This window comes from Schistocerca americana, chromosome 2 (assembly GCF_021461395.2).
Source record: "Schistocerca americana isolate TAMUIC-IGC-003095 chromosome 2, iqSchAmer2.1, whole genome shotgun sequence".
Lineage (NCBI taxonomy): Eukaryota > Metazoa > Arthropoda > Insecta > Orthoptera > Acrididae > Schistocerca > Schistocerca americana.
Window position 1 is genome coordinate 52387831 of NC_060120.1, and position 72089 is coordinate 52459919.

Consider the following 72089-nt stretch of genomic DNA (forward strand, 5'->3'; position numbering starts at 1 on the left):
CACGGAGAGCTGAATCAAGCAAGTCTCTGGACTGAGGACCACAACAACAATAACAAATGACACCAACAGATTACGTTTTTAGACTTTCCTCTTCTACTACTCTATTAATACGATAACTCAACTCGATTTCCACATGAAAGAAAACTACATTGTTCTGGAATAATGAAGCACCTCTTCATTAATCTCAAAATGTAAATCGTACGACACTGAAGGCGCTTCTGGATGCATGAAAAATGCATGGGCAGCACGAAAAAAGGCGTTTTCTTGTAAACTGCTTCAGATTTCATAACCAGATCCTCAGAGATCTCCGTTAACTGTTAAACTGAGTTAAGAGACACAATGCAAGCTATTTTGGTAGTTTTTGTTTAGATGTTGAGGAAATAAAGTGTTTGTCGAAAGCTCTTGGTAACACAGTACTGATTACACGGCATCAAGGTACGCCCTACTTTGCACACCACACAGTTGTTTGATAATGATTTTAAGTACATAAGGTAATGGAAGTCACCCTGTAAGCTATCACTGCTCCAACAATAATATGCAAGGCGTGGAGGGGAGGTGGGGAGGGGGAGTGACTAATTGTAGTCACCCTGTAGGCCAAAAAAAAATGGTTCAAATGGCTCTGAGCACTATGGGACTTAACATCTATGGTCATTAGTCCCCTAGAACTTAGAACTACTTAAACCTAACTAACCTAAGGACATCACACAACACCCAGCCATCACGAGGCAGAGAAAATCCCTGACCCCGCCGGGAATCGAACCCGGGAACCCGGGCATGGGAAGCGAGAACGCTACCGCACGACCACGAGATGCGGGCCCCTGTAGGCCATGCGACTGTATACGCGGTAATAGCACTGCCCCTCTACATAGATCAAAATTATCAAAATTAACCCACTGAAACGTATCAAGAGTAGTGACCATCGTTGCTCCCCAGCAGTATACAATTATACGAATGTGTGCTCCAAAGTATGCCTCCGAATTTTTTATACGAAAACTATTAAAGCTTTTATATAAAACATCTGCACCTTTATTCTTCGTGTTTACGTATTTACAGTGCTCTCCGCTTGAGGGCTCTGAATTGTAGCGTGTAGCACGGCGGTGTGTACCGTAACTATGTCGGTACGTGCGAAACAGAGTGTTATAACTGAGTTTCGAATTCGAAGAGTTCATCCTCACATGGAGCACCCTCTTCTTCAGCATGACAATGCCAGACCACGCACGAGCGCTGCGACGTTTGCTACAATTCCACGCCTTGGGTTTGCTGTCATCGACCATCCTCCATACAGTCCTGACTGGGCCCCGTCCGATTTTCATCCGTTTTCAGATCTTAAAAGAACACCTTCGAGGGCCTCACTTTGATAGCGATGAAGCGGTGAGAGGAGAGGTGAGTTTGTAGCTCCGGCAGCAAAGTCAGACATTCTACTGTTTCGACAAACAGGTGTCTCTCGTTGGAAGAAATGTGTTCATCGCTGCGGTGACTGCGTTGAGAAATAAATATGTAGACAAGAAGAATAAAGATGTAGAATGTTAATAACGTTTGTTTTACTATAAAGCTTTAAGACTTCACACATAAAAAATTTCGAGGTATTACTTTTTAGCATGCCCTAGTATTTTTTTTATGTATCAGGTAGTTAAAATATATATAGGAAAGACCGACAAAACTAAATGGACTACAGAAGATCTGAGAAATACAAAACGAGCTGTTGCTGAAGGTTTATCGACTAGAACGAAAGCTGAAAATTTTTGAAATGACTTTCAACACACTGAAAATCAGATTAAAGAATGGGAATGATTCACACCTGAACTTAGGAAGCTAAATGGACTACAGGAGATCTGAGAAATACAAAATGAGCTGTTGCTGAAGGTTTATCGATTAGAAAGAAAGCTGAAAATTTTGAAATATCTTTCATCACACTGAAAATCAGATTAAAGAATGGGAATGATTAACACCTGAGCTTAGGAAGTTAAAACAATTGAAACTACAGCGTGTTTGAAAACGAAAAACTTCAGCTTTCCAGCTTCTCCACAGCTTGTTCCTCATCTGCTACAGAGATTGATTCATGAAATAAAGGTATCTGAAAGGAGCAGACAGAGAAAGATTGAGACAGAGGGTATAGAAAACAATATGTTTCTGAAATGTGAAGGCTGAAAAGAAGAAGGAGAAGAAGGAAAAGATGATGATGGTGATGAATATGTTGGGAAGATGGTGGTGAAGGAGTCACAAAGCGAAATTGTAGCTGTGATAGGATGTAAACTTCCAGCATTTTTTTAAAATCAATAGAGAGCAGTGTGATAGAATATACAGTATCAGATTACATCTAACATCAGAAGTGTGGATTACTGGTAATTCATGTGTACTGTCGAAGGAATTGATTTAATAATTCAAAATGTAAGATACTGCGGAACGAGAGGATTATGTAATCTACTGTTTTAAACTAGTCTTCTCCCTGCAGCTTCACCCACATGTGCGTTCAACACATGTATACACACACCTCCTCTATCTACCTCTCCGTGCCCCTCCTCTTCCTTCCTCTGTCCCTCTGTCCACCTCATTCTCCAATCTCTATCTTTCTGTCTCCTCCTTCCCACTCTCTCTGTCTCATCCCCTCCTTCCCCCTCTTTTTCTCCATCTCCTCCACCCCCTCTCTAAAAATATCTTTCTCCCACTTCCTCTGTCCATATCCTCCTCCCCACTTTCTGTTCTTCCCCTATTCCCCCTTTTCCATCTGCCCACAACCTGACTACATCCTCCACTTGCCTCTTGCATCTCCCCCTTCTCCTATCTCTCTCTATGTGCACCTCCTCCCCCTCCCCCTCTCTCTGATCAACTTCTTTTCCTCCTCTTGTGCCTATCATCTCCTTGACACTCTCTCAGTCTCCTCCACCCCAATCTAAATGTGCAGCTCCTCCAAACCTCCTCTGCCCATCCTCTCCTACCCCTCTCTCTGTACATCTCCATCTGTTCCCTGTTATTCCTCTCCTTCCCCTTCTTTCTTTGCATCCCCAACTGCATCTCACTGTCCATCCCTTCCTGTCCCCTCTCTTCCTATCCATTCCCTCCAACCCTCTCTCTCTGTCCAACCTCCAACCTTTCTTTTCCCTGACATGTAGGCTGCTCTGCAAATCAAGTCGATAAGGCAGGCCAATACTGTTTCCACACAACATGCCTGCCATGCAGGTCAAGATAATTGGCAGGTACACAAAAAACGTATTTTTGCATGTATCCCTAATCCAGTAGGAGCTAGCAAGTTATAAGCCACACACTGTTGATACTTATGAAGTTTTCTGTTTGTGTACCAAATGTCGATGAAATGGAACAAGGGGTTTTGGAGGAGATCACAGACACCCATACATACTGACAGGTGGCATACATGCACATACTAGCCTCATCCCTGTAGCTTTGATCTTCCTGTCTTTCTGTCCACCTTGTCCTCCAACCTACATCTATCCACCTTCTTCTCCTCCCCTCTCTTTGTTCATCTGTCTGACCACTCCCTCTAACCATATTCTTCTCTCCCTCTCTCTGTCCATCTTCTCCTACCTATTTTCCTTCTCTGACTGTCCACTAGAACACCACACCTTTAATTTGCCTCCTATGTCTCTCCTTCCTCCCCTTCTCCCTGTCCATCTCCTCCTCTCCTTCTCTTTGTAAATTTCTTCCTTCACACTCTCTCTCAGTTCATCCACGCCACCCCCCTCTCCTTGTAAATCCCCTCCTCTCTCTCATCATTCTCTCCTGTACCCCCTCTCTCAGTCCATCTCCTCATGTCATCATGTCTCTTTCCATCTCCTTCTTTGGCCTATCCCTATCCATCTCCCCTTGCTCACTACTCCATATCTGTCTGCCCTCTGCCTCCCCCTCTCTGTGTCTGATCTCTCTTCTATCCCACTCAACCTTCTGCCAGCCATGCCCATCACTACATGTATCCCCTTCAAAACAGTTGATGAAGCAGGCTGATACTACTTCTGCAACTCACCTGTCACACACAGCAGCCTAAATATTAGGGACTTTGTTTTTGTTCCCTGACATACAGAGTGCCTTCCAGAGCATGCTGATAAAGTAGGCCAGTACTATTCCCAGTGAACATGCTTGTCATGCTGGACAATATAACCCACACAACATGTATATCCCCCACCTGCTATGTTACACTTTATCCTCCCCTACCTTCTTTCCCTACCTCCTCCACCTCTCTTTGTCCATCCTCTCCTCTCCCTTTCTCTATCACCTCCTCCTTCGCTGTGTCTGTCCATCCCCTTCCGCATGTCCCCGTCTTGTTCGACCTCCACCTCTTTCACTAGCCATATTATCCCTCCTCTCCACTCAGCTGTGTCCATACACACATGTAGCAACTGCAAAACAGATCGATAAAGCAGACCAATACTACTCCCACAACACATCTGTCCTGTGGGACAGGCCAACACCTTCTAACATACAGGCCTCCCAGCCAAGACGAGTAGGCCATTGTTTACAATATACATAAATAACTTAGTTGACAACATCGGTAGCTCCGTGAGGCTATTTGCAGATGACACGGTTGTCTACAAGAAAGTAGCAACATCAGAAGACTCGTACGTACTCCAGGAGGACCTGCAGAGGATTAATGCATGGTGCGACAGCTGGCAGCTTTCCCTAAACGTAGATAAATGTAATATAATGCGCATACATAGGGGCAGAAATCCATTCCAGTACGATTATGCCATAGGTGGTAAATCATTGGAAGCGGTTACGACCGTAAAATACTTAGGAGTTACTATCCGGAGCGATCTGAAGTGGAATGATCACATAAAACAAATAGTGGGAAAAGCAGGCGCCAGGTTGAGATTCATAGGAAGAATTCTAAGAAAATGTGACTCATCGACGAAAGAAGTAGCTTACAAAACGCTTGTTCGTCCGATTCTTGAGTATTGCTCATCAGTATGGGACCCTTACCAGGTTGGATTAATAGAAGAGATAGACATGATCCAGCGAAAAGCAGCGCGATTCGTCATGGGGACATTTAGTCAGCGCGAGAGCGTTACGGAGATGCTGAACAAGCTCCAGTGGCGGACACTTCAAGAAAGGCGTTACGCAATACGGAGAGGTTTATTATCGAAATTACGAGAGAGCACATTCCGGGAAGAGATGGGCAACATATTACTACCGCCCACATATATCTCGCGTAATGATCACAACGAAAAGATCCGAGAAATTAGAGCAAATACGGAGACTTACAAGCAGTCGTTCTTCCCACGCACAATTCGTGAATGGAACAGGGAAGGGGGGATCAGATAGTGGTACAATAAGTACCCTCCGCCACACACCGTAAGGTGGCTCGCGGAGTATAGATGTAGATGTAGATGTAGATGTAGATGTAGACGTCACTTTCACTAGGCCAGTGGTGGAAAGACAGATTTTGCTACAACTAGCGCTGCTGGTGGCCAAAACTTGATCTAATAGCCATACCAACCATGCAACAAAAGGCACCGGTGAATACATTGTTCGTTTAATTGAAAATGAGTATATGAAGCACTGCAAGAAAAAGTAGCACCGTTTACAAAGCAATATGCGATAAGAAATCTGCACCGTGAGATGCTGTGCTTAATTTGTATGGATTTACCTTTATAAGCAATTCGAAATTCTGTGTTTATGTTGGCTAACCTACCCGGGAAACAAAACTTGTGTTCTGTTTACTTTCAAAGTATAGTGGTTGATTCGTCGAAATTACATCTCCGTTTAACTCTGAGATTTGATTTAATCGTTCGAAATGGTGTATAAGTGTTGTGTTCCACGTTGTAGAGGAAATTACGAAAATGGGCCACGAGTAGCGGTGTTTTCTTTTCCTAAAAGCACTGAACTACAGCAGAAATGGATATCTGCAATACATCGTGAAAATTTCCAGGTTACACAGAATTCGAAGGTAAGCTCAGGTTCTTTACAATTCAGTTAGATAGTCTCAGGGTGTGCGTTCTTTAATTTAGAGAGCGGGAGCAACTAATCACATATTTAAGTAGCACGCTCTTTAGATGTTCATTAACAGCTGAATTCGATTGACTTGATGCCCTTCTCTAGAAGATCAACTGCATTACATACATTACTGAGTCACTGGAAAACTGTGATTTACTTATGCAAGAATAGCTTTAGCCTTTTAACCTGAAATACCGAGTGAACAATAATCGATTTGATCTGAAGATAACTGGCACTAATCCCATGTGTTAGCATTAGTACCCCCTCGGGATTATTACATGTAGCTGATAAAAGATTTTCTCATTATTTCAAGGTCTGCGAGCTCCACTTCACTGAAGACGTCATTCTGAAACACAGTGAATATTTCGACAGTTCCACAGGGAAGAAATATTCTGTGCCACTTCCAAAACCTCGCCTTAAAACAGGAGCCATACCATCGATTCTGCCTAACTGTCCGAAGTATCTTTCGTCAGCTTCTTGTTCGAGGGAAAGTGGAGATGAGAGACGAAAGCGTCTAGAAAATAGAGACTTAGAAATAGCTATTGCAGCGAGTGTAGCAACTCATGCTCAGTATGAACAGGAAAGACATTTTGTGGACTTTAATGGTTTTGTTAAGTGTTTAGAGGGTATCAAGCTGCCTAATGACTGGCATCTGATAAAGTCAGAAAGTTCCATAACTTTTGTTCTAATAGACGTCAAAGGTATTCCTACACTTTTGTGTTCTGCTGTGGTGACTACTGACCTGAGCATGTATTTATATGAGGGTAAAAGTGTAATCTCAAAACTTGGTACAAGAAAGTTCCCTTTAACTATAAACCATTTAAATGACTTAATTAACACTATTGATAACTTGGAGAACTTTACTAGGAAAACAATGGTAGCACTGGAAAAGACCACTTGCTATTCATTACTGATTATTTGAAAGATATGGCAAAACATTTTGATGAGAGTGAAAGTAACAAAATAAATTTTTTATGTGAGCAATTGATACTAATGGGAGTCCACAAGAGCCATTACAGATACTCAACAGACTGTATTATATTTTGTAGTATTCCATTTTCAGTATCACCACATGCTTACAAGTTTATAAGAAGTACACAGTATCTTGTGCTGCCTCGTCCTGATGCCCTGCATAAAGTCTGTTCACATTTTCAAACAAACCCAGCACCTGAGCAGCAAGGTGGCAATTTTCTGATGTGTATAAAACAGAAATTCCAGTTTCTTTGTGAATCAGATCATGTTGTTTCACTAATGTTAGGTGAAATACACTTCAAACCTTATTTAGACTTCACAGGAGGTAACATTTTGGGTGCTGCATTCAATTCTAAAAATGTGGCAACTAGTGCTCAGGTTTTTATGATACAGAGTTTGTTGTCTTCATATAAAGATGTAGTCCACATTCTTCCAGTATGTTTGTTCTTATTCCTAGTATTGGTACTATGTATTGAGCTATTGGTTGGAAGTAGAGACATATTGTTTGCAACAAATTGCATAAAGGAGTAAATATACTGGGAAGCAGTGCTTAAAATAACCAGTTCTTTGAGTAGGTTTATACATTATGTTCTTCAATGTACACCACAAATGAGTTATTTCACGCTTTTGCATTGGCTAAATGAGCGTTTGTAATTAAACTTCTCACTGTGACAATATCTCCAATATCTATGCGATCATTGATGAGCCATTCATGCCGCAGTGAATTACATTTTTGCCCCAGTAATAAACTTATGATCACTACAATAATTTCGTCATCCTGTCTGTTAACTGTTACGAAGTATATCCGTTAGTGTCATTTACTGACTAATGGATCTAGGTTTCTGTAGCGACGTTTTTCTTAACAAGTAAGTCAGATTTTGCATACGATTTTAAACACAACAGAAGGAGATCACACTGTGTTGTGATCAGTGTGCCACATTGCGCGCGATATCATACAAGGGCGGCACAATTTCTCTGTAAAGGGCAAATTTAACGATCAGTGAATTTGCTATGGTTTCACGAAAGAAATACACGTTCATCGGCTCTAGCGCACAGGCTGTCTTGCAGCGGCAGATGTTAGCCTAGCGCTGATGACGTCATAGTTCCGCCGTGAGGCCTGTGTATCAGAAGGTGTCGGACAGGGGGCTGCCATGCAAAGCAGGCCAGTAAGGTACACTGACACTATTGCTATAAAACATACCCGTCTTGCAGGCAACCTGTAAGAAACACGCTACACTTAGAGCTAGGAGGCTGCAAGCCCCTATATATGTACAGTGTGGTCCATTGATAGTGACTGGGCCAAATATCTCACGAAATAAGCGTCAAACGAAAAAAGTACAAAGAACGAAACTTGTCTAGCTTGAAGGGGGAAACCAGATGGCTCTATGGTTGGCCCACTAGATGGCGCTGCCATAGGTCAAACGGATATCAACTGCGTTTTTTTTAAAATAGGAACCACCATTTTTTATTTCATATTCGTGTAGTACGTAAAGAAATATGAATGTTTTAGTCGGACCAGTTTTTCCGCCTTGTGATAGACGGCGCTGTAATAGTCACAAACATATGGCTCACAATTTTAGACGAACAGCTGGTAAGAATGTAGGTTTTTTACATTAAAATACAGAACGTAGGTACGTTTGAACATTTTATTTCAGATGTTCCAATGTGATACATGTACCTTTGTGAACTTATCATTTCTGAGAACGCATGCTGTTACAGCGTGATTACCTCTAAATACCACATTAACGCAATAAATGCTCATAATGATGTCCGTCAACCTCAATGCATTTGGAAATACGTGCAACGACATTCCTCTCAACAGCGAGTAGTTCGCCTTCCGCAATGTTCGCACATGCATTGACAATGCGCTGACGCATGTTGTCAGGCGTTGTCGGTGGATCACGATAGCAAATATCCGTCAAAATTCCCCACAGAAAGAAATCGGGGTCATCAGGTCCGGTGAACGTGAAGACCATGGTATGGTGCTTCGACGACCAATCCACCTGTCATGAAATAAGCTATTCAATACCGCTTCAACCGCATGCGAGCTATGTGCCGGACATCCATCATGTTCGAAGTACATCGCCATTCTGTCATTCAGTGAAACATCTTGTAGCAACATCCGTAGAACATTACGTAGGAAATCAGCATACATTGCACCATTAAGATTGCCATTGATAAAATGGGGGCCAATTATCCTTCCTCCCATAACGCCGCCCATACATTACCCCGCCAAGGTCGCTGATGTTCCACTTGTCGCAGCCATCGTGGACTTTCCGTTGCCCAGTAGTGCATATTATGCCGGTTTAAGTTACCACTGTTGGTGAATAACGCATCGTCGCTAAAAAGAACGCGTGCAACAAAATCTGTCATCGTCCCGTGGCAGAACTGTACACGACGTTCAAAGTCGTCGCCATGCAATTTCTGGTGCATAGAAATATGGTACGGGTGCAATCGATGTTGATGTAGCATTCTCAACACAGACGTTTTTGAGATTCCCGATTCTCGCGTAATTTGTGTGCTACTGATGTGCAGATTAGCCGCGACAGCAGCTAAAACAGTTACTTGGGCATCATCATTTGTTTCGTGTCGTGGTTGACGTTTCACATGTGGCTGAACACTTCCTGTTTCCTTTACTAAAGTAACTATCCGGCGAACGGTCCGGGAACTTGGATGATGTCGTCCAGGATACCGAGCAGCATACGTAGCACACGCCCATTGGGCATTTTGATCACAATAGCCACACATCAACACGATATCGACCTTTTTCGCAATTGGTAAACGGTCAATTTTAACACGGGTAATGTATCACGAAGCAAATACCGTCCTCACCGGCGGAATGTTACGTAATACCACGTACTTATACGATTGTGCCTATTACAGCGGCATTTATCACAAAGCGAAAAAAGTGGTCCAACTAAAACATACATATTTCTTTACGTACTACACGAATATGTAATAAAAATGAGGGTTCCTTTAAAAAAAAAAAAAAAACGCAGTTGATATCCGTTTGACCTACGGCAGCGCCATCTAGTGGGCCAACCATAGCGCCAACTGGTTTCCCCCTTCAAGCTAGACGAGTTTCGTTCTTAGCAGTTTTTTCGTTTGATGTTGATTTCGTGAGATACAGGGTGATTCAAAAAGAATACCACAACTTTAAAAATGTGTATTTAATGAAAGAAACATAATATAACCTTCTGTTATACATCATTACAAAGAGTATTTAAAAAGGTTTTTTTTTTCACTCAAAAACAAGTTCAGAGATGTTCAATATGGCCCCCTCCAGACACACGAGCAATATCAACCCGATACTCCAACTCGTTCCACACTCTCTGTAGCATATCAGGCGTAACAGTTTGGATAGCTGCTGTTATTTCTCGTTTCAAATCATCAATGGTGGCTGGGAGAGGTGTCCGAAACACCATATCCTTAACATACCCCCATAAGAAAAAATCGCAGGGGGTAAGATCAGGGCTTCTTGGAGGCCAGTGATGAAGTGCTCTGTCACGGGCTGCCTGGCGGCCGATCCATCGCCTCGGGTAGTTGACGTTCAGGTAGTTACGGACAGATAAGAGCCAATGTGGTGGCGCTCCGTCCTGCTGAAATATGAATTGTTGTGCTTCTTGTTCGAGCTGAGAGAACAGCCAATTCTCTAACATCTCCAGATACTGTAGTCCAGTTACAGTAGCTCCTTCGAAGAAAAAGGGACCAAAAACTTTATTGGCTGAAATGGCGAACAATGTACAACTAAATGAAACTTTATAGCTCCCTTAATTCGCCGACAGATAGTGCTTAGCTCTGCCTTTTGTCGTTGCAGAGTTTTAAATTCCTAAAGTTGTGGTATTCTTTTTGAATCACCCTGTATTTGGCCCGGTCACTATGAATGGAGCACCCTGTATAGGGTGGGATCGTCAGTGCTTCTGGTATATTGTCTCCGTCGCGGGCCTTCGGCTTTGTCTCTCAGCTTATTCTACAGCCTGTGTTTTGCTGGCTGTACCTGCGTACTCACGCACTATGTCGGACGTGTTGCTGGCTACAAGTGTTGTCAGGCTTTGAATGGGCGCCTTTCCCCTGCCAGAACGTTCTCTGCAGCCGGTTAGTCCGCTGGAACGTCCATGTCGGCAGCCCTTACAACGAATAAATGAAAAATTTCCCGTAATTGTAATTTTCTTGACTTCCTGACCATTTTTAGAAGGTTGTCATTGTCCAAGAAGTAAAATGTTGTTGGGAGGTGGGTGGGAGGCGGGGGGGGGGGGGGGGAGGGTGTTTGGTCCCATGACACTGACCCCAGTCGTTGAACCGTGCCTGAGTTCAAGGCGTTGTTAACGTTCAGTATCGAAGCATTGAAACTAAGGCTGCACCCACCCTAAAGAGCTACTTTTGGTTCATTTACATAAACACACCAAGACTAAATGTTAAGTCACCTCCTTAAAAGAGCAGACTAACCGCTTTGGTGACCAGGCCCACATGTGATCTTCTGCGCTGATGTAAGCAAGCCATGGCGTTGAAAAGGTGTGTATGTGCCAGACGGTTGTAGGGAATCAGCGCAGTTAGAAGAGTTAGAAGGTTAAATGTGTTGTGTGAAGGTCTGTTACAAGAACTTCTTGATTTTCTTTTTTAGATTCGCCTAACCCTGTGACATCATGCCACATGCTACAAGGTGCGAAGAAACACGGCAGTGGCAACAGCAGTGGTTCATTGGCTTCATTTCAGTTATTGTACACCTTGCATGATAATGAAAGCGAGCGTCTTGTTCCACATTACTTTTGGTGAAACGCAGTGAGCGAAATGTTGCAGCCAGTTGCAGGAACTCTTCCAGCAATGCTAACCCCTGCGCTTTATGGACACTGTAGAAACTAGAGTCCAGGTCTTCATTCCATCCATCCCTGAAGCTGCAATATAACAATTCGTTACCGTGTAATTTATGAAATACAGGAACCACTTTTCCTCTTTTCCCTGGGCCGTATTTTTACTAGACATGCCGCTTATTCAGCATGGACTGAAAAGTCGGATCTAAAAGAAAGGAAAGGAAGTGATGTTAGAGTTTAAAGTGTTATCGACGAGAAGTTCATTGGTGATGGTACACAAGTTCATTAAAGGAATAATTTGTGCATTTGCCTCAAATTATTTAGTAAAAACACGGAAAACCTAAATATGCATGATCGATAGGGGTGTTGAAGCCATTCCTCCCGAATATCAGCAACATTTCTAAATCTAATCGAAGAAACAATGTAACAGCACAGGAATATAATGATCTGACTCCATACCATAGCGCTACTGCTATCTTGAGGAAATATTAGTTTTTTGCGATTAACTTGGTTTTATTGATCTTACATTTCGTTTACTTTTAGCGCTATTAATCTTACGCGCAAAAGGTTTTGCGCTTTTGTCGTCGTACGCCAAGGTGTTTTAATTTTTAGTGTAAAAAACTTTAAATTGAACCAGTTGTAAAACTAGAACCTGCAAGCTCACTGGTTGTTTAGAAGTTAAGCAAAAGGTTTCTGTAACGAACAAAGGAGTTTTTTCTCTGTATCAATCGTGTCCTCCCCCCCATGAACCACGGACCTTGCCGTTGGTGGGGAGGCTTGCGTGCCTCAGCGATACAGATAGCCGTACCGTAGGTGCAACCACAACAGAGGGGTATCTGTTGAGAGGCCAGACAAACGTGTGGTTCCTGAAGAGGGGCAGCAGCCTTTTCAGTAGTTGCAAGGGCAACAGTCTGGATGATTGACTGATCTGGCCTTGTAACAATAACCAAAACGGCCTTGCTGTGCTGGTACTGCGAACGGCTGAAAGCAAGGGGAAACTACAGCCGTAATTTTTCCCGAGGGCATGCAGCTTTACTGTATGATTAAATGATGATGGCGTCCTCTTGGGTAAATATTCCGGAGGTAAAATAGTCCTCCATTCGGATCTCCGGGCGGGGACTACTCAAGAGGATGTCGTTATCAGGAGAAAGAAAACTGGCGTTCTACGGATCGGAGCGTGGAATGTCAGATCCCTTAATCGGGCAGGTAGGTTAGAAAATTTAAAAAGGGAAATGGATAGGTTGAAGTTAGATATAGTGGGAATTAGTGAAGTTCGGTGGCAGGAGGAACAAGACTTCTGGTCAGGTGACTACAGGGTTATAAACACAAAATCAAATAGGGGTAATGCAGGAGTAGGTTTAATAATGAATAGGAAAATAGGAATGCGGGTAAGCTACTACAAACAGCATAGTGAACGCATTATTGTGGCCAAGATAGATACGAAGCCCACGCCTACTACAGTAGTACAAGTTTATATGCCAACTAGCTCTGCAGATGACGAAGAAATTGAAGAAATGTATGATGAAATAAAAGAAATTATTCAGATTGTGAAGGGAGACGAAAATTTAATAGTCATGGGTGACTGGAATTCGAGTGTAGGAAAAGGGAGAGAAGGAAACATAGTAGGTGAATATGGATTGGGGGACAGAAATGAAAGAGGAAGCCGCCTGGTCGAATTTTGCACAGAGCACAACATAATCATAACTAACACTTGGTTTAAGAATCATGATAGAAGGTTGTATACATGGAAGAACCCTGGAGATACTAAAAGGTATCAGATAGATTATATAATGGTAAGACAGAGATTTAGGAACCAGGTTTTAAATTGTAAGACATTTCCAGGGGCAGATGTGGACTCTGACCACAATCTATTGGTTATGACCTGTAGATTAAAACTGAACAAACTGCAAAAAGGTGGGAATTTAAGGAGATGGGACCTGGATAAACTGAAAGAACCAGAGGTTGTACAGAGATTCAGGGAGAGCATAAGGGAGCAATTGACAGGAATGGGGGAAAGAAATACAGTAGAAGACGAATGGGTAGCTTTGAGGGATGAAGTAGTGAAGGCAGCAGAGGATCAAGTAGGTAAAAAGACGAGGGCTAGTAGAAATCCTTGGGTAACAGAAGAAATATTGAATTTAATTGATGAAAGGAGAAAATATAAAAATGCAGTAAGTGAAACAGGCAAAAAAGAATACAACGTCTCAAAAATGAGATCGACAGGAAGTGCAAAATGGCTAAGCAGGGATGGCTTGAGGACAAATGTAAGGATGTAGAGGCCTATCTGACTAGGGGTAAGATAGATACCGCCTACAGGAAAATTAAAGAGACCTTTGGAGATAAGAGAACGACTTGTATGAATATCAAGAGCTCAGATGGAAACCCAGTTCCAAGCAAAGAAGGGAAAGCAGAAAGGTGGAAGGAGTATATAGAGGGTCTATACAAGGGCGATGTACTTGAGGACAATATTATGGAAATGGAAGAGGATGTAGATGAAGATGAAATGGGAGATATGATACTGCGTGAAGAGTTTGACAGAGCACTGAAAGACCTGAGTCGAAACAAGGCCCCCGGAGTAGACAATATTCCATTGGAACTACTGACGGCCGTGGGAGAGCCAGTCCTGACAAAACTCTACCATCTGGTGAGCAAGATGTATGAAACAGGCGAAATACCCTCAGACTTCAAGAAGAATATAATAATTCCAATCCCAAAGAAAGCAGGTGTTGACAGATGTGAAAATTACCGAACTATCAGCTTAATAAGTCACAGCTGCAAAATACTAACACGAATTCTTTACAGACGAATGGAAAAACTAGTAGAAGTCAACCTCGGGGAAGATCAGTTTGGATTCCGTAGAAAGGTTGGAACACGTGAGGCAATACTGACCTTACGACTTATCTTAGAAGAAAGATTAAGGAAAGGCAAACCTACGTTCCTAGCATTTGTAGACTTAGAGAAAGCTTTTGACAATGTTGACTGGAATACTCTCTTTCAAATTCTAAAGGTGGCAGGGGTAAAATACAGGGAGCGAAAGGCTATTTACAATTTGTACAGAAACCAGATGGCAGTTATAAGAGTCGAGGGACATGAAAGGGAAGCAGTGGTTGGGAAGGGAGTAAGACAGGGTTGTAGCCTCTCCCCGATGTTGTTCAATCTGTATATTGAGCAAGCAGTAAAGGAAACAAAAGAAAAATTCGGAGTAGGTATTAAAATTCATGGAGAAGAAATAAAAACTTTGAGGTTCGCCGATGATATTGTAATTCTGTCAGAGACAGCAAAGGACTTGAAAGAGCAGTTGAATGGAATGGACAGTGTCTTGAAAGGAGGATATAAGATGAACATCAACAAAAGCAAAACAAGGATAATGGAATGTAGTCAAATCAAGTCGGGTGATGCTGAGGGAATTAGATTAGGAAATGAGGCACTTAAAGTAGTAAAGGAGTTTTGCTATTTGGGGAGCAAAATAACTGATGATGGTCGAAGTAGAGAGGATATAAAATGTAGGCTGGCAATGGCAAGGAAAGCGTTTCTGAAGAAGAGAAATTTGTTAACATCCAGTATTGATTTAAGTGTCAGGAAGTCATTTCTGAAAGTATTCGTATGGAGTGTAGCCATGTATGGAAGTGAAACATGGACGATAAATAGTTTGGACAAGAAGAGAATAGAAGCTTTCGAAATGTGGTGCTACAGAAGAATGCTGAAGATTAGATGGGTAGATCACATAACTAATGAGGAAGTATTGAATAGGATTGGGGAGAAGAGAAGTTTGTGGCACAACTTGACCAGAAGAAGGGATCGGTTGGTAGGACATGTTCTGAGGCATCAAGGGATCACCAATTTAGTATTGGAGGGCAGCGTGGAGGGTAAAAATCGTAGAGGGAGACCAAGAGATGAATACACTAAGCAGATTCAGAAGGATGTAGGTTGCAGTAGGTACTGGGAGATGAAAAAGCTTGCACAGGATAGAGTAGCATGGAGAGCTGCATCAAACCTGTCTCAGGACTGAAGACCACAACAACAACAACAACATCAATCGTGTATTTCAAAATTCCAACTTTCGTCACAGATTTAACGTCGTGGTCCTACGGTTTTCATCATGATCATTAGATCCAACCCACAACAACGACCCCACGACTAATTCATTTCCAAAACACCGCTCTTGTTGAAATGAAGTATAATGTAAATGATACAAAATGAAACCCTCAACAGACAAAATACTTCACAAGCGATTAACGGCAGCAGCTGTTTTATTATAGTTTTTCATCCATGCATACTGCCAGGCATCCGAATGTCGCAAGATTTTTCTTATATACAGGGAGAGGAATTGTGGAACGTGTAGTACCTCAGAGTACAAGCGTGATAGAAGAACAAAAGGACGAAGTTAATGACGTGGTTTGAGGAAAAATGGTAGCATGTTCTGTGGAATATACGGTACTAAGAAGGAAAAGGGAAGTGGCAAATTTACATTGCAGCGGTGAATAAGGAAATAGCGAGCAGAGACTTCGCGGTAAAGGCGATTCCTTCTTTTCCAAAATACTTATGAGACAAATACAACGTAATTTAAATTTGACTTATCGCGCGAATTTACGTGGCACATCAGTATAACATAGGAATATACTGAAATGCAATTAATGATATGAATGTTTCTGAGAAGAGAGAAAACTTTCAATCCTTTGGATGTAGCTAATACGCGTTTGCTGGAAAAAGTTTTATCACGTAACTTGCAGATGCGGTTTGCCGAAATATGGATCTTATTGCGGTATCTATCTTTAAATTGGCGTTTTTGTTTAACGGAGCGTTTATTAATTCATGGGCATCGGACGTCTTGCGAACTCGATGAAACACCACACTTCTGGAACTATCTCACAGAAATTTTATTCTCCTTCTTTCATAAGAATATTAGCTCTCTTATAGCTCTGAAGTACTTTGCTCATCAATTTTCACGTTCGCTTGGCGATTCTATTTAGAGAACAGGTTTAGTTATTTTCGTTTGTAGTACAAAACATCGTAATTACTAAATCATAGATGGCTATCATATAGTGATTATGTACTCTACGTTCGACAATATCTGCAAATAACAGTTGCAGATGTGTATCTAGTATTTTCACTTCGAGTAATTTCAAGTTCAGGGATATTTATTTTCTAACGAATCTTCTCACATCGATGTTCATTGAATTTGATTACACAGATAAACCTCTCTCTGGGTGTAGACAATAGAAATACAGTATTATTAGTGCGAACGGGCGAGCCGGCCGTTGTGACAGAGCGGTTGTAGGCGCCTCAGTCCGGAACCGCGCTGCTGCTACGGTCGCACGTACGAATCCTGCCTCGGGAATGGATGTGTGTGATGTCCTTACGTTAGTTAGATTTAAGTAGTTCTAAGTTCTAGGGGACTGATGACCACAGCAGTTAAGTCCCATAGTGCTCAGAGCCATTTGAACCATTTTTGCGAACGGACCACGTCCGCCTTCACCCAATAGTTATGTATTAGGCTGGCGTATAAGTTCGTAGCGTTTTTGTTTTGCGTGTTCACATTCTGTTTGCTGTGAGTTTATTTATCGATTGTCATTTTTTTATTAGCAGAGTTTACATACTGTGGTTTTGTCATTCGCATGTAGTGAGTAGAGCTGTAGACTCTAGAAAATGGAGTGCAGAGTGGAGAAATCAGAACATTTCCGACGTATTCTTCTGTCTGAGTTCTATAGAGGGGTGTCAGCAGCGTAGGCAGCCAGAACCGTTTGCGCCGTGTGTGGGGGTAATGCCACTGGACAGAGCACGGCAAGAAAATGGTTTGCTCATTTTAAGGAGTTGCGTTTCGACGCTAGTGCCTTTCCACGCTCAGTAAGACCCTAGGGGTTTGATGAAGATCGTTTACACTCATTAATCTACAATGATCCACATCAGTATACTGGAGAAGTGGCAGATGTGATGAACTGTGATCATTTCAGCATCGTGCGACATTTGCATGCAATGACGAAGGTTCGAATATCGGAGGTATGGTTACCGCATGCCCAAAGCCAAAATCACAAAAATCGGCGGGTGGCCATATGGCCATACGTGCATCTCTGCTTGCTCGTCATCAGTTGGCTCTTGAACAACACCAACCATTCCTGTCCTGTACCGTACATAAAGACTTGCGTGCAGCCACAAAAGACGATGTTACGCATCTGGTGGAACAGCGACTGTGTGCCGTACTACGAACAGCTTCCCCGGGGCCTAACGAACACTGCTGACACTTACTGTCAACAACCGAGACGTCTTGCAGACGCAGTCCAAGAACAACGACCAGGAAGGTCCGTGAAGTGATACTATTTCACGCCCGACGGCATTCTATTAGACTGACAAAAAACACTACATAGGAGCTGGATTCAGAAGTCATTCCGCACCCATCTTATGCACTTGATCTTGCGCCCTCAGATTTTCATCTTTTCCACACTCTATGGAGCAGCGTTCAGGGAACTTCCTTTCTGTATAAAAATGCGCTCACAGCATGGCTCGATAGATTCTTCGCTTCGAAAGCACGTGATTTCTACACTCGCGGAATCAAACAGTTACCACAGCATCCGCAGACTGTTGTAAATAGTGAAGGAGAATATATTATTGTTGACTAATGTCTCTGTTATGTTTATTAAATTAATGGAAAAACGTTACGAAGCTATCCAAGAACCTATTACATTTTCATCACATTGATTACAAAGTTTTCAATATCGATTTTTATTTTTTTTATTTTTTTTATTTATTTATTTATTTATCTATTTTTTTTTGTTAGTGTAGTAAATCTCTTGACAATGCGGATCCCATGTTCTCGCGGTCGCTGGCTGTCGGTTTAAACATCGCGGCAATCAAGTACTACTTCAAAGAACCGTGTATGCTTGAAACACTCCATTACCAATGTTAGCGAACTGGAAGACAGTTCGTTAATGACGTCAGAATTCGCCAGAGAGCGTGTATTACAAAGATGAAAGAGCTGAGAAAAATGTTCAGAAACAAAGGTATGCCAGAGAGAAAAACTGTACTTCACATATATAAGGGCCAGTAGTATTTTCACGTTAACGATATCGCGTGTTTGTATCTTAGCATTTCTCCGCAAAATACAATGGAAAGAAATGAATGAAATATGTTACTAGCAAAGAATACATCGCGTTACATGTATGTCAGTTGTATCTCGAAAGTCTTTCGAACTGTATTGCTTAAGTGCAGTACGGGATACAAGTTCAGCGTAGTCGATTTCTTAGTTTCAACTAGCATTGCTGTCCTGTTTTTCACTTGAACTATGTATCCCCTGCTTCACTAAACCGCAAATGAAACACCCGATACAAATTAAAAGCTCATTCGAAGTGTGTTGCTTAAGTACAGTCCGGAATACGAGTTTGTCGTAAGGCGATTTCTTCGTTTTCACTACCATTACTGTCCTGTTCTTCACCTGAACAATGTATCCTCCGCTTCAGTAAACCCTAAGTGGAACACGGGATACAAATTGTAGATGTGCTGTTTATTTCGTCTCCGCTATTACTAACAGTCTTTTCTTACGTACATATCAGTATTACTGATGACAGAAGGACCTACGTATGTAATATATGTATACCAGACTCCCATTGACCTCGATATATGTACACTGGTAACGAATAGGTGGAAATACACGTACGTAAAATTTGCAACCTGTTTCATTTTATATGTTTCGATTGTTTATTTAACCTTTGTGTTTCACTTGTTGAAAGGGAACTACACATTGATCTTCTCAAAAACCGAGAAGCGATTCTTCTTAGTGTTGTAGCTCCCTGGGGCACTCTGGGATGCTCTCTGGGTCACTCTGAGATTCTCTGGGACACTCTGGGATTCTCTGGGTCACTCTGCCTTGTCCTGGTCACTTTGGTATTGTCTTCGTAATCTATTCTATTTTCAGTTTACCATTTTCGCTTTTGCTGTTATGTTTTAGTTTAGTTTTTTTATTGATTGCTTAATAAAGTAGGATCAGTTTATTCTATCTCGTTAGATTTTTTTTAAAAAAGCCAAAAAACACTTGTCAGCTACTGAAGCATCTGTATCTTCTAATGGGTGCGGGAGTTCCGACTCCTGGGGAGGTGGGTGGGTGTTATGCATGGCTGTCTTAGGTTCAGCTGTGTCGCTACGAAAGGCGGAGACAAGAAGACGACACATGTACAATTTGCATCCCGTACTTCACTATGGGGTACAGTTTTCGTGTTGCCTTGGACGCTAATAGTATCCCATTCGTTACTTGAGCTATATAGCTATACGCAACATTTGTATCTTGCACGCCAATTGACATATATAGTGTCAGTGTAAAGGCGAAGTGAAGAACGGGATACAAATTATAGTTGTGTCGTCAGTGTAAAGGCGAAGTGAAGGACGGGATAAAAATTTTAGTTGTGTCGGGGGTTTCGCCTGTAATATAGCAAGTAAACATTCGAAAATGTCGAACTGATACTAGTGCTGGGAAACGAAAGAAGATCGACAGCTGAGAAATTTCTATTACGTACTTCACAACACGAAAACACACATATTGGTGGAATAAAACTGTGAAATATGTCAAAATTGTGAAATACAGTGAAAGAAACAAATGGAAAAGTGAGCTTACCACACGGAAATATCGAGGAATAACCGAAGCTCGTCTAGACAGACAGTAACGAAAATTACGTACCTACAAACAGGCAAATCCATTTCTATAAACGAAAATAAGACACTAAAAATTGTTCTACAATAACAAACTAATACTCCAAATTACCTCAATATCATTATGAATAATTATTTTAACGTACAATGATAGCGCTTATCCGGAACGCAGAACTCAGTTATTATCTATGCCTCGAAGTGAAGACATTACTATCTATGACTAAGGAATGACGTCATTGTTCAAAGCCGACGGGTTGTATCCCCTGCTAATCTAGACCCGCGGATCCTATGTTCTCGCGGTCGCTGGCTGTCGGTTTAAACATCGCGGCAATCGAGTACTATTTCAAAGAACCGTGTATGCTTGAAACACTCCATTACCAATGTCAGCGAACTGGAAGAGAGTTCGCTAAGCTCTACAGGCGAACATGTTTACAGTGATTAGTTGGTTCCTGAAAACTTGGAAGATCCAAACTTAAATACTGAAAAAGGGATCTGCTGCCACAGTTTGATAGCGAGTGAGATGCTGCAGTAGCGAGGTACTGGACTCGTATTCGAGACGGCGGCGATCGAATTCCCTTTCGGCCATCCAGATGTAGGTTTTCCGTTAATTCCCTAAATCGAATAACACGAATGTCTGGATAGCTACTTTGACGGGGACAGCCGATTTGCTTCCCCATTTTTCTATAATTCAAATTCAGCTCCATCTCTAATGACCTCGTCATCGACGGGACGTTAAACCATAACATTCCTTCCTCCTGTAGTGCGAGTGAACGTAAATATAGCGAAGATGCGTTTGGTACGCAACAAATATTCAAAATGGCTACGCAGACCTACCTGCGAAACCATCGCAAACAAACTGAATTCTAATGCAATGAACTATCTTGAACAATACGGTAGTCTCTATCCGATATGGTATTGTAGAAGGACAGTAATTATAAGTGATCCGCCTCAGTAAATGTAAAAATGTAATCATTCAGTCGCTGACTGAGTGATGAATGCGAGACCACTCAGTTGTTGGGAGTGAGGATATGCGATGTTGACAAATGACCGATGATGATTTCGATGTTATCATCGACATCTAAACATCGATGAGCGATTACAATCAAACTCGAGACAATGTTTCTAAAATAACATGGCAAAATTTCCCTTCAGCCTCCTGACTAGCTGATGGAGAACATATTCTGCTTTTGATAACAGTCTTTCAAGAGCGATGATGTGGCTACGCAGCTCTAAAACTTCAGTGCAGCCTTTGTTGTTTTTGGATGGTTAGTGCCAATGATGTTATTTCATACTTCTAATGGATCTTGGTTAAGATCTAGCAGTTGTTCTTTCAGATCATGTCTGACTTGCGTTAGTAGATCCGTTCGTGTCCCAGTTTACAAATTATTCTGTTCTTGTGCTGTTTCATATTTTCAATTTTCTGTAATATATCGACATGTAGCCCATCCTCACTGACAGAGTTTTCAACTGTTGATGGTTTTGATTCCCTTCGAACATGCTAAAGCATCTTGAAAGTATGTGTCCTTGAATCTAGGACCGAACAACGTTGTATGGCTAATATGTTAACATGTGTAAGTGGGCTGCTTCTGTGTTGGCAGCGCTATGTAGCGCTTTGCATTGGATCTCTGACTGCGCTTTCTCTGTAGGAGACTCTGTGGCTGGTTGGACTCGTTGTTGGAAGTTAATCACCAGTAGTGTTGGGCAGTTGGAAGTCAGTGGCCAGCAGTGATGGAAGAAGTACTGTTGGGCAGTTGGAGGTGAACAGCCAGCAGTGATGGATGTCAGATGAGAGAAGTTAGCATTGATGGAGGGTAGAGGTCGGAAGTGTTAGCGTAGGCTAACGATCTGTACATGTTCGACTTGGAGATTGAATATTATTCATTATTATATATCTTTGAACTAGATGTCAATAACGATTTATATTCGTGTTTTAACTGGACGTCACGTTATTAAGGTAAAAAATACATTATTTGGTTTGCAACAAAATCTTTCCTTTGCTAACCACATGCCTATTAGTAGTTAGTAGCTTTAGTAGTTAGAATCTTTTATTTAGCTGGCAGTATTGACTCTCGCTGTATTGCAATAGTTCGCGTAATGAAGATTTTTGTGCTGTAAGTGCTTAATGAAATGTATAGGTTAATGTTAAGATTTCCTTTTAGTCAGGGCCATTCTTTTGAATTAATTATTTGAAGTCAGGTTGTATCTTTTTTTTTTTTTTTTTTTTTTTTTTTTTTTTTTTTTTTTTTTTTTTTTTTTTTTTTTGAGCAGTCAGGCTGCGTTGCGCTAGAATATTGTGCGTCAGTGTTGACATGATAAAGAAAAGAAAAAGTAGGCTCAGTACGTTCGGTTTTACTCAGCTTTTTCAGAATCAAATAACGTAGAAGTTTCATCTTCTCAGTCATTCTGCAATTTAAGTACAGATATATTTATTTAAATAATGAAGTTTCACATATTCAGTTTCATCACTTGCTGCGTCACTTTCTTCAAACCACGTTGTAATCCGTTTCACAGCAGTAATGAACTCAAACTGCTTGTTAGTCTTTTCAAAATTACTTTTTTGCTGACAAACTGAGCATGTGGACAAAACACAGTCTATTACTGTTTCTCCCAAATGTATTTGTACTTCTTCAACCATCGCACTGATGTCGATAAGAGGAATGTTCAGGAAAATATTCGTTTTAACGGTAAAGAAATTTTGGATAATTATAACAAGCACCGGTCTTTTTGGTTATAATCGAAGCTCGATATTTTGTGTTTGTTTCAAAGAATCATTGTCGATATTGAAACGTCGATGTTCAAACTCTCAGCATCAATGTTATGTGAAATGGACGAACATCGAACATCCCTTGTTGGGAGTATTTAAAAGCAGCAATACCGCAGATAGTGAAGTAACTGTTAGTGGAGTCTTTAACTGGCTTGTAGGATGTATTACAGTGTTGGGGAAGCTGTTCTGGGAAGGGATAAGGAATTTATAGGAACTCTGTATAGAAGGGTAAAATACTTGACATTGTTTTTCTCAAGTAGAGGCATTAAAACTTAGCAGGGGGCTATAGTGATATTTAAATGGAAGATTTAAACCTCACTTCTGTCTAGTTTGCTCCTTCTGGTGTATGATCGTCATTGGACTACAACCAAATTTTCTCAACACATCAGTTTTTGAAAACATAGAGCTACTTTGTTCAACTAACAGCAATGTTTCATTAGATAAAGTCAGCAAACCAGAAGACGTGAAAGTAATTTTCCCTCTCCGATTAATTCTCAAAAAGAGCACTTAATAGGTTGGATGTAAATGTGCATGGGACATTTACTGCGGTAACTGAGACTCGTTGGTTGGCTCAAATGGTTCAAATGGCTCTGAGCACTATGGGACTTAACATCTGAGGTCATCAGTCTGCTAGAACCTAGAACTACATAAAACTAACTAACCTAAGGACATCACACACAGCCACGCCCGAGGCAGGATTCGAACCTGCGACCGTAGCGGTCGCGCGGTTCCAGACTGAAGCGCCTAGAACCGCTCGGCCACACCGGCCGGCAGACTCGTTGGTGGTAACATTAGTTTGAAAACTGTAAATCAGCTCTTTGTTGCTTAATCGAGAGACAGTGTGGAGTTGCCTGAGTAGAAGAAGTGTGCACAGCACCGGTTCAATACTGGAGCCTACCTCTCATGGCTGGTGCTCTCACAGCTGAGCCACGCGTGCACCATTCAGAATCTGACTGGCAGCATCAGCCTGCCAGCGCTTGCCTCCTCTTTTTCCTGAGTATTTCCGTTGCTCAGTCATTGCACACGAACAGCAAATGTATGACAGTTTAATAACTCATACCCCGCTGCAGAGTTAAATTTTCATATTGACAGACAGCCTTTCTTCATGATATCATAGTTGGTAATAGTAGACATATGTTGTATGTGTGACTGCTGTGTACGGACGCAGGAGGAGCTGGCCACTGTTCGTGAACAGCTGAACGTGTTGATGGCCGCGGTCAGCCGTCTTCAGGCTGCTGCCTCGGAGTGTAGCAGCAGTGGGGAGTCTGGTGCGTCGCATGGTACACCCCAAGTGTTACATGCTTCACCCACTGTCCCTGCTGTCAAGACATCTTCGCGGGTACCGGCCGCGGTAGGGCCACCCTCTCCCCAAGGGGAGTGGCGGGTTTAGCGGCGTTCGCGGCGCACGAGGCGGAGGGTCAATGTGGAGGCTGGCCGTGTGGCATAGCCCGCTCTGCCTGTGAGTGGACATGTGGCCGCTCCTTCAGCAAGGTCCGAGCAGGCACACGGGGGGTGGGGTTTATTAGTTATTGTGAGCTCCAACGTTAGGCGGGTGATGGAGCCCCTTAGAGAAATAGCGGAAAGGTCAGGGAAGAAGGCCATTGTTCACTCTGTCTGCTTGCCGGGGGGTCTCATCCGAGATGTGGAGGAGGCCCTGCCGGCGGCGATAGAGAGCACTGGGTGCACCCGACTGCAAATTTTTGCTCACGTCGGCACCAATGACTCCTGCCGTCTGGGTTCAGAGGTCATCCTCAGTTCAGACAGGCGGTTGGCGGTGTTGGTGAAGGCGGAAAGCCTCGCTCGCGGGGTGGAATCTGAGCTAACTATTTGTAGTATCGTACCCAGAATCGATCGCGGTCCTCTGGTTTGGAGCCGAATGGAAGGCTTAAACCAGAGGCTCAGACGATTCTGCGGAGATCTGGGGTGCAAATTTCTCGACATCCGCTATCGGGTGGAGAAGTGTAGGGTCCCCCTGAATAGATCAGGCGTGCACTACACGCAGGAAACGGCTACATGAGTAGCCGAGTACGTGTGGAGTGCACATGGGGTTTTTTTAGGTTAGAGAATTCCATCCCTAGGCCCGACAAGACGCCTCCTGAGACGCGGCAAGGTAGGAGTAGGCGAAATGCAACAGGGAATAACAATATTAATGTGGTAATAGTAAACTGCAGGAGCGTCTGTAGAAAGGTCCCAGAACTGCTCTCATTAATAAACGGTCACAATGCCCACATAGCACAAGGGACAGAAAATTGGCTGAAACCAGATGTAAACAGTAATGAAATTCTAAACTCAGATTTGAATGTACACCGCAGAGACGGACTGGACGGTGAAGGGGGAGGCGTGATTATAGCGATAAGAAGTGCAATAGTATCGAAGGAAATTGACGGAGATCCGAAATGTGAAATAATTTGGGTGAAGGTCACAGTTAAAGCAGGCTCAGACATGGTAATTGGATGTCTCTATAGGCCCCCTGGCTCAGCAGCTGTTGTGGCTGAGTACCTGAAGGATAATTTGGAAAATATTTCGAGTAGATTTCCCCACCATGTTATAGTTCTGGGTGGAGATTTTAATTTGCCGGATATAGACTGGGAGACTCAAACGTTCATAACGGGTGCCAGGGACAAAGAATCCAGTGAAATTTTTTTAAATGCTTTATCTGAAAACTACCTTGAGCAGTTAAACAGAGAACCGACTCGTGGCGATAACATATTAGACCATGTAAAATTCTTGAAAATACTTTTCTAAATTACTGAATTGTGAAAAGCCTGCAGAAAAATTTGAGTTCCATCGTACACAACGAAACCCAAACTCAAAGCCACCAAGTTTACAAGAGATTAAAGAGACAATTCAGTCACTGAAAAATAAAAAAGCATCAGGAGAAGACCAAATCATCGCAGAATTATGGAAAAATGCAGGAGAAAATCTTATTGCAAAACTCAAAGAAATTATACATGAAATCTGGAAATCTGAAAAAATCCCCACAGATTGGAAGACTGCAATCATACATCCTCTGTACAAAAAAGGAAGTAAAACAGACCCCAACAACTATCGTGGAATCTCTTTATTGTCAATAACATACAAAATTCTGTCTAAAGCCCTACTAAACCGCGCAGAACCTCAGCTGGATTCAAAACTAGGCGAATACCAAGGTGGGTTCAGAAAAGGTCGATCATGCGTAGAACAAGTCCTTAACTTGAAAAACTCAATGAAATATTTACATAGTACTTCAAACAAAAGCTATGTCATCACGTTTGTCGACTTTAAAAAAGCATATGACAGTATAGACCGAGAATCCCTTTTTGAAGTATTAGCAGAATTTGGACTAGATCAAAAGACAACAAACATCATAAAAGAAACACTCACGGAGACCAAATCCAAAGTAAAATTTATGGGAGAATTGAGCACAGAATTTGAAATAGACACAGGAGTACGACAAGGATATGTACTGTCCCCAGTGCTCTTCAATTGTGCTCTTGAAAAAGTTGTTAGAGGAGAATGGAAAAAAGCAGGTGCACCAGCACACAGACTGGGACCAAGACATAAGGGCATAGAATTAGACTGTTTAGCATTTGCTGATGACATGGCACTGATCGCACAAGACATTACCGATGCACAGAAACAGCTAGAATTATTACAAGAACAGGCAGCTAAAATAGGATTACAAATTTCATTTGAAAAAACAAAATTTATGACTGACATCAAAGATGCACCTTCTGATCTCAAAATTGGTAATAACTACATCTCTCGAGTAAAAGAATTTAAATATTTAGGTGAATGGATTGCAGAAAATTGTAATGAAAAGAAATCTGTGAGATCAAGAGTCCAGAAAATGGAGACGGCGTTTCAGTTAACAAAAAACATTTACAACAAAAAAAGTCTCTCGTGGAACTGCAAAATACGACACTATACAACAGTAGTTAGACCCGAAGCTCTCTACGCATCTGAGACACTAAACCTTCAACACAGATCACTAAAAGAGGAATTAGAAGTGAAAGAACGTAAGATAATGAGGAAAATCCTAGGACCAAGAACTAAAGATGGGGTACATTATCCAAATCCCAATGCAGAAATATATAAAAATACCTCCAAAATAACAGACACAATGCGCATGAGAAGAATCAAATTCATGGGGCACTTAGAAAGAATGGACTCAAACAGGTTAATGTACAAAATCCATACATTATTAAAGAACAAAACTACAAGACCGAACTGGTACAAACAGACGGAAAAAGACCGGAGAGAATTTGGGTCTCCAAATCTACATGATAGAAATGAAATCAGAAAAATCACAAACACACGGGGTCTACGCAACGAAAGATAGCCCATTCGTTGTTTATGAAGGAATACTGGGCGAAAAGGAAGGCCAACAAATGTTGATTACGCGTGGTCCTAAGTGATCCATCCACGAAGAAGAAGAAGATTAGACCATCTGGAGACAAACAGACCCGAACTATTTGAAACAGTTAACGCAGAACAGGGAATCAGCGATCATAAAGCGGTTACTGCATCGATTATTTCAGCCGTAAGTAGAAATATTAAAAGAGGTAGGAAGATTTTTCTTTTTAGCAAAAGCGACAAAAAGCAGATTTCAGAGTACTTGACGGCTCAACACAAAAGTCTTGTCTCAAGTACAAAAAAAATGGTTCAAATGGCTCTGAGCACTATGGGACTCAACTTCTGAGGTCATTAGTCCTCTAGAACTTATTACTAGTTAAACCTAACTAACCTAAGGACATCACACACATCCATGCCCGAGGCAGGATTCGAACCTTCGACCGTAGCGGTCTCGCGGTTCCAGACTGCAGCGTCTAGAACCGCACGGCCACTTCGGCCGGCTGTCTCAAGTACAAATAGTGTTGAGGATCAGTGGACAAAGTTCAGAACCATCGCACAATATACATTAGATGAGTGTGCGCCATGCAAGATCGTAAGAGATGGAAAAGAGCCACCGTGGTACGACAACCGAGTTAGAAAACTGCTGCAGAAGCAAAGGGAACTTCACAGCAAACATAAACATAGCCACAGCCTTGCAAACAAACAAAAATTACGCGAAGCGAAATGTAGTGTGAGGAGGGCTATGCGAGAGGCGTTCAATGAATTCGAAAGTAAAGTTCTATGTACTGACTTGAAGAAAATCCTAAGAAATTTTGCTCTTATGTCAAAGCGGTAGGTGGATCAAAACAAAATGTCCAGACACTTTGTGACCAAAATGGTACTGAAACAGAGGATGACAAACTAAAGGCCGAAATACTAAATGTCTTTTTCCAAAGCTGTTTCACAGAGGAAGACTGCACTGTAGTTCCTTCTCTAGATTGTCGCACAGATGACAAAATGGTAGATATCTGAATAGACGACAGAGGTATAGAGAAACAATTAAAATCGCTCAAAAGAGGAAAGGCCGCTGGACTTGATGGGATACCAGTTCGATTTTACACAGAGTACGCGAAGGAACTTGCCCCCCTTCTTGCAGCGGTGTACCGTAGGTCTCTAGAAGAGCGTAGCGTTCCAAAGGATTGGAAAAGGGCACAGGTCATTCCCGTTTTCAAGAAGGGACGTCGAACAGATGTGCAGAACTATAGACCTATATGTCTAACGTCGATCAGTTGTAGAATTTTGGAACACGTATTATGTTCGAGTATAATGACTTTTCTGGAGACTAGAAATCTACTCAGTAGGAATCAGCATGAGTTTCAAAAAAGACGATCGTGTGAAACACAGCTCGCGCTATTCGTCCACGAGACTCAGAGTGCCATAGACACGGGTTCCCAGGTAGATGCCGAGTTTCTTGACTTCCGCAAGGCGTCCGATACAGTTCCCCACAGTCGTTTAATGAACAAAGTAAGAGCATATGGGCTATCAGACCAGTTGTGTGATTGGATTGAAGAGTTCCTAGATAACAGAACGCAGCATGTCATTCTCAATGGAGAGAAGTCTTCCGAAGCAAGAGTGATTTCAGGTGTGCCGCAGGGGAGTGTCGTAGGACCCTTGCTATTAACGATATACATAAATGACCTTGTGGATGACATCGGAAGTTCACTGAGGTTTTTTGCGGATGATGCTGTGGTATATCGAGAGGTTGTAACAATGGGAAATTGTACTGAAATGCAGGAGGATCTGCAGCGAATTGACGCATGGTGCAGGGAATGGCAATTGAATCTCAATATAGACAAGTGTAATGTGCTGCGAATACACAGAAAGATAGATCCCTTAATATTTAGCTACAATATAGCAGGTCAGCAACTGGAAGCAGTTAATTCCATAAATTATCTGGGAGTACGCATTAGGAGTGATTTAAAATGGAATGATCATATAAAGCTGATCGTCGGCAAAGGAGATGCCAGACTGAGATTCATTGGAAGAATCCTAAGGAAATGCAATCCGAAAACAAAGGAAGTAGGTTACAGTACGCTTGTTCGTCCACTGCTTGAATACGACTCAGCAGTGTGGGATCCATACCAGATAGGGTTGATAGAAGAGATAGAGAAGATAAAATGGAGAGCAGCGCGCTTCGTTATAGGATCATTTAGTAATCGCGGAAGCGTTACGGAGACGATAGATAAACCCCAGTGGAAGACTCTGCAGGAGAGACGCTGAGTATCTCGGTACGGGCTTTTGTTGAAGTTTCGAGAACATACCTTCACCGAGGAGTCAAGCAGTATATTGCTCCCTCCTACGCATATCTCGCGAAGAGACCATGAGGATAAAATCAGAGAGATTAGAGTCCACCCACACAGAGGCATACCGACAATCTTTCTTTCCACGAACAATACGAGACTGGAATAGAAGGGAGAACCGATAGAGGTACTCAAGGTACCCTCCGCCACACACCGTCAGGTGTCTTGTGGAGTATGGATGTAGATGTAGATGTAGATTGTACACCGTACTTCACGTTCCACGATTAAAATATATATTTACAACATGTTTGGAAGAAACAATTTATTTAATTTACTTAAGAATTTCTTGGCAGATAAAAAGTTTACTACTAGTTGCCATGGACGGTTAGAAGCTGTTTGGCTTGCATTTTGCATTTATACTAAATTTATCTGCTCCTTCTCACGACTGGCGATAGGCAGGGCACTTTAGTCGCATCCACGTAAAGTCTCATTACGTTGATTTATTACAGGGAAATGTATTTTGTAAAATTACGGTGGTCGTCGGCAAAGGGGCTAATGGTTGCAGTCTGTGAATACATGAGGAATGTACAGCCTGCACACTGCTCTGGATGCGGAAGTTGTGTCGCGGGCACTCAGAGCTTTGTGCTGGCTTGAGCTTGTTAAGTGGCCATCGACGGGAGCTTACGGAACCGACTGGTCCTTTTCATTGAGTTCGGGTTGGCGGCCTGTAGCATGACTCGCCTCTTGAGATGGCTGCTGAGGGCAACAGTTTCAAGTGCTTGCTGGGACATCACAATTTATGGCAGGAAACTACAAGTCTTGGAAAGTGGTTTGGTCTCGTGAAATTCACAAGTGTTAAAAGAACGCTCTCACGCGCCCAGCGCCCGCTGACGTCAGATGGGAATTTCTGGAACTAACTAGCGAGGAAGACGTGCTCCGATTGGCTCGTGACCGACGACATTCCGGGGTGGGGATCTGTTAAACTTGGCACTGGCACGCTATTGGTGGAAAAGAGTAACATTATTCCTGACTGGCGTTTGCGGCTAGATTGGAGCAAACTGGCGAGTCGCGAGCTGGTGGAAGAAAGATATACTATTGGTTTGATGGTGGATGAGGACAGGTCGCTGGTTGGAGACGACGTGGCGTTTGGTGGTGTCAAGAGTCCTGACAAGCGAGATACTGATTCTCCACTGCGACCACCGCCCTCCGCTCCGACTTATCGCAACAGCAGACTGGTTCGAGCATGCAGCAGCACCGCTCACTAGATGGCCGTCAATGTTTAGATAGGAAGTTTACCACTGCCACGGCTCCGCTAAACTCGAATTATGCCTTAGTATCTTTTGATATGGGATTCAGTCGACCACTGGAGTTTCTAAATGAATCATTGGGCTTTAGTGGATTAGTGATTTACGGTTGTTTGGTTGATTTGGGGGAGGTGACCAAACAACGAGGTAATCGGTCCTATCGGATTAGGAAAGGATATGGAAGGAAGTCGGCCGTGCCCTTTCAAAGGAACTATCTCGGCATTTGCCTGAAGCGATTTAGGGAGATCACGGAAAACTCAAAGCACGGTGGCCGGACATAGGTTTTGAACCGTCGTCGTCCCGAATGAGAGACCAATTTGCTTACCATTGTGTCACCTCGCTCGGTGGATTAATGATTTGATGCGCAGCTAGGATACAGTAGCCATCCCAGCTTTTGCCTGTCTTGTTAGCTGCCATCAGCAGTTAACTTTGAGTTTTGTAGAATGTTGATGCCAATTCTTTGTAATTATTTAATGTAATAAACAATCGGTTTTTGTTCCATTTGCATTTTATTTGAAGGAGAATTTGGTTCCCTCAATTGACTAATTTATTCTAGTGATCGAACTTATAGTTAGGATTATTGCAATTTCCCATCTTATGATTCAGTGTTAGGGCAGTTCAAGATACTGATTTCGTTCCGCAATTTGCAGTTAACATGGAGTCGTAAGGGGAGTGTGACGTAGGTCCATCACTCTGAAAGGTTGCAGTCTCACACTGCGAGATATTGCACCCATACTTATAACACACTGTAAGTCTTCTAATACGGCAGTTGTTATGCCTAGAATTAGAAATTGAAAGTGACATTTTATTCTCGGCGTTATTCCTAATGTTTGCAGACTATGTTAAATTGCAAGAAGCGAAAGCTGTCATCACCATGGGATAATTCAAAGTTCGATGGGGACAGAGATGCTTGTGTGAGGGGGGTGGGGTGGGTGGATGGGTGGGGGAGGGTTGGGAGAGACATCAAGCTGCCGCTGTTGTGTAATTATTAATAAAGATAACGGAGTGAAACTGGTATAATCAACATGCTCTCGCTATACACGTAACTCCATCAATGAACAGGGCGGCTCGTTCTAAGTTTATTGATTAATTTCTTAATAATGATATTCCAGACACCTTTACCTTTCACTTGATGGACTGCTACATACAATAGTCCATATACTTCTTTTAGTATATATGGCCTCTTGTTGGAGCAATCATACCTGGGAGATATCTTTATTCCTATTTATTATCTAGCTGAAAATGATCCTCTCCCTTGGCCCTATTGTTCCTTTTGTTTTCTAAATCGAAGAAAGTGCTGTTGATTATCAAATTTATACCTCATCTAACTTACTCAGAGTATATTGTCACTATTAAAGGTGGTTTGCTTTCGAATGAAGCCGGAATGTGTGGCTGAGCGGTTCTAGGCGCTACAGTCTGGAACCGCGCAACCGCTACGGTCGCAGGTTCGAATCCTGCCTCGGGCATGGATGTGCGTGATGTCCTTAGGTTAGTTAGTTTTAAGTAGTTCTAAGTTCTAGGGACTGATGACCTCATAAGTCCCATAGTGCTCAGAGCCATTTGAACCATTTTTTTCGAATGTAAAAGTGATTAGTTGTATGGTTGTCGAACATTCTACGGACAGTTGTCCATACAACTTTATGCCACCACATCTACTCCTCTTTGCGGCCAAATAATGGCACTGAAAGTTTCTTCCACCACCATGATTCGAACCAGCTTACTTCCGAGTCGAGACCACCACACCAGCATGCTTTAACGACCTGGGCCACGGAGGCAGGTAAAGAACACATACCAAGCAGAAAGTATGAAAATGGCAAATCCTTCTTTGTTGGACATCTAATAAAGCATGGATATGAACCATTTATTAACGTGGAACAGGATATGACAATTGTTAGAATAAACAGCCGGCCGGTGTGGCCGTGCGGTTCTAAGCGCTTCAGTTTGGAACCACGTGACCGCTACGGTCGCAGGTTCGAATCCTGCCTTGGGCATGGATGTGTGTGATGTCCTTAGGTTAGTTAGGTTTAAGTAGTTCTAAGTTCTAGGCGACTGATGACCTCCGAAGTTAAGTCGCATAGTGCTCAGAGCCATTTGAACCATTTGTTAGAATAAACAATCACAACAGGCAACTACTAGCATTAGAAAAAACCTTCATATACATAGAGAACTTGCAATCAAAATAAAAGTAATAAATGAGCAGATCAATAGAAAGGTGTTCAGTCGGAATGCATCCGAGAAACGACGAAACTCGGATATCCTGATACACACAGACCAACTAAGTACAACTCCGGGGCAGCCATGTCTGCAGTTATTATATAACGCAAATATTAAATGCATGGAACAAAAATATATTACAGGCGATTGAAGATGCTTGGTTTCCGGCCTTGCCGCAGTGGATACACCGGTTCCCGTGAGATCACCGAAGTTAAGCGCTGTCGGGCGTGGTCAGCACTTAGATGGGTGACCATTCAGGCCGCCATGCGCTGTTGCCATTTTTCGGGGTGCACTCAGCCTCGTGATGCCAATTGAGGAGCTACTCGCCGAATAGTAGCGGCTTCGGTCAAGAATACCATCTTACGCCCCTCCTAATCGCATCCTCCTCCGAGGATGACACGGCGGTCGGATGGTCCCGGTAGGCCACTCGTGGCGTGAAGACGGAGTTGTATGTATGATTGAAGATGTTTCACAAACATAAAGATTCGAAAAGCGTGTGGCGCAACAACAACAGCATTTCATTTAGTTACAACAGAAATCTCCAGGAAATGGCCATTCGTTTCGAACTTAGTTTACGTCCCCTAGACCAAACATTCTCATAAATTGTGGAGTGATTAATAAAGAAATCATTTATTTTAGGATATCATGCCTGATGTCAACAGGCAACCTGCTAAAGGCTTTCTGCCCCCTTTCTCTGCAAACCACAGTAAAATGTATAGCAAAGTATACTAACCACTGTGCCACATACCAGAGTTTCTTTCCCTTCCGTCCACAAAAGATGCGCAAAAAGAATGCTTAAATGCATTTACGCACATACGAACGTGTGACGTCTGTTCTTTCGGACATGTCTGCGGACAGGTGGCGCTCTATGGGAATGTGGATCCCAAGTGAGGCATGCCGAGATAGTCCGAGCAGTTACGGTAAATCTGTGTCCCGTATGGCGCAGTGGTTAACGCACCTCCCTAGTAAGCAGAAGATCCAAGGTTCGAATCCCAGTCTGGTACACATTTTCAAAAATGGTTCAAATGGCTCTGAGCACTATGGGACTTAACATCTATGGTCATCAGTCCCCTAGAACTTAGAACTACTTAGACCTAACTAACCTAAGGACAGCACACAACACCCAGCCATCAACACACTTTCACTCGTCGCCGCAGATTCCGCGTAATGTCCCGATGCAGCTGACAGGAGTGATCCCTTCCCTTTGTTCTCCCTCTCCACCTTCAGTTTACATATAGTCTGCTCTTGTCTACTTGGTCGCTGAGGGCTGACTTCATGCGTCTGCTAGCTCAGGTTTTTAGCAGTTCCGTGACACTGTCCCTTGTGCCACAGACCTGCTACCATTCGTGCAACCCTTCTACGTATATGCTCAGTATCCTGTTACTCCTGTTTGGTACAGGTCCCATATGCTTGAGCAACATCATGGGATGGGTTACACTAGAGTTTTGTAACCAATCTCTTTTGCTTACTGTCTGAATTTTCCCAGCATCCTACCAACGAACTGATGTCTGCCACCTGCATATCCTATGGCTAAATCCCTCTATGTCATCCCTCCATTATATATACCTACATGTTGTTACATTCAAGTACTGTGAATTGACTAATTGCAATTGCAGTCATATATGTCTGCTTTGTGGACTTCCACAGTTTTACATTACTGACCATTTAAAACATGATGCCAATCTTAGCACGGTTGTGAAATCTTACCAAAATCTGACTGAGCAATAAACACGGAGACAAATTCTACATAGAAAGTATTTTCACTTCCAGCTGTGACGTTTTCTGCGCTTGGAGTCGATAAAAAAAATTAAAGTCTGAAACTCCTTTTAATGATGCCACAAATCTGACTTGTGAATTTCATCAGTAACACACGATGAATCAAACTCGCTGCAGCCCATTCCGGGAGGCTGGTCCTATAGTTCACTTGGGCTATGTGCCATGTAGATGTTAATAAGCTATAGTCATGTATTCATACCACAACATTTATTTCATAAAAACTGTTCACAATACAGTTTCACAATAATAATGGCCATCAGCCATGATTTCCTACTATCATCATCATACTTTCGGTGAGCACACACAGAAATAAAAGTACTGTAGAAGTACACGACCTAACTCAGCATTACTCACTCCGAAATAACTTTTGGCGACTCTAAAATTTCACACCAGTTTAAGGGAGGTCAGGTCACAACAATCTCATAGTAGAATTAAGCCACCTGAAGGATAGTAGTTTTGTAGTTTTTATTAATTTCAAGTCAGAAGCGTTTTTCCTTTGTGTACTGAATTAGCTGGATGGTAGCACCACTGTGATTGCACTAGTTTTTCCGCAACTAGTTCTGCCGTTTTCAAAAGATAAAATAAATGTAATTTTTACGAAATTTAAAACGACTGCGAATTGACGTGTAAATTGTCTCATCTTAATCGAATTTTTGTATTGATTCCAAAACTAGTCTTAATTTAAGTGAGTTGTGGTGTTTCCGAAGTTACGGAGAAGTTAATGGTGATTAATATTTTAGTGATATTAACTCCATTGATGCATTTGGGCTGCGTTTGTATGTGTAAAAATAATCTATGTCCTTCTGTATTAGATGAATAAACATCACTCTTGAAAACACTCGTTGAATTGATTTTCAATATCGCATCACAGCTTCCTTTGTCAAACATGATACAAATTTGGAATTAGCCAAATAAGTAGGTCCTCTTATCCGTTTATGTTATTAGCTGTTATAGATTCTCAGTTCATATAGAGTGATTAATTTTAAAATTTGAAATACAGGTTTCTTACAGGAATCCTAAAATACAATTTCAGATGAATTCTTCGTTATCTACGAAATCATCAGGGAATCAACAATGATGTATTGTTGTTATAAACATATCTTATCTATAAAAAAATGGAAATTACATGATATCGACTTAGGTCAGAGTCTGTTGCTCTGTGTCGCAGTTGACTTTGCTTGGGTAATCTACAATCCATCTTTAAATTACATCTCATATATATAGTTTGTATCACAAACATTCATCTGAGCTCACAAGTTTGCATCCTCTACCTGGATAAAAGTGGATTTTCGCGTTAATTTTACTACAGGGTGGTTTTGGACATCAGCCTTATGCAAACACAGTTTTTTTTATATTTACCCAGAAATGTTTCGACACCAATGTGTCATCTTCTGTAGGTCAAATTTTATTACTGTAAAGTACAATATCGCATTTGCAATAATTTAACTGCTGTAGGCCTAATAAATACAACATTTGCAATTTGCATCGTTTTGTTTGGACAATCGCCTTAAAATTACATCGCTAACTGAACTGTATTATTATACATCGAGTTTAGTGCTCGTTATCGTCGATATTTTGACAGCATATCATCTGCAAACTAGCCATGAAGAAAATTATTACATATTTATGGAGAGCTGCTTCGAGGGTAGAGGTTATGTACTTTTCTGTACTTACATTTTCCGTCCAGTTTCATGTCCCTGGTTGGTGTCTCAATCAGCTCCTGTTTAGTGCATTGCTTTCACTCAGTTTGTCACAAATTTTGGATCACTACTTCACCTCACATGCACTTACATAAAATGTGGCGAAATGTGATCTGCACAGACAACACACTGAATGAGAAGTGTCATGTTATTGTCGTTGCTCACTTTTTCATCCTTGGTCTTGTGTTTGTTATGGCACTGATTTTGAATATGTGTGTGCGCGCGCGCGCGCGCGCGTGTGTGTGTGTGTGTGGGGGGGGGGGGGGGGGGGGAGAGAGAGAGAGAGAGAGAGAGAGAGGTGGGTTGAGAACCCAGAAAAAAGAAGTTTTTTTATGTTTTTTGTGGGGAGTCAAAACTACACATAGAGACGAAAAATTTACCTTGGGCCAGTTGTAAGTTACTGGTAGACAGGTTCGCTGGTGGCTTGGGCACTGGGTCGTTCATCCATTGCAGACCGCTTTGTCACAACTTCAAGAACTTGCTGAAAATTTCAACAGGATACTGCACCACCACACTGGCACCTACATTGAATAGCAGTTTTTAATAATGAACTGTCTAATATCCACGCATACATTTTATTCAGAAAAATATTTACGACCTCATTGTGTGTGGAATCTGAATGGACATTCTCGTGATACTAATAAAACTTCATCGCCACGAAAATAATAAATAATTACTGTCAATGACATAATTTAATATTCTGTAAAAACCTTTATCTCAGACAGTACCTGTGAAGAAAGATAATGAAACTCTCCATCTTTTGCTATCTATGATTCTTCTAGAATAATCCTTCTTCGTGTTCGAACCGTTCTACTGATAGGACGTGACTGATGTCTCATATAACAGAGGCCTGTAAGAAACTGTATTACCTTGTTAAAGTAGTATTTGAAAAATAGTGTTTCTGTATCATTGAAATCAACTCTTTTATTTGAACTATTATTTCAATCTGATCCTCGCCCTAAGTGGATGTTAAGTTTTCTTATCAGCTACAATGGAGCACAGCCATTAGCGCTATTGATCTACGACGCGGTTTATTGATAAACGCTAAATAATAAGTAATTAACATTGAGAATTACTTTTAAATGGTAATGCACATAGTAAAGGTACAGAAAAGATTTAATATATACTATTTGTTAGTAGTAAAACAGTGCCTGAAGGAGATTCGATAAGTGATAGTCTTATGTTATCCGCCATCTTGTCAGTGAAATATTGCAATGGCAATTTTAAATTGAATTTTTGAACAGAGATAAATCTTGATGGTCATTATTGCGATAATAATTGTGTATTGGTGGCCCGGAACCCACTCAGAGGTAGTAAATTCCAATTACATTGTGAATAATCTTTAACTATAGTGCAAACAGCATCTTATATCATAAAAATTGTTCTGTGCTGATGTATGAAGCCTGATTATTTCGTAACAACTTTTATGAAATATTTTTAACAGGAAACAATGCATTAGTGTTGTGCGCGTGTGTTATTGTGTGTCAAAACTGTTCATTTTGCTTAAAGAAAAGTGTTGCCACCTCGAATAAGAGTAGCGGTAAATTGGATAGGCGATATGCAACTAGTAACGAGACTATTATGCAACAGCACTGAAGATTGCTGCAAACCCTTACTTTTGTATAGCTGAGATTACTTAACATGCACTTAGCTTGTTTGCTGGTTGTATATGATCACTTTTGTGCATGAACTTAGTGCCATTTACTCCGCTTGACAGACAACATTGCTACGCGTTTCCAGGTGGAGATTTATTTAACAAAATAGCGATCGTTAGCCGGATGAGACAGAAGAAACAAGTGTAGGGCTGTGATGGATGAAAATGGCAATATGTTGGATGACGATGATGAAGTTGCAAGGAGATGGAAACAATATATAGGAAAACTGTACAGCGGACCAGACCTGTCTGAAAACATCGTGGAAGAAGAAACAGAAGTAGATGCACACAACATAGGTGAACCTATATTAAAGGTAAAGTTTGAACTAGCTCTGAAAAAATTGAAAAACAACAAATCGCCTGGTATAGACAATATCCCAGCCGAACTTCTGAAATATGGAGGAGAAAAACTGAATCAGGATTTGTATAATCTTGTTTTCAACATGTACGAGCAGGGTAAAATTCCTATAGACTTTGAGAAAAACATTATGATCCCCATTCCAAAGAAGGCAAATGCTACAAGATGTGAAAATTATAGGACACTCAGCCTAGTTACTCACGCCTCTAAAATATTAACCTCAATTATCCTAAAACGCATAGAACAAAAAGTCGAAGCTACACTCTCCGAAGACCAGTTTGGATTCCGGAAAGATAGAGGAACCAGAGAAGCAATATTTGCTCTAAAACTAATAATAGAGAAACGACTAGATAAGAACCTGAAAACATACATAGCTTTCGTAGATGTAGAGAAAGCCTTTGATAATGTTAAATGGGATAAGATGTTTGAGGTACTCAAAAAAGTAGGAATAGACCATAAAAATAGAAAAATGATATGGAACCTGTACAAAAACGAGACAGCAGTTATCCGTGGACGGACAAAACAAGAAGAGGTGCAGATACGGAAAGGTGTCCGACAAGGTTGCGCACTATCCCCTGTTATCTTTAACCTATACATTGAAGAGGCACTGAAAAAAGTATGGGAAAATTCACAGACAGGTGTAGTAATTCATGACCAACAAATAGATATGATAAGATATGCCGATGATATAGCTGTCCTGGCTGAAAGTGAAGAAGATCTTGTAGTCCTACTGAATAGAATGGATAAAGTTATGGGTGAAGAGTATAATATGAGAATTAACAAAGCAAAAACAAAAGTAATGGCATGCGACAAAGAAGATCAAATGAAAGTCCAAGTTCATGTAGGCAATGAACTGCTTGAACAAGTTGATAAATTTACTTATCTGGGCAGTAATATTACCAGGGATGGAAGGAGCAAGGCAGAAGTGAGAAGTAGAATAGCTCAAGCAAAGGCTGCTTTTAACAAGAAGAAAAACATGTTAACATCTAAGAGCATCAGCCTTGAAACCAGGAAAAGATTTTTGAAATCATATGTGTGGAGTGTGGCATGCTATGGGTGTGAAACATGGACTCTCGGGACAGAGGAACAGCAGAAGCTAAATTCTTTTGAAATGTGGTGCTATAGACGCATGCTCAAAATAAAATGGATCGACAAGGTCACAAACGAAGTGGTTCTGGAAAGAGCAGGCGAGAAGAGAAGGTTCTGGAGTTTCATTGTTAAAAGAAGAGTGCAATTTACAGGCCATCTATTAAGACATAAAGGACTCCTGAACACAATCATAGAGGGATATGTCAAGGGAAAAAGACCAAGAGGAAGACCACGACTGAGGTACATGGATCAAATCGTGAAAGATGTGGGATGTGACACCTATAAAGAAATGAAGAGAAAAGCTGAAAGACGCACAGAATGGAGACAAGCTGCCATTGTAGCTGTTGCAAACCAATCCTTGGATTGACCACTACAGAAGAAGAAGAAGAAGCCGGATGAAGCAGTGATTAAATAGAACCTCATCTTACGCTAATAATAGACAACTGCTTTTGTTGTAGTCCTGCCCAAAATTGCACGACACCAATCTGCCATGCACGCCACAGCTGTCTCAACGGTGGATTGGTTGTGAGAGGCGTATGGACCTCACATTGCACCATTGGCCTGTAAGGTTACTTGAACTCACCGTGTGTGATTTTATTTGTGGGGGTTTGTGAGAGACTTCGTCTACGTGACTCCGCTTCCAACAACTCAGGGTGAACTGCGATGCCTCACAGCAACAACAGTTGAAGCAGTACCCTAAGTCTTACGCACAAAATTGCGGGGCAAATGTGACTATCTTCTGGAAGTTTGTCATGCGTCTAATGGACAGCACACTTAACATTTGTGAAACATAAATGTAAGCTTTGATCCTAAACGTAATTGTAAAAAGTGGCTCAAAGTTGTATGCGTATCAATGTAAAAGATATATCCTTGTAAAACCGTAATGATCTTTGGAAAACCAAAACTTTATATTCCTGTGTGTAAGTTACGATTTATTCCAAGTTTCTATCTTTATTCATGAGAAGATACAGTCTTGTGAAAATGGATAAACCTTGCTGAAAAACTCCCCATCGTGAATTTCAGAGTTCATCCTTAATGTACGATCATTTTTAAACACAGACACCATTTGTAAATGTATTCGAGGGGTGAGAACGGGAATCGGCCAAGTGCCTTTCAAGGGAGTCAGCGTGGCATTCGTGTTAACTGAAACCCGGAAAGATCAAGATCTGGATTCCCGGAGGGGATGTGAAGCCCGTTCCTCTTGAAGACGAGTTCAGTGTCCCAATGCCTGCTCGGTCAGAAATAAAATGAAATCGCCTTTACTTGGAAATATTAACTGGAATGCGTTCAGCAGTCACTGAATGATTGTTGACCTATTCACCTGAGAAATTAAAAAAATCGTCATACAGTGGAATGAACATTTGCGTTTGTGTGTTGTAGAACTCTGTAGCGTGGAGTGGGAACCATTTCTTTCTCACATCACGTGGAAAGTGTTAACTAAACAGAAATTTTTTAATGCCTATAAAAGTGATCTTTTCATCTATGGAGATTAATGGGAGAAAAACACCCTCCAAAGCAACAATCGCAGAAAATGTGTCGTGGAAGCGTCTGTCTGTGGACGAGTGATATCGTGGATTAACACGTCGTCTACCGAGAGATTGTCCTGAAGGGGCGTCAATGTTTCAATCGAATGGGCCCCGTTTCAGCTCTGTGTGGAATGTAAATGAACAGAATGCTCCGCATGTCCAACGGTCGCGCACTGAAGTTAGCATTGTGGGCATTTTAACAAGATTTGGTGAACTGTTTGAATCTGGAACAACCTAAATGCATGTTCCTGACGTTCGATACGTGGATTGGTTACTGTCTTGAAAGAACGTTATAACCTGAATATTATAAAAGATAGAAGAATGGTAATGGAGCGCAGCTGAACTAAATCATTTGATGCTGCAGGAATTACATTATCAAATGAGACACTCTAAGTAGTAGATGAGCTCTGCCTTTTGGGCAACTAAATAACTGACGATGGGTAAATTAGACAGGATATAAAATGGAGACTGGTTATAGCAAGAAAAGCGTTTCTGAAAAAAATGCAACAACTAGTATAAATTTCGGAATTACGTAGTCTCCTTATGCCGAGGTTAAACGTGATCGATAGAGAGTGTAGAAACAGAAGAGCAGTAGAAGCTATTGGTGTATGGTGCTACAGAAGAATACTGAAGATTCGGTAGGTAGGTGGAGTAACTAATGAAATACTTAATCGAATCGGTGAGCAAAAAAGTTCATGATTCGAGTAAAGCAAGGAATCCTTTGATAGAACACCCTGAGGCATGAAGGAACAGTTAATTTGGTTATGGATGTTTGTATGGCGGAAGAGGGTAAAAGTAGTAGCGATCCTCCCAGATATGGTCCAGTAAGCGCGTTCAGTTGGATGTAGGTTGCTGCAGTTACGCAGAAATGAATAGATTTGCACAAGATAGTCTACCGTGGAGAACAGCATCAAACCAACCAAGGAACTAATGACAGCAACAACAACATGTTAAACAAAATACACGTACGTCCCATCCTAGAATATTGTTCCCTCGTTTAGGACGAATAGCAAAAAGGAGTAACAGAGCATGTCGGTAGCACACAAAGAAGGGCAGCATGAATGGTCACAGATTTGTTTGATTCAAGGGATAGCATCATTGCGATGATGAAGAACCTCAACTGGCAGGTGCTTGAAGAGAGACACTAGCTATGCCACGAAAGTGTACTTACAAAATTTCAAGAAGTAGTATTAAGGGAGGAGTTCAGGAGTCTAAGAACCTCAGATATCAGTTCTGTTTCACTAAATAACATCCCATCAGTTACTACGAACAGTGACCTTTCTAACAGAAAATCGCAAATCGAGTCACACAACTGAGACGGTACTCCACAGGCAAGCAGTTTGGTTAGAAGCCGATTGTGAGGAGTGGTATCAAAAGCCTTCTGGAAGTACGGAAAACTGGAAACAACTCGAGGTCCCTTGTCGGTAGCATTCGTTACTTCGTGGCAATAAAGATGTGGTTGTTCTTTACAAGAACGATATTTTCTGAATCCGTGCTGACAACTTGTCAACAGATAGTTTCCTTGAGGTATTTCATAATGTTGGAACAATGATATATGTTTTGACCCAGATGAATAGCAAAAAGTCTTCACTAAACGGCGAATATTCTCTTTCCACGCTATACAAATTACAGTGATGTTGTTATCGACCTCACTTTCTCAAATAAATTTCATAAATTTCGGGCGTATTATAGTATTTCAGAGTTGTAGCATGGCGTTTTAGTACCTGAATAGTGTAAATTCGCGTAGTGGTTTGTCTTCTGTTTTTGTTTTGAACGGCCAGTCTCGGTTGGTGACAGCCAGTGTGCTCCCTGCCGCCATTGGATAAGCAGCTGCCAGCAGCAAGTCGTATACTCCTAGCTCACTTATTTGTTACATAGTTTCGTATAAGAGGTGAAATTTCGAGTTTTAGTTACTGTAATCGTAAATTCAGGCAGATTGTAGCGCAGTCGTTAGGCATTTGTACAGGTTTGTAAATACATTCTTTGCGTATTTCCCTTGCGTTATCTAGGCACGGACTCGTGTTTCAGTAACTATTGTTCAACATCGATTAGAATGGACAGGGACTGTGATTGCTGTATTCAGATGAGGGCTGAGTTGGCATCCCTTCGCTCACAGCTGCAGGCGGCGCTGACTTCGGTCGCACAGCTTGAGGCTGTTGCCAATGGGCACTACTGTGGGGAGCCGGACTTGGGTATCACGGGGATGTCAACCTCGTCCCGTCTGTCCCCAGATCGGTCTGCCGCTGTGCTTGCCCCGGTTGCTGCCTGCGTGGGGCTGAGCCCTCGCCTGTGGTTGATTGTGAGGTCGTTCCAAGGCGTGGCAGGCAGCGAAAGACGTCCCTGGAGGCTGATCAGAAAGCCTCCCCAGTGCGTCTGACAAACAGGTTTCAGGTACTGTCTCTGGCTAAGCCAGATGCAGCTGCCTGCCCTGTTTCAGAGGATGATTCGCAGCCTTCAAGGTCCTGGAAATCGCAGAGGGTGGGCTTATTGGTAGTTGGGAGCTCCAATGTTAGGCACGTAATGGGGCCCCTTAGGGATATGGCGGCTAAGGAGGGGAAGAAATCCAGTGTGCACTCCGTGTGCATTCCGAGTGGAGTCATTCCTAATGTGGAATGGGTCCTTCTGGATGCCATGAAGAGCACAGGGTGCAGCCAGCTGCAGGTGGTGGCATATGTAGGCACTAATGACGTGTGTTGCTTTGGATCTGAGGAAATTCACTCTGGATTTCAGCGGCTATCTTATTTGGACCTTTGGAGACCGTTGGAGAAAAGAGAACCACTTGTATGAATATCAAGAGCTCAGATGGAAACCCAGTTCTAAGCAAAGAAGGGAAAGCAGAAAGGTGGGAGTATGTAGAGGGTCTATACAAGGGCGATGTACTTGAGGACGATATTATGGAAATGGAAGAGGATGTAGATGAAGATGAAATGGGAGATATGATACTGCGTGAAGAGTTTGACAGAGCACTGAGAGACCTGAGTCGAAACAAGGCCCCGGGAGTAGACAACATTCCATTAGAACTACTGACAGCCTTGGGAGAGCCAGTCCTGACAAAACTCTACCATCTGGTGAGCAAGATATATGAGACAGGCGAAATACCCTCAGACTTTAAGAAGAATATAATAATTCCAATCCCAAAGAAATCAGGTGTTGACAGATGTGAAAATTACCGGACTATCAGTTTAATAAGTCACGGCTGCAAAATACTAACACGAATTCTTTACAGACGAATGGAAAAACTAGTAGAAGCTGACCTCGGGGAAGATCAGTTAGGATTCCGTAGAAAAATAGGAACACGTGAGGCAATATTGACCCTACGACTTATCTTAGAAGCTAGATTAAGGAAAGGCAAACCTACGTTTCTAGCATTTATAGACTTAGAGAAAGCTTTTGACAATGTTAACTGGAATACTCTCTTTCAAATTCTGAAGGTGTCAGGGGTAAAATACAGGGAGCGAAAGGCTATTTATAACTTGTACAGAAACCAGATGGAAGTTACAAGAGTCGAGGGACATGAAAGAGAAGCAGTGATTGGGAAGGGAGTGAGACAGGGTTGTAGCCTCTCCCAGATGTTATTCAATCTGTATATTGAGCCAGCAGTGAAGGAAACAAAATAAAAATTCGGAGTAGGTATTAAAATCCATGGAGAAGAAATAAAAACTTTGACGTTCGCGGATGACATTGTAATTCTGTCAGAGACAGTAAAGGACTTGGAAGAGCAGTTGAACGGAATGGATAGTGTCTTGAAATGAGGATATAAGATGAACATCAACAAAAGTAAAACGAGGGTAATGGAATGTAGTCGAATTAAGTCGGGTGATGCTGAGGGAATTAGATTAGGGAATGAGACACTTAAAGTAGTAAAGAAGTTTTGCTATTTGGGGAGTAAAATAACTGATGATAGTCGAAGTAGAGAGGATATAAAATGTAGACTGGCAATGGGAAGGAAAGCGTTTCTGAAGAAGAGAAATTTGTTAACATCGAGTATAGATTTAAATGTCAGGTAGTCGTTTCTGAAAGTATTTGTATGGAGTGTAGCCATGTATGGAAGTGAAACATGGACGATAAATAGTTTGGACAAGAAGAGAATAGAAGCTTTTGAAATGTGGTGCTGCAGAAGAATGCTGAAGATTATATGGGTAGATCACATAACTAATGAGGAGGTATTGAATAGGATTGGGGAGAAGAGAAATTTGTGGCACAACTTGACTAGTAGAAGGGATCGGTTGGTAGGACATGTTCTGAGGCATCAAGGGATCACCAATTTATTATTGGAGGGCAGCGTGGAGGGTAAAAATCGTAGAGGGAGACCAAGAGATGAATACACTAAGCAGATTCAGAAGGATGTAGGTTGCAGTAGTTACTGGGAAATGAAGCAGCTTGCACAGGATAGAGTAGCATGGAGAGCTGCATCAAACCAGTTTCAGGACTGAAGGCCACAACAACAACAACAACATCTGATTTGGTAAAGGCTGCCGGTCTTGCTTACGAGACGAAGGCAGAGCTCACTATCTGCAGCATCGTTGACAGAACCGACTGCGGACCTTTGGTGCAGAGCCGGGTGGAGGGTCTGAATCAGAGGCTCAGACGGTTTTGCGACCGTGTTGGCTGCAGATTCCTTGACTTGCGCCATAGGGTGGTGGGGTTTCGGTTTCCGCTGAATAGGTCAGGAGTTCACTACACTCAGCTGGCGGCTACACGGGTAACGGAGGCTGTTTGGCATGGACTGGGCGGTTTAAAAGGTTAGAAGGCCTCGGGAAAGTACGGGATGGGCTGCAATCTCAAAGGGTGCATGGCAAATACAGGACGCGCTTGGATCAAGGAACGGTCGGATTTGTAGTTGTAAATTGTTGTAGTTGTGCTGGGAAAGTCCCTGAGTTTCAAGCGCTAATAGAAAGCACAGAAGCTGAAATCGTTATAGGTACAGAAAGCTGGCTAAAGCCTGAAATAAGTTCTGCAGAACTTTTTACGAAGTCTCAGACGTTGTTCAGGAAAGATAGATTAGGCAGAATTGGTGGTGGAGTGTTTGTGTCTGTCAGTAGTGATTTATCTTGTAGTGAAGTCGAAGTAGATACTCCGTGCGAATTGGTATGGGTGGAGGTTATACATAACAGCCGAACTACGAGTAAGTTAATAATTGGCTCCTTCTACCGACCCCCAGACTCCGACGATATAGTTGCTGAACAGTTCAGAGAAAATTTGAGTCTCGTAGCAAATAAATACCCCACTCATACGGTTATAGTTGGTGGGGACTTCAACCTTCCCTCGATATGTTGGCAAAAATACTTGTTCAAAACAGGTGGTATGCAGAAATCATCTCCCGAGATTGTCCTAAACGCTTTCTCCGAAAATTATTTCGAGCAGTTACTCCACGAACCCACGCGAATTGTAAATGGTTGCGAAAACACACTTGACCTCTTAGCCACAAACAATCCATAGCTAATAGAGAGCACCATGACTGATACAGGGATTAGTGACCACAAGGTCGTGTAGCTAGGCTCAATACCGTTTCTTCCAAATCCACCAGAAACAAACGCAAAATAATTTTATTTAAAAAGCGCATAAAGTGTCACTAGAAGCCTTCCTAAGAGACAATCTCCATTCCTTCCGAACTGACTATGCAAATGTAGACGAGATGTGGCTCAAATTCAAAAATATAGTAGCAACAGCAATTGAGAGATTCATATATCATCAATTGGTAAGAGATGGAACTGATCCCCCATGGTACACAAAACAGGTCCGAACGCTGTTGCAGAGGCAACGAAAAAAGCATGCGAAGTTCAGAAGCACGCGAAATCCCGAAGATTGGCTAAAATTTACAGACGCGTGAAATTTGGCACGGACTTAAATGCGAGATGCCATTAATAGGTTCCACAACGAAACATTGTCTCGAAATTTGGAAGAAAATCCGAAGAAATTCTGGTAGTATGTAAAGTACATAAGCTGCAAGACGCAGTCAATACCTTCGCTGCGCAGTGCCGATGGTACTGTTACCGACGACTGTGCCGCTAAAGCGGAGTTATTGAGCGCAGTTTTCCGAAATTCCTTCACCAGGGAAGACGAATGGAATATTCCAGAATTTGAAACACGAAATGCTGCTAGCATGAGTTTCTTAGAAGTAGATACCTTAGGGGTTGCGAAGCAACTCAAATCGCTTGATACGGGCAAGTCTTCAGGTCCAGATTGTATACCGATTAGGTTCCTTTCAGATTACGCTGATACAATAGCTCCCTACTTAGCAACCATATACAACCGCTCGCTCACCGATAGATCTGTACCTACAGATTGGAAAATTGCGCAGGTCGCACCAGTGTTTAAGAAGGGTAGTAGGAGTAATCCATCGAACTACAGACCTATATCCTTGACGTCGGTTTGCTGTAGGCTTTTGGGGCATATACTGTATTCAAACATTATGAATCACCTCGAAGGGAACGATCTATTGATACGTAATCAGCATGGTTTCAGAAAACATCGTTCTTGTGCAACGCAGCTAGCTCTTTATTCGCACGAACTAATGGCCGCTATGGACAGGAGATTTCAAGTTGATTCAGTATTTCTAGATTTCCAGAAAGCTTTTGACACCGTTCCTCACAAGCGACTTCTAATCAGGCTGCGGGCCCATGAGGTATCGTCTCAGTTGTGCGATTGGATTTGTGATTTCCTGTCAGGAAGGTCGCAGTTCGTAGTAATAGACGGCAAATCATCGAGTAAAACTGAAGTGATATCAGGTGTTCCCCAGGGATTTCGTACTGGGACCTCTGCTGTTCCTGATCTATCTAAATGACCTGGGTGACAATCTGAGCAGTTCTCTTAGGTTGTTCGCAGATGATGCTGTAATTTACCGTCTAGCAAGGTCATCCGAAGACCAGTATCAGTGGCAAAGCGATTTAAAAAAGATTGCTGTATGGTGTGGCAGGCGGCAGTTGACGCTAAATAACGAAAAGTGTGAGGTGATCCACATGGGTTCCAAAAGAAATCCGTTGGAATTCGAGAACTCGATAAATACAATTCTCAAGGCTGTCAATTCAACTAAGTACCTGGGTGTTAAAATTACGAACAACTTTAGTTGGAAAGACCACATGGATAATATTGTGGGGAAGGCGAGCCAAAGGTTGCGTTTCATTGGCAGGACACTTAGAAGATGCAACATGTCCACTAAAGAGGCAGCTTACATCACACTCGTTCGTCCTCTGTTAGAATATTGCTGCGCGGTGTGGGATCCTTACCAGGTGGGATTGACGGAGGACATCGAACGGGTGCAAAAAAGGGCAGCTCGTTTTGTATTATCACGTAATAGGGGAGAGAGTGTGGCAGATATGATACGCGAGTTGGGATGGAAGTCATTAAAGCAAAGACTTTCTCTTCCGAATGCGAAAATATTTTGTTGAGCCCAACCTATACAGGTAGGAATGATCATCAAAATAAAATAAGAGAAATCAGAGCTCGAACAGAAAGGTTTAGGTGTTCGTTTTTCCCGCGCGCTGTTCGGGAGTGGAATGGTAGGGAGATAGTATGATTGTGGTTCGATGAACCCTCTGCGAAGCACTTAAATGTGAATTGCAGAGTAATCATGTAGATGTAGATGTAGATGTAGTAAACTTTTCAGAAATATCTGAAATAGTAAGTTGTGCTGCTGATATCGTAATTGTATAGGAGCTCGATTCAGCGGCGTTTAACTCTTCTAAACTGGGTAAGCACCTTCGGAGAAATTATAGTATTTAGAATTTATCTGTTTTGAGCATGAAACAGATAGTTGCTGTCTTGTGCGGAACTTCTTAGCGTTATGCGGAACTGTTGCGTCAGGGAGACGGGACGCTCCAGCTTGAAGCAGCTAAGAGAATCTGCTTACAAGGGCGGAATAGTAAAGTTTAATGTAATACTGACACTAACCACCGTTGACTACATATGGCTGGACGAACACATCAACTGACTGATAAGATACAACCTAGCTGTTCTCGTCGAGTTCCGTCTGCATGGTCCATAAAAAAGTAGAATACCTACCTTTATGTTGGCTAGTGAAGGACATTTATCTTTTGAAACGAACCAGCAATCAACACACTTGAAGGACACACACGAAATGAAATCTTCATCTCCTCTGTGGCCCTGTTATACCAGTATCGCGGCGGTGCAGTGCCCCGTTTCCTCCTGAACGAAGTATCGGACTTCCGTATTTGGGTATGCAATGGCGAACTTCCGCATTAAACAGCTATCGGTTTCGTGTTGAAGTGGTAAATCGGCAAGCATGCGGCAGCAAGCGTACCTCATATCTTCGAAAACACCGCGAACAGAAATAGGATTTTCCGGTGCTCATACCTCGGATTATATTGGTGATAAAAAGCTAAGGTCAAGTGTTTCGGATAGCCCTTGAGCTAGGCACCATTTGTATACCCAACACACGGATCGTCTTAGTGTCACTATCCTACGGCACAGGGTCAGAATGTGGAAAATACACCTTCCTTCCTGCTTAGGCAAATGGAGCGAATCGATTGTTGTTTTTTTTTTAATTTGATGTCATCTACAGTGGGCTTGAGGGTGCTCATGGAGGCACTATTAGTTCATTGGCTGTTCCTCGGGAAACACAAAAACTTTTTTTTACTTTATTTTCGCCGTCAAGAGCGGACCAAAACCCAGCCGTGGATTCCAAGACGACAACGCACAGAAAATGGCTGAAATTTTTGAGGTATGTTTCTAGATCCAAATCTCGAACAGCCTTGAAAATTTTCTTTATATCTTTATCCGTTTCCAAGGTACAGAGGTTTCAAAGTTACCGTACATCTACACGTAAAATACGGTATGAGGCGAAACCTAAATAATGAATAATCACGGCTAATTGTTCAAATTTTAAGGGTGTATTCTCTAGAAATTTATCTAGAAGAGTATCTCCCCGTTTTCAAAAATCTTCATCCGTTACCGAGAAACACCCAAAAACTTGTTTTTTGGGTTCCAAAACCCAGCCGCGGATTTCGAGAAGGCTACGCACAGAAAATGTCTTTAATTTTTACGATGTGTTTCTAAGATCCCGATCTCGAACAATTTTGAAAATTTTCTTCACATCTTTATCCTTTTCCTAGGTACAGAGGTTCAAAGGTACCCTACTTGTACAAGTAAAATACGCACGTAAAATCCAGCCAGAAGGGAAAAGGTATTTTATAAAGTGACGTAGTACCGAGGAATACGCTGTAAAGGGCCTCCGATATCATCCGGGTGCCCCATGTCATATTATTGGATCATATGCAAAAAAAATTTCCACGTAAAATCCGGTCTGAGGTATAAAATTAGTTTTGCGTTATTTTAATGTCACATGAGTAAACGATCTAAATTTTACTAACAAACACATTTCTTTTCATGTGAGTTAAAAGCCTTGCTCCGGCGAGGAAAAGAATGGGAGCAGCAGAAAAAAGCTTCTATCGGAGTACAAAAAATTCGAATTTGTTCCTGTTTATTTATAAGACTGACTGGAAAGTGGGCTACCAGCTGGCTTATTCAACCTTTCTCAGCATCTTTAAAAATTTTCCCAAAACTTTTGGCATTCGAACATATTCGCGCTTTTTCATGCTGAGAGAGAAGAAGGTAGTGGCAGTGGCAAAGATACGGAAAAGTAATAAATATTAGAAGATAGCAGAGCGAAGAGCGAAGGAGACAACGGCAATGTGAGAGAAAGAGAGAGACGAGAGACACAGTGGCAGTGGAACATAGTTGACAGTAACAGAACAATGCTAAGAAGAGAGTGAAGGAGACACTAAGTGGTGATGGGTGGGTGGGTGGGGTGTGGTTGGGTGGGGGAGGGAATAAAGAGAAAGTATGTGAGAGACAGTGATAATAATAGAGAGAGAGAGTACGTGACAATGACAACGAGGAAGAAAGAGATATTGACACTGAGAAGAGACAGCAGTAGTAAATTAGCAATAAGAGAGAGCAAGAGGGAGACAGTGACACTGCGAGGATACTGTAGTATGTAATAGCAGGACAGAACGAGGGGGACTGTGGCTGTGACATAGGAGGCAGTGACAGAGAGGTTCGAAGATATAATGACAAAGAGCCGGGCTGAATGAGGAGTGAGAAAGGGTAACTTTAGAGTGAATGGGTATCAGTCATCTACAGCGATGGACTTGTGGGCATGAGTGAGTTACAGTTAGGGGGGCTTGTGACACTTTAAAGTCAGTTGCATGTTAAGAAAAGCTCGAATATGTTCGCAAGCCGAAATATTTCGAAAAAAATTTAGAAGATGCTGAGGAAGGTAGACTGAAATAGCTGGTACCTCACTCTCCAGAGCCATTTAAATAAACAGGAACATATTCGCGTTTTCTGTACTCTGCTATTAACATTTTTGTCGGATCTAGGAAAGTGAAACGCCATTGAATTCGTACCTTACAGTATTACGATGCCAGCAGCAGAAACTACTATAGTTCAATTTGAAAAAGCAAGTTGACACCAATATTTGTAGTTAATATAGCTATGAAATAAGTGTATACGTCGTTTAGTGAAGACTTGCTGTGCATCCACATGAAAAGTGAATTACGATATCTTGATCGGTTTGGGAAATGTGAGGTGAACATTAGCTGAATCCCCCTGCATACTACAAAACCCCTATATATCGGTTCCACAGGGATAACGAAAAACGGCGAGTGCAGCAATCGTTCTTCCGACGCTCCGTACGCGAATGGATAGGGATGGAACCTTAGTACTTGATTGACTGAGGTGTATGCTCTGCCATGTGTTTCACGGGACTTTGCAAAGTATGCAGAGTGATCCAGGAGGGATGGTCAATATATGGAGATATGATAGGAAAGATCATTCGAATCACAAAAAAATAGTATACATGGGCTCTAAAATAAATACCTTAAGAGCTATGAGCACTTCAATACTTCTAAACAAATCTCATCTACCACAAGCTCTTTACCTTCCATATTTTGAAAGTTGGCAGTGTGGACCAAACCAAGAAAAAGTGTCCAGTAAAAACGAGCTATAAAGTGCGTACTTTAAGAGCTATGAAGACCTGTTCATCTTCGATACCGTCAAGCACATGTCTTCTACTGTGTAACGGCTGACAGGGCTCAAGGTATCGATTTAGACTGTTTGTATACGACGCTGTCTTGTAAATTCATCAGATGATCAAAACCAATTGGGAAATGATTTAAACAAGATATCGGCATGATGAGAAAAGTGGTAATTGACTCTAAATAATGAAAAGTGTTCTTTCACGTGGTTACTAAAATGAATCCGCTAAATCTCGGTTGTTGTTGTTGTGGTCTTCAGTCCTGAGACTGGTTTGATGCAGCTCTCCATGCTACTCTATCCTGTGAAAGCTTCTTCATCTCCCAGTACCTACTGCAACCTACATCCTTCTGAATCTGCTTAGTGTATTCATCTCTTGGCCCCCCTCTACGATTTTTTCCCTCCACGCTGCCCTCCAATACTAAATTGGTGATCCCCTGGTGCCTCTGAACATGTCCTACCAACCGATCCCTTCTCCTAGCCAAGTTGTGCCACAAATTTCTCTTCTCCCCAATTCTATTTAATACCTCCTCATTAGTTATGTGATCTACCCATCTAATCTTCAGCATTCTCCTGTAGCACCACATTTCGAAAGCTTCTGTTCTCTTCTTGTCCAAAGTATTTCGGTTAGACGATAAATTTCACAAATCTAAAGGCTGTAAATTTAACAAAATGCTTAGCGATTACAATTATGAATTACTTAAATAGTAACGATCACATAGATAATGTTGTGGGGATAGCAAACCAAAGACTACAGTCTATTGACAGAACGCTTAGAAAATGCAACACATGTGCTAAAGAGACGGCTTACGGTACGCTTGTCTGCCCTCTTCTAGAGTAGTGCTGTGGAATGTGCGTGCGCATCAGAATTGTTGACGGAGAACATCGCAAAATGTCCAAGAAGGGAAGCTCGTTTTGCGTTATACCGAAACAGGGGAAAGAATGACACAGCTACGGTAAGCGAATTGGGGTGGTAATCATTAAAACAAAGGTATTTTTCTTTGCGACAGAATCTTGTCATGAAATTTTATCCACCAACTTTCTCCTCAGAGTGTGAAAAAATTTTGTTGGTGCCCACTTACAAAAATGGTTGAAATGGCTCTGAGCACTATGGGACTTAACATCTGAGGTCATCAGTAGCACTACTTAAACCTAACTGACCTAAGGACAGCACACACATCCATGCCCGAGGCAGGATTCGAACCTGCGACCGTACCAGCAGCGCGGTTCCGGATTGAAGCGCCTAGAACCGCTCGGCCACAGTGGCCGCCCCCACTTGCATAGAGAGGAATGACTATCTAAGTAAAGTAAGAGGAAACAGAGCGAGCACGGCATGATTTAAGGTTTCGTTTTTCCGTGCTCTGTTTTAGAGCGGAATATCACAGAAATAGCTTGAAGGTGGTTCGATGAACCCTCTGCGAGGCTTTTAACTGTGAATTGCTGAGTAATCATGTAGGTGTAAATTTTAGACCCCCTGTTTACTAGACAATTATTTTTGTTTTGATGCATACTAATAGGTATCAAAATATGGAAAACATAGAGGTTGCAGTAAAAGAGATTTATTCCACAGTATCGAAGTGCACACAGCTCTTAAGGTATGCGCTTTAGAGACCATGTTCACACACATGGCTCTGAGCAGTATGGGACTTAACATCTGAGGTCATCAGTACCCTAGAAGTTAGAACTACTTAAACCTAACTAACCAAAGGACATCACACACATCCATGCCCGAGGCAGGATTCGAACCTGCGACCGTAGCGGTCGAGCGGTTCCAGACTGTAGCGCCTAGAACCGCTCGGCCACCCCGGCCGGGAGACCATGTTCCCTAGATATTTTTGCTTCGAATGATCGTTGCTGTCAGGTTTCTGATCATGGACAATTCCTCCTAGGACACCCTGCAGATGTAGTTGTAGTCGTAGGCTTGCAGAGCCGGGTCAATTTTTTGTAGAGAACGGCCTGAACTGGTTTCGAACGGGCACCATTAACCTAAGCACTGTGTTCTTGGAATTACGCTGGCGGGCAGCGACACCCCAAACAAACGGAGCGAGAAGCGAGGGCGAGGAGAGAGCGGCCAGGATGCGCCGCCGCCCGGGAAACAGGTTTCCCGGCGCGTCCGGGGAGAGAGAGGGTCGGCCGCTGCATTCCAGGAGGAACCCCGCCGGCTGGAGGCTGGAGGCTGGAGGGTGCGCCGCGCCGAGCCGAGCCGCGCCGCCCGGGGTCGACGACCCGGCAGGCGCTCCCCCGCAGGAATAGAAGCGGCGGCGGCGGCGGCGGCGGTGGCGGGAAGCCAGCACGGAGCTGCGCTGCGCCCCAGGGTCGCCGACCGATAAGGCGGGCTGGGCTGCCGGGCTGCCGGGCTGGCTGCGCCCAACCTCCGGCTCAGGCGCCGCACTTCGCTGTCGTCGTCCCGAGTCCGAACGAATGCCGGACATTTGCCACGCCGGACATTTGCCACACTTGCCCCTTCGACAGGTAGCTTGAGCAGCGATCCCTCAGGTGAAGCTGTCGGCACACGGGCCGTGCTGTCGAACGTCAACGTTGAGCGTGCTAAGTTCAACGTGCTGCTGAACGCTCAGAAATGACGCGACTCGTGTATACGGAACGTGGGCCCCAACAAGGTATACCGCGATCACAACGTACTCCAGCGGCAGTTGCGGGATGTTCCTAGTTCGTAAATCACACTGTTTACGAGATGGGCGCGCATAAAATTCCCACGTTAGCTCTATTAAAACGCAAATTTCCTCCATCGTCCACGAGAAGAAAAGTATCATGTCCAATCAATAAGGACACAGGCTTATAAAAGTTCCATTATTAACAGTGCGGTACAAATTTGCAATACTTCTCCACATAAAGCCGGCCGGGGTGGCCGAGCGGTTCTAGGCGCTACAGTCTGGAACCGCGCGACCGCTACGCTCGCAGGTTCGAATCCTGCCTCGGGCATAGATGTGTGTGATGTCCTTAGGTTGGTTAGGTTTAACTAGTTCTAAGTTCTATGGGACTGATGACCTTAGAAGTTAAGTCCCATAGTGCTCAGAGCACCACATAAGATAAACATTATTTCATCATTCTCACATTTTAGTGAACCCCTAAGGTCAACCTGACTTGGTCACTGTTCCTACCCAGTAGCAGAATCTTTGCAACATGTGGATTACGAAGGGTAAACGAAAAAGGAACAAAATATCTTTATACAAGTAGCGCAAGCTGTCCTATAGATTAAGCCAATACAACAAAGTCACCCTTCAAAAAAAGGTGAACTATTTACATAACATCAAGTATTATAGTATATACTTATATTAAACTAATAATAAGGTATCAGAACCTAATAAAAACGCAAATGTTAGCTAAAAAAATCGAAGTGTCGAGTCGCAAACCACTGCCCAAAGTTGAAACTACATACAGATCAGTGACGCTACTCACTCAGCTAAACCAGCAACCTTATTTCAACTGTAAATAATAGCATGTTAGCACTTGCTGAAAACCTTAATCGTAGATATTTTACTAACTGAAATTTAATTATAACAAATTATACCAAGAACAATGTGTTTTGGGTGGATCTTCAGTGTGTCGCTGCCTTCAAATAGTCTACTCTCATAATACGCAAGTTACAATAATTCTTTTGCCACGAATATGATGTTTCTCATTATTTTATTGGAACGAATCACACAGTAAACAACGGTTTTTCCAGTGATTCTCAATTTTCTGGTGCCCAGAAACGGCATATATACGTATAGGCTTGAAATGATTGCCAATATGGCGCCTCACAACTCTGTACTGAAGGAAGACGGCGTACATGTGACGTAAGTGACGTTGTGCCATCTCATTGGACAACGCTCACAAGGGAACCTCCCCATCGCACCCCCCTCAGATTTAGTTATAAGTTGGCACAGTGGATAGGCCTTGAAAAACTGAACACAGATCAATCGAGAAAACAGGAAGAAGTTGTGTGGAACTATGAAAAAAATACGCAAAATATACAAACTGAGTAGTCCATGGGCAAGATAGGCAAAATTGAGGAGCATGTTAGCACAGGAGCGCCGTGGTCCCGTGGTTAGAGTGAGTAGCTGCGGAAAGAGGGGGCTTTGGTTCAAGTCTTCCCTCAAGTGGAAATTTTAATTTTTTTTTATTTTCGCGAAGTTATGATCTGTCCGTTCGTTCATTGACGTCTCTGTTCACTGTAATAAGTTTAGTGTCTGTGCTTTGCGACCGCACCGCAAAACCGTGCGATTAGTAGACGAAAGGATGTGCCTCTCCAATGGGAACCGAAAACATTTGATCGGAAGGTCATAGGTCAACCGATTCCTCCACAGGAAAACACGTCTGATATATTCTATACGACACTGGTGACGGCATGTGCATCACATGACAGGAATATGTTGTCGACCCAGCTAGCTTGCACACTTGGCGAATGGGTAAAAAGATTCTTCTACCTTGCCTGATTTAGGTTTTCTTGTGTATGTGATAATCACTCCCAAAAAGTGATGAAAACATAAGAGTTTGTCAGATAATAATTGTCTGAAAATAAAAAATTAAACTTTTCTCACGAGGGAAGACTTGATCCAAGGACCTCTCGCTTTGCAGCTGCTCACGCTAACCACGGGACTACGGCACTCCTGTGCTCATACTGTCGTTAAAGTTGCCTATCTTGCCATGGACTACTCAGTATGTATATTTTGCTTATTTTTTTCATAGTTCCACACAACTTCTTCCTGTTTTCTCGATTGATCTGTGTTCAGTTTTTCAAGGCCTATCCACTGTGCCAAGTTATAACCAAATCTCAGGGGGATGCGATGGGGAGGTTCCCTTGTCAGACGCACGCTCAGAAAATCTGACATGCCAGATATTGCTCTGCACGTTCGGAAAGACTCCCGAACGTGCTATTGCACGCTATGACATCAGAAAGTCGGCACGCTGAACGCTCAACGTTCGGATGCACGGTCCGTGTGCCGACGGCTTAAGGGACGACCTTCCTCGTACTTCTGTCCGCTTTCAAACCGCCGTCACCGCATCTTACTCGATATAAGAGCTTCTTTTCCGAAATTGAAATATTTATAATTTTTGGGAAACGAAAGTAATACCGACGATTATGTCAGTATATAATTAGTTCTGCCAAGTATAAATATAGTTCCCTCTGTCTGTACGGTAGCTTCCTTTTGCGCTTACTGGTTGCGATAGAAACAGTCCATCGCCATGGGAGCAACAAGAAAGGAACGATGTAAAGAGAATGCGAATGTACGCTAATCATTTCTTTTTGATCATTGCATTTGTGCCTACTTTAGTTACTACAACTGCATGCCCAAAAGGCAATAAGGAAAGAAGAAATGGGTATGTGAATGTTTGAAAAGAAGAACGACATACTCCATATTAATTTAGTCTCTAAAATCCGATATCCCATGCGGCGAAACATTAGTTAATAAAGTGTAGCGGGACAACGCCAAAACATGACTGAGCATATGTTCACTAATTAGAGATAAGAACATGTCATCTAAAGTCGACGTACAATTTTAAAAATTTGGAAATAAGGAAATGAAGTAATACAGAATGCTATCCTTGCAACGTACGTTGTTGTTCTACATTGTTTAGCCGGCCGGTGTGGCCAAGTGTTTCTAGGCGCTTCAGTCGGGAACCGCGCGACCGCTAGGTCGCAGGTTCGAATCCTGCCTCGGGCATGGTTGTGTGTGATGTCCTTAGGTTGGATAGGTTTAAGTAGTTCTGAGTTCTAGGGGACTGATGACCTTAGATGTTAAGTCCCATAGTGCTCAGAGCCATTTGCACCATTTCTACATTGTTTAGCTCTCGTATTTACAGGGTCACAGAGAAAGCATCCTAGATTTTGGAGCGAAAAGCCGTAATTGTAATGGTCTGCACTACAAGAAACAAGAAGCACAACTTAATGAAAAAGAATGTAATGTGTGTTCCAGCTCACAAGCGACATTGAAGTACATAGTTCCTGTGACTTAGTGTGGGTAGAGGTTATATTCGACAACCGGAATTTTACCGACCCTCGGTCTCAGATGAAACCGTTGCTGAACAGTACAAAGAAAATTTGAGTCTCATCACAAATAGGTACCCATTCTTACTATTACAGTAGCAGTGACTTCAATCTACTTTCCGTATGTTGACAAAAATACGTTTTCAGACCATATTGTAGAGAGAAAACAACTTCCGTAATTGTTCTAAATGTGTTTCTTTTTGAATTTTTTGAACAATTAGTTCACTAGGCCATTGAAATTGTAAATGGTTACGAAAACACACTTGATCTTGTGGCCACAAATAATCCTGAGCATCACGACGGATACAGGGATTACAGCCGTAGCGAGGCTCAATTCCGTAACAAAGAAATTCACCAAAACTAAACGCGAAATATATCTATTTATAAAAGCAGCTAAAAATTCGGTTGACGTCTTTCTAATAGACAGTCTCCAATCCTTCCAAACTATGTAAATGAACACCATATGTGGCTTACGTTCAAAGAAATAGTATCAAAAACACTCGAGAGATTCATACCAAATAAATTAATAAGAGACGGAACTGATACTTCAAGGTACACAAAACACGATAGAAAGCTGCTGCAGGAGCACCGAAAAAGGCACGTATAATTTATACGAACGCAAAATCTCCAAGATTGGCGAAGTTCTATTGAGGCTCGAAACTTGGTGCGGATTTCAATGCGAGATACATTTAATAGTTTCCGCAACGGAACTCTCTCTAGAAATGTCACGGAAAATCCAAAGAGATTGTGGTCCTATGTTAAGTAAACCAGCGGAAAGGCTCAGTAAGTACCTTAACTGCGCGACAGCGACGGAAATGTTACTGATGACGGTGCCACTAAAGTGGAGTTAGTAAATGCGGGTGAGGAGGAGGAGGAGGAGGAGGAGGGGGAGATAAGGGACGCAACCCTTCGGAGCAGGTAAAATCGTGGCAAATGTCCGGCGTGGCAAATGTCCGGCGTGGCAAATGTCCGCACACCGTCCGAACACTGGCTCGATCCTACTTTGCACACGAGTCTGTCCCGTGCAAGCCACATCATAGCTTCGTAGCTACCACATTAAAACCCTCTGTCGAGTCTTGGGAACCTCTACAATTTCTGCTATAAATTACTTTTTCTTCAAATCGCTTCGGCATCTCCTCGTTAGCACTTCCGTCTACTCATTTAATCCGTGATATTGCAGTACAATCACATCTTTAACTTCTAGCAGGCAGCTCTCCTTGATACTCTGAACGCATCAAAGATATTACTTGTGTATGTCGTCTCCACACAGTGATCTCTGTCTACACTGGATGTCCTACTCCAGCTGAGTAGAAGTGCCGACCAAAGATGATGATGATGTTTTGGTTTGGTTTTTGGGGCGCTCAACTGCTCGGTCATCAGCAACCGTACAAAGTCATAATTTTTACACTGGCCATTTTTTTCACAATCCACTCTAGTCACTGTCACCCTACCAAAGATCCACATACTTCGTATCTCGTCCATCTCCAATATGTTGGCCACGAAGTGACACTAGAATGCAAAATAAAATAATTTTCGATTTTCCGCTCACATGAGCCTATCACATACAGAGGGTTAAAAAAAAATATAACCACTTTTTAAAAGTCCATAACTGGCAAACTAATTGACGGATTTGTCTCATCCTTGGTAGTGTAATAGTTTGTAGTTCCGGCAATCGCCAACAAACGTTGTATTGCATTGTTTTGTTTTGTCAGATGACAGTCGCCAGATAGTCAGTGTTTCGTTCTTGGTTGCAACTAGTTACTCGAGTAAACATGGCTGGCGCAAGGCTTACATTCGATGAAAGGAACTCAGTTTTGAAGTGGTATTTTAAGTGCGAAAACATTAATGAGGTTCAACGGCAATGGCGAAATGAATATCAAACAGAGCCACGGACACGTTTAACGATTCGTCGCATTCGAGACAAATTTGAAGCAGAAGGGTGTGTTAAAGACGTACACAAACAATGATCTGCATGACCTGCAACAGTAACAAGTCCAGCTAACTCCCGTCGTGTGTTACAACAATTCACTCGCTCACCACGGACGTCTGTGAGACAATGTGCCCGTGAAACTGGAGTAAGTCGCTCAAGTGTTCGGCGAATTTTGAAGACAGAAAAGTGCAAGTGCTACATCCCACGACTGCTACACGCAATGAACGAGGACGACCCAGATCGTAGAGTGGTGTACAGCGAGTGGTTTACTAACATGGTGCGCAACGATGAAGAGTTTGCAGAGATGATTGTGTGGTCTGATGACGCACAGTTCAAACTCAAGGGTACAGTAAATTGCCACAATTGCATCACTGGGTCGCCGAAAATCCGAACGTCCATGTAGACAAAGCCGTGAATTTGCCAGGAGTAAATGTGTGGTGTGGGTTGTCTTACCGGGGCTTGATTGGGCCATTCTTCTTCGACGGCACAGTTACCGGTGAGGTGCACCTTCAAAAGCTTCAGACATCCATTTTACGTGCCATCCGAGATTCGTATGGAGACGGAAGAGTTTACTTTCAGTAAGATGGTGCCCCAGCCCACTACCAAAATCGTGTTAGGGCGTATCTCGACGAAAATCTACCAGGAAGGCGGACAGGCCGTAGAGGTGCTGTGGAGTATCCACCACGTTCCCCAGACCTAACTCCTCTGGACTTTTACCTGTGGGGAACACTAAAGGACGTCGTTTATCGACAAAGGCCACGCACATTGGATGAACTTCGAGAATCCGTCATACTTTCATGTGCAAATATCCAACTGAACACGTTGCAGTCAGTAGTTCGTGAAGCAGTTCGGCGGCACCGTTTGTGTGTGGATGTTAATGGTGACCATTTCGAACACCTACAGTGATATCTTTAAGTTCGACTTTAAGCTACACTTTCGCCAAAAATGAGACAACTTCATCAATTAGTTTGCAAGTTATGGACTTTTAAACAGTAGATACATTTTTTTGACCCCTCTGTATTACAGATTCCTGCAGAAGAACAAGACAGACTGTTTCAAGATTAGTGAAAAAAGGTGATAATTCTGCAGTAGCACTTTTAAAATCACCTGTTATCCGGTCATGAGATGCAGCAGAATTCAATAGGTTGGTACCGTATTAGTCCAAGCTTCAAATAAGGGGCGTAACTAGGCTGGTGCAACAGGGAATTGTCTCGCTGTTAACGAAGACAAGGAGACCCTAGCGCACGAAACAAAGAAACGGAAAAGAAAGCACCTAGAAATTGTTAAAATTGATGAATCAAGTAGACTCTTATGCTATATTAAAGTAATCAAGGTTGGTTTCGTTAATCACACTGTCGTGAAGATATGCGAATCATTTAGACAACTGGAGCTAGCAGAGCATGCTGTCTGTGTTCAGCGTGTCTTTGTACTCGTGAACGAAAACAGACGTAGTAGCCGGAGTTAAAGATCACAGAAACTTCGCACATAACTGAATTTGAAATGGTTTAAATTCATCGATACGATCAAAGAAGACATTCTCTGCGGACAATATTAAATGTTAAGATTGGTAGCGACCGGACATAACTGGATATCAGTCCGGCATCTATTGAAACAGCTACTCCCGGTGTCCATTGCTCCGAGAGTGTGCTTACAGTGAGTGATTAATACTTGTTGTCCAATGAGTAATACATAATTCATAATAGGCCATGTAGATATTATGCTGACTGTTACAAATTACTTATCATTGAAACTAAACCCAGAATTAAACAACGACGACTATACTGACAAGTCTATTGTGGACATTATATTTTCATCGACATAATTATTAGAGTAAAGATATGTGTATTATTTACTCGACTCAACATCCATTTTTCTCAAGACATACTAATCGCACACAGATCAATGAGCTGTCCTTATAAAGAAATTTTAACCAGCCTCTGACATTGCATACCGATTTCGCGACTGCGCTTATTCCAAACACTGTCATTATTTAAAACTATAAAATTGCGAAAGTTTTGCACGGTTCCCCTGGTTCAACATATTAGCAACTCGGATTCCAGCGGCCTCTACGGTCTCACTTCTAGTGAAACAAGAAGTCAAGGAGATATGGGAGCTCTCTACTGGGACTGAGAATACGAACACAAAGACGAAAGCAACCCACTTTATTTAATTAACGAAGCGGAAACAACAATTTGAAACTGTATTTCACTCTAACACCTGTGACTTAAAAGACAAATTAGTTTTCTGATAAAAATAAAGTTTTAATATTTCAAAGACGTCTATAACTATGAAACTCTTAAAAATGTATTTATTAGCTTTTATGATATGCGCATAAAAAAGGATACTTGAACGACACTACGATTTCTTAGGAAAATGTACACTGATGTCCAAAATTAAAGCAACAAACTGCTGTTTCCCTGTCCTATGTATAATTCACGATATAATCATACAAAGTGTCGATAGATGTCACCATCGTCTTCTGCATGGAATATGGCATTCCGACAATGGACAACTACGCCAGCGATGACATGAGAGCACCTATCAAGTGGGGTAACGTTTGCCGGGTAGTATCACATCCACAATCGCAATGTACACAGTCACAGATGGTGCAGTATGGCACAGAGAAGACGCCTACGGACTCTCTGCTGTGGAGGGCCATAGGAAGAATGGAAACAGGAGAGTCGCAAACTGATGTGGTCCTATGGCTTAATGTGAATCGTTCTGTTGTTTCTCAGCTGGAGCGACAGTTTATAGAGAGCGAATCTGTATCCCGGAAACCTGGAAGGGCCGGCGACGAGTGACATTAGAGAGAATGGACCGTTATTTGACTGTAAAGGCACAACGGAACCGCCTTACTACTGCACTGCAACTGGCATCTGACCTCGCAGCATCTCCTGGACGTGTTGTATCGAGGCAAACAGTGTAAAGTATGATACAAATATAGCTATCACACCCAACGGACAAGAATTAACTGATGAAATTGTGAACGATGTTTTTCAGAAAATCATTAAGTGGTTCTCTGCAGGCAAACAGTTTAAAGTATGATACAAGTATAGCTATCACACCCAACGGACAAGAATTAACTGATGAAATTGTAAACGATGTTTTTCAGAAAATCATTAAGTGGTTCTCTGTAAATGGGGTCTCATTAAACTTTGACAAAACACACCATTAATAAATATGGACTTCGATCAGAAATCGGTAGCTAAGGTAGAATATTCAAAATTTCTAGGTGTATGCACTGATGAGAGATTGAACTGGAAAAAAACACTCTGAAGATCTGCTAAAACGTTTGAGTTCAGCTACTTATGCTATTAGGGTCATTTCAAATGTTGGAGATATACATCTGAGTAAATTAGCTTACCACGCCTATTTTCATTCTCTGCTTTCGTATGGCATCATATTCTGGGGTAACTCATCACTGAGTAAAAGAGTGTTCATTGCACAAAAGCGTGTAATCAGAATAATTGCTGGAGCTCATCCAAGATCATCCTGCAGACACTTATTTAAAGAGCTAGGGATCTTCACTGTAGCCTCACAATATATATATTCACTTATGAAATTTATTATTAACAATCCGAACGAATTCAAAGGTAACAGCAGTGTACATGGCTACAACACTAGGAGAAAGAATGATCATCACTACTCAAGGTTAAATCTAACTTTGGCTCAGAAGGGGGTAAATTATGCTGCCACAAAAGCCTTACCTAATAGCATCAAAAGTCTGACAGATAGCCATATAGCATTTAAAAGAAAATTAAAACAATTTCTGAATGGCAACTCCTTCTACTCATTAGATGAATTTTTGGATATAGTAAGTGGGTAATTTCCCCACACCCCACCAAAAAAATTATGTGTATATATATATATATATTGAGTGTCATGTAATATTTTGTGTAACGTAATATCTTGTATAGACACCTTCTAGTAACCTGACACGTTCCGCATCATTACGAAATGTCGTATTCATGATCTATGGAATAAGTACTAATCTAATCTAAAGAAGGCTTCAGCAGGGTGGCCTTTATTGTTGGAGACCTGCTGTCTGTTTACCTCTAACGTTTCTTCACAGAAGGGAACGTCTTGGGTGGAGCCGTCACTATGCCACGACGACGGTAGAACGTTGGGTCAATGTTCTTTTCACAGATGATACCCGATTTGGTATGGAGAGTGATTCTCGACGGATTCGCATCTGGAGGGCACGTGGAACATGATTTCGGGACCTAAACATTATGGAAAGAGACCGATATTGAGGAGGATCCTAACGGTGACGGTGTGGGCAGGGATTATGTTGAGCACTTGAACGCCTCTTCATGGAACTGTACTGGTGAATCAGCAAGATTTAACTGCTATCAGGTATGGGATCACATGCGCGACTTGTGCGAGGTGTTGTGGGCTCTGGGCCCAGACTTCGTATTGATGGACGATAATGTTCGACCTCATAGAGCACGGGTAACCTTTTTTTGAACCGGAAGATATTGTACGCATGGCATGGCCTGCAGGAAGAATGGACGTTATTGCCTCAACATGAGATTGATGACATCATTCGTAGCGTGTCCCGTCGTTGGCAGGTCTGTGTTGGCATCAGAGGTGGTCACACACATTAACCAGTTGTCAGGATGTGTATGCAAATCCATTAAGTTAGAAAAAAAACGAAGAACGTATTTGTCTACTGTTATGCATGTTGCAGTTGACTGCGTTCTGTAATCTTTACATTGTTTCTGCTTTACTATCACCTGTCCATACTGTTTTGCGGCAAAATAAACGCAACATTTCTGTTTGTCGGTTTAATTTTGGACACCAGTGCATAAGAGGCAGCCAAATGAAAACGAGACAGACGCGAAAAAGTTAGTAAGCTGTTTATTATTTCAAAGGTAATTGCCATAACTGTTAATACTTTCATCTTTTCACTTAAGAGAAGACGGGCAAATACTTCATGGAAGAATGTTTGCCCACAGAACCATGATTGTACTCAGGCGTGGTCCTCTTCGTCCGAAGCAAATTGACAGTCACGAGTGTCTTTTTTCAGACCTCCAAAACAACGGAAATCGCATGGGGAGAGATCGGAACTGTATGAAGGATGTGCAATGGCTTCCTAGCGAAACTTCTGAGGCTGGACCCGTCCGCGTTTTGCCAAGATTATTGGCGAGTCCGCTGCAGGAGTTTCGCTGGGAAGCCCTTACACACTTATACATATTCCATACAGTCCCGAAACATTTTCCCATGAAGACAATGACTGTCTTGTCTCAAAGTGGGTTAAATGTTTTAACAGTTACGGCGATTACTTTTGAAATAATAAACAGTGTACTTACTTTTTTTCATATGTGTCTCGCTTTCCTTTGACTGCACCTTATATAATTTGTGATTCTTCGATTTTTCTGTAATTATGACTACAAAATTCGATAATTTCCAAAAATACTTGCCTATCGAAGTCGCGTGGTCCAAACGATACATATCGACCGTGCGATTGTAAATCGATCATACGACACTGATGGCGGGCGTTATGAGTATATTTATAGTTGTCACTACAGCAGCGGCAAAAGAAGAGCGTTACAAAAATAGTTGTAATTACAAAGAAGACGACTTATCGTTCTCGTCGTCGGTGTTCTAGTCATGTGAAAGTCCATGTGATGTGTACGCTACAGGGACAATTCCCTTTTTGCCATAGCCTAGGTACACTCTGCCAATATCACAAAAGAACATCGGCAGTGTGTCACACACGTTAAGTTTTCCCTGCAAATGCAAGTTGTGGAAATAGAGGTACTGAAACAAATACATTTCGTCTCTTTCTACTGGACGCCCTTCTCTTTAAATGGAAGACTTCACAAATTTCCATAGCCACCCGATGTTCTGCGTGTGCACACTAGCATCATCCAAAGACACGAACTCTACAGAGTGGTTCACGAACTTGTGGTCGAATCCTTCAGCTGTCAGAGTCTTGTAGGACTGAAACCCGTCTGTAATGACTGTAGTACCAGGCAGTATGAAGCGCTTTATCAGACCCATTAAAGTGACCTCGTTTCTGGACAATACTCTCACAACGAAATATTTCCGGGACACTTTCTATTCCAGCGAATACCCAAATATGATCGATTTCACTCTTTGAAGGTCGTCCTCTCTGGTTCTTCCTTCTATCTACATGAGATTCGTCCATTTCCACAATCTAACTCGGTCCACCACATAACACACTTCTCTGCTAAATCCGAAATAGACACACTGTATTAGCAGATAAGTCGGTTTCCGATGCTGTTGCTTGCAAAGTATAGTCTGAATCCAGCAAGATAGAAGAGTTACACCGGTCTGGATGGATAATTTGGAAGAGTCGAACCACGTATTCTTCCTGATGCTCGTTCGTTTTCCGCACTGTCCGCAATGAAATTGTAACGGTATTTCAGCATCGAAACTGCTCTCACGAAGTTTTATCCACTTCGCACCACCACAGTCCACACAGTCCCTCCTTTCCTCGTCCGGTAGTACTCCATATTTGCGACAAAAAGTCAAACAAATTTCTACGCTGGATAAGCATGGAATTAGATTTTTCCATGTGAGAGAATCAGCCGAAGAAACGCCAGGAATACCAAACATCACAATCACTATCGACAGAAATCGTCTGGGTTTGCCAAGCGACTCACTAATAATTCCCGGAGGTATGTAATGTAGAGCAACTAAAGGAACGACGGAAAACAGATAGAAATGAAGATCACAAATAATTGATCACAACGCCCGCCACCAGAGTCGCATGATCGATTTACAATCGCACGTACCATATGTATCGTTTGGACCCCGCGACTTCGATAGGCAAGCATTCTTGGAAATTACCCAAAATTCATGCTCCTACAACACAAACTGCAGCCCTTTCTAAAACATCTGGATGGTTGGTTTACAAACTCAGATTGCCCTGAACTGCAGTCTCGAAAATCACCTTATTCATTAGCCGTACATGACCCCGAGAATTTATGTCAAATGTCCGTTGAAAGGTGCAGCTGATTTGACGTCTGTGTTCTGGGCGCCACGGGTTGGCTGAACACTGATGCTGATGGCTTACCTTGTGACCGCCATAGCCGCTCCGTGCCCTTACTTCATTTAACGGTTTTTCTAAGATTTTACTCACTGGATACGGACACACTCATACTGCTCGCCAGTCGTCTCCCCTCTAAGTGATGCTAATCAACGGCTTGAGCCACGGGGGTGACCCCTGTATTGTTGGGAACGTCGCGATATGTTGTTTACCCTTAGAGGTTAGCAGAAAATAACATCTACACTATTAAGGAAAATATTCAACGATAGTAACAGTGATCTAACTCAATTAGATCGATCGGGCAACACCTCTGATCATAAAGTGCTTCTGGAAAGAGAAAAAAGTGGAAAAAGAGAGGAAAAATTAAAATATGATGGAACAATGGAAAAATTAGTAAACTCGATCAATCAAGTGAAGTCTTTTACTGCGTTAGAATAATAATAAATAGATAAATAATAATAAAGTAATAATAACAAAATAATAAACAACTAAATAACTTTGACGTAAAGATATGTGAATCATTTACCTCCTTTGCGCAGGTTGAAATCAAATTGTGTTAAGATACGAACACCAATTAATTAAATACTCGTTGTTGTGGTCTTCAGTCCTGAGACTGGTTTGATGCAGCTCTCTATGCTACTCTATCCTGTGCTAGCTTCTTCATCTCCCAGTACCTACTGCAACCTACATCCTTCTGAATCTGCTTAGTGTATTCATCTCTTGGTCTCCCTCTACGATTTGTACCCTCCACGCTGCCCTCCAATACTAAACTGGTGATCCGTTGATGCCTCAGAACATGTCCTACCAACCGTTCCCTTCTTCTAGTCAAGTTGTGCCACAAACTTCTCTTCTCCCCAATCCTATTCAATACTTCCTCATTAGTTATGTGATCTACCCATCTAATCTTCAGCATTCTTCTGTAGCACCACATTTCGAAAGCTTCTATTCTCTTCTTGTCCAAACTATTTATCGTCCATGTTTCGCTTCCATACATGGCTACACCCCATACAAATACTTTCAGAAACGACTTCCTGGCACTTAAACGAATATTCAATGTTAACAAATTTCTCTTCTTCAGAAATGCTTTCCTTGCCATTGCCAGTCTACATTTTATATCCTCTCTACTTCAACCATCATCAGTTATTTTGCTCCCCAAATAGCAAAACTCCTTTACTACTTTAAGTGTCTCATTTCCTAATCTAATTCCCTCAGCATCACCCGACTTAAATCGACTACATTCCATTATCCTTGTTGTGCTTTTGTTGATGTTCATCTTATATCCTCCTTTCAAGACACTATCCATTCCGTTCAACTGCTCTTCCAAGTCCTTTGCTGTCTCTGACAGAATTACAATATCATCGGCGAACCTTAAAGTTTTTGTTTCTTCTCCATGGATTTTAATACCTACTCCGAATTTTTCTTTTGTTTCCTTTACTGCTTGCTCAATATACAGATTCAACAGCATCGGGGAGAGGCTACAACCCTGTCTCACTCCCTTCCCAACCACTGCTTTCCTTTGATGTCCCTCGACTCTTATAACTGCCATCTGGTTTCTGTACAAATTGTAAATAGCTTTTCGCTCCCTGTATTTTACCCCTGCCACCTTCAGAATTTGAAAGAGAGTATTCAAGTCAACATTGTCGAAAGCTTTTTCTAAGTCAACTAATGCTAGAATCGTAGGTTTGCCTTTCCTTAATCTAGCTTCTAAGATAAGTCGTAGGGTCAGTATTGCCTCACGTGTTCCAATATTTCTACGGAATCCAAACTGATCTTCCCCGAGGTTGGCTTCTACCAGTTTTTCCATTCGTCTGTAAAGAATTCGTGTTAGTATTTTGCAGCCGTGACTTATTAAACTGATAGTCCGGTAATTTTCACATCTGTCAACACCTGCTTTCTTTGGGATTGGAATTATTATATTCTTCTTGAAGTCTGAGGGTATTTCGCCTGTCTCATACATCTTGCTCACCAGATGATAGAGTTTTGTCTACTCCCGGAGCTTTGTTGCGACTCAGGTCTTTCAGTGCTCTGTCAAACTCTTCACGCAGTATCATATCTCCCATTTCGTCTTCATCTACATCCACTTCCATTTCCATAATATTGTCCTCAAGCACATCGCCCTTGTATAAACCCTCTATATACTCCTTCCACCTTTCTGCTTTACCTTCTTTGCTTAGAACTGGGTTTCCATCTGAGCTCTTGATATTCATACAAGTGGCTCTCTTTTCTCCAAAGTTCTCTTTAATTTTCCTGTAGGCAGTATCTATCTTACCCCTAGTGAGATAAGCCTCTACATCCTTACATTTGTCCTCTAGCCATCCTTGCTTAGCCAATATAATATAAATACTCATATGTATTATTAAGGCAAGTTTATGACGCAGCATCCGTCATGAGTAGCGTATACAGTGGTGAACTGAAAGTCATAATTTAAATGTAGTCCTTAAAGGAGCTGTAGAAACTGAGAGTCTAATCAAGAAACAGCCTTGTATTTTAAAGCAGTTAACAGCATCTACAATTTCTTTGTGGCAGATTTCTGTCGTGGTAGGATTTAAAAATGGCTTCCGTCAGTACTTCCAAACTAACAGTAAATACACCAAATCGAACACGTTGTTTTGGCAGATAAGATAAATAAGGTTAGAGATTCACTTACGTTCTTAAGTCTCAGACAGATATAATTTCCAGGAGTAAGAAAAGAAGCAGTATGTCTTAAAAATATAGTGTTACTCTTTTCAGATTCAATATAAACCCGTTGACAGAAATAATACACCTCCTCCGGCTTTGCAGTATGAAATTATAGACGTTGTAGCCGCGTATAACTTCTTACGAAACGCAGTGTCACAAAGAAAGATGAAAGACTAGGTTTTGACGTCCGGTGGACGACGAATGTGTCAGATTTATGTCTGATGACGAACTACAGTTTCAAATATTAAAATTTATTTCTAAATTCAGCATCAGTGTAGTAGGTATGAATTTATTTCCTAGAGCGACATACGAAAACATGGTCTGACTGGGACTCGAACACGGATTTGTACCACATCGCCAGCGGTCACTTTACCACTTTACTGTCCGAGCACGCTCCCTGGACCGATCCGAACTTCCGTATGTGACACAGCTATCTATTTCTTCTCATAGGTTACTTATTCATTCGCCCACACTCGTACACCTCCTGATTTCCGTGCAGCTTTTACACTACTGGCCATTAAAATTGCTACGCCACGAAGATGACGTGCTACAGACGCGAAATTTAACCAACAGGAAGCTGTGATATGCAAATGATTGCTTTTCAGAAAATTCACACGAAGTTGGCGCCGGTGGTAACACCTACACACGTGCTGACGTGAGCAAAGTTTCCAACCGATTTCTCATACACAAATAGCAGTTGACCGGCGTTGCCTGGTGAAACGTTGTTGTGATGCCTCGTGTAAGGAGGAGAAATGTGCACCATCACGCTTCCGACTTTGATAAAGGTCGGATTGTAACCTATCGCGATTGCGGTTTATCGTATCGAGACATTGCTGCTCGCGTTGGTCGAGATCCAATGACTGTTAGCAGAATATGGAATCGGTGGGTTCAGTAGGGTAATACGGAACGCAGTGTTGGATTCCAGAGGGCCTCGTATCACTAGCAGTGGAGATGACAAGCATCTTATCCGCATGGCTGTAATGGATCGTGCAGCCACGTCTCGATCCCTGAGTCAGCAGGTGGGGACGTTTACAAGACAACAACCATCTGCACAAACAGTTCGACGGCGTTTGCAGCAGCATGGACTATCAGCTCGGAGACTATGGCTGCGGTTACCCATGACGCTGCATCACAGACAGGAGCGCCTGCGATGGTGTAATCAACGACGAACCTGGGTGCACGAATGGCTAAACGTCATTTTTTCGGATGAATCCAGGTTCTGTTTACAGCATCATGATGGTCGCATCCGCGTTTGCCGACATCGCGGTGAACGCACATTGGAAGCGTGTATTCGTCATCGCCGTACTGGCGTATCACCCGGCGTGATGGTATGGGGTGCTATTGGAAACACGTCTCGGTCAGCTCTTGTTCGCATTGACGGCACTTTGAACAGGTCTCGGAATTTTAACAGTAAGCTACACCGTAAAGCAGAACGCTTCTTTTACAGCGTGTGCCACTGGAGTGAGCTAAGCATTTCTGTGATGCTTTGCACTTACTAAATGCACCTCTAACGAAACACTCTGCACTTCTTTGGATATTCTCTATTTCCTCTATCAACCTGTCTGGTCTTGATTCCAGTCTGACAAGCAATATTAAGTTAGTGACCCAACGAGGGTTTTGTAACCAATCTCCTTTGTGGGTGGAATATGCTTCCTGAGAATTCTTCCAATGACGCAATGGTCTCGTTCAAAAATCACAGGGTCGTAACAAAGTTGGCACCTCGCTTCGATACCACAGAAGGTAGCGATGTCTCGTTGTATTCCGCACTGACAAATGGGAGGAGCCGGCGGAAGCACACTATCTCTCCCAGCACCGCAGCGCCACCGAACGGAGACCGGTATACATTCTAGCAGACCAGGTCCACCCCAGTCGTGACCTACAATCCAGCAGACAGTATCGTGTAGAGAGGGCACCAGTGGGTATTATGTCTTATGCTGAACTGTAACTGCGAACTTTGTACATCAAGAGAAGAGTTAGTAAATGTGTGCATCAAGTGATGCTTTAATATTCAAAGACAGTTGTAAATATTAATTCCTGTAGCCATGGATCGTATAAAGTCAAGCAAATCTTTTTATACTTCTTGTAATAACACGATCGAATATTTTATATGTTTTAGTTTCAC